The sequence below is a fragment of the Desmodus rotundus genome, chromosome 11, assembly GCF_022682495.2.
Source record: "Desmodus rotundus isolate HL8 chromosome 11, HLdesRot8A.1, whole genome shotgun sequence".
NCBI classification, from domain to species: domain Eukaryota; kingdom Metazoa; phylum Chordata; class Mammalia; order Chiroptera; family Phyllostomidae; genus Desmodus; species Desmodus rotundus.
The window spans coordinates 1,739,775-1,800,722 of NC_071397.1; the positions used below are offsets into that span (position 1 = coordinate 1,739,775).

At 56.5% G+C, this 60,948-nt stretch overlaps 5 protein-coding genes across 13 annotated transcripts; 3 read left to right on the forward strand and 2 right to left on the reverse strand.

The window, feature by feature from the left end:
- Positions 1-3,877: 3,877 nt before the first annotated feature.
- On the reverse strand, positions 3,878-32,900 carry COL11A2 (collagen type XI alpha 2 chain). Of its 5 annotated transcripts, XM_024557719.4 has the most exons (67): positions 32,773-32,900; positions 32,358-32,504; positions 29,354-29,503; positions 29,010-29,220; positions 28,392-28,554; positions 26,741-26,932; positions 25,780-25,857; positions 25,092-25,154; positions 24,239-24,418; positions 21,845-21,904; positions 21,704-21,745; positions 21,414-21,476; positions 20,989-21,063; positions 20,419-20,505; positions 20,112-20,168; positions 19,894-19,947; positions 19,743-19,796; positions 19,591-19,644; positions 19,343-19,396; positions 19,132-19,185; positions 19,008-19,052; positions 18,794-18,847; positions 18,355-18,399; positions 18,111-18,164; positions 17,872-17,916; positions 17,679-17,732; positions 17,394-17,438; positions 17,149-17,202; positions 16,977-17,021; positions 16,715-16,768; positions 16,299-16,406; positions 15,208-15,261; positions 14,912-14,965; positions 14,776-14,820; positions 14,638-14,691; positions 14,479-14,523; positions 14,279-14,332; positions 14,124-14,177; positions 13,840-13,893; positions 13,322-13,429; positions 13,110-13,199; positions 12,874-12,927; positions 12,544-12,651; positions 12,318-12,425; positions 12,126-12,179; positions 11,969-12,022; positions 11,663-11,770; positions 11,413-11,466; positions 11,106-11,159; positions 10,839-10,892; positions 10,638-10,691; positions 10,192-10,299; positions 9,765-9,818; positions 9,537-9,590; positions 9,360-9,413; positions 8,880-8,933; positions 8,522-8,629; positions 8,377-8,430; positions 8,169-8,222; positions 7,808-7,915; positions 7,603-7,656; positions 7,272-7,307; positions 7,046-7,099; positions 6,681-6,948; positions 6,155-6,267; positions 5,647-5,853; positions 3,878-4,988 (listed from the first exon to the last, which is right to left on the reverse strand). In XM_024557719.4, exons 2-67 carry the CDS (start codon positions 32,437-32,439, stop codon positions 4,848-4,850), a joined length of 5,211 nt encoding a protein of 1,736 aa, XP_024413487.2. In that variant the 5' UTR covers positions 32,440-32,504; positions 32,773-32,900; the 3' UTR covers positions 3,878-4,847. The 5 variants fall into 5 exon arrangements, with proteins under 5 accessions (XP_024413487.2, XP_053770151.1, XP_045049284.2 ...); XM_053914176.1 differs by lacking the exon at positions 32,773-32,900 and having other exon boundaries at positions 32,358-32,663; XM_045193349.3 differs by lacking the exons at positions 24,239-24,418; positions 25,092-25,154; positions 32,773-32,900 and having other exon boundaries at positions 32,358-32,643.
- Positions 32,901-33,815: 915 nt separating this feature from the next.
- On the reverse strand, positions 33,816-40,585 carry RXRB (retinoid X receptor beta). Of its 3 annotated transcripts, none has more exons than XM_053913750.2 (10): positions 40,163-40,584; positions 39,219-39,466; positions 38,557-38,713; positions 38,046-38,225; positions 36,553-36,725; positions 36,039-36,168; positions 35,730-35,862; positions 35,523-35,614; positions 35,100-35,205; positions 33,816-34,969 (listed from the first exon to the last, which is right to left on the reverse strand). In XM_053913750.2, exons 1-10 carry the CDS (start codon positions 40,395-40,397, stop codon positions 34,822-34,824), a joined length of 1,602 nt encoding a protein of 533 aa, XP_053769725.1. In that variant the 5' UTR covers positions 40,398-40,584; the 3' UTR covers positions 33,816-34,821. The 3 variants fall into 3 exon arrangements, with proteins under 3 accessions (XP_053769725.1, XP_024413534.3, XP_053769726.1); XM_024557766.4 differs by having other exon boundaries at positions 35,523-35,626; XM_053913751.2 differs by lacking the exon at positions 39,219-39,466 and having other exon boundaries at positions 35,523-35,626; positions 40,163-40,585.
- Positions 40,586-40,604: 19 nt separating this feature from the next.
- SLC39A7 (solute carrier family 39 member 7) lies at positions 40,605-44,590 on the forward strand. The gene is made up of 8 exons (XM_024557765.4): positions 40,605-40,847; positions 41,150-41,570; positions 41,659-41,827; positions 41,988-42,041; positions 42,176-42,334; positions 42,483-42,623; positions 42,861-43,057; positions 43,719-44,590. The coding sequence occupies exons 2-8, from the start codon at positions 41,154-41,156 to the stop codon at positions 43,989-43,991; spliced, it is 1,410 nt and encodes a 469-aa protein (XP_024413533.2). The 5' UTR covers positions 40,605-40,847; positions 41,150-41,153; the 3' UTR covers positions 43,992-44,590.
- Positions 44,591-44,786: 196 nt separating this feature from the next.
- HSD17B8 (hydroxysteroid 17-beta dehydrogenase 8) lies at positions 44,787-46,970 on the forward strand. The gene is made up of 9 exons (XM_024557838.3): positions 44,787-44,872; positions 45,060-45,265; positions 45,365-45,481; positions 45,597-45,689; positions 45,781-45,866; positions 45,979-46,063; positions 46,283-46,325; positions 46,518-46,592; positions 46,785-46,970. The coding sequence occupies exons 1-9, from the start codon at positions 44,827-44,829 to the stop codon at positions 46,799-46,801; spliced, it is 768 nt and encodes a 255-aa protein (XP_024413606.1). The 5' UTR covers positions 44,787-44,826; the 3' UTR covers positions 46,802-46,970.
- Positions 46,971-48,391: 1,421 nt separating this feature from the next.
- On the forward strand, positions 48,392-52,676 carry RING1 (ring finger protein 1). Of its 3 annotated transcripts, none has more exons than XM_024558029.4 (7): positions 48,398-48,782; positions 48,907-49,044; positions 49,998-50,158; positions 50,258-50,473; positions 51,176-51,565; positions 51,745-52,018; positions 52,270-52,676. In XM_024558029.4, exons 2-7 carry the CDS (start codon positions 48,967-48,969, stop codon positions 52,369-52,371), a joined length of 1,221 nt encoding a protein of 406 aa, XP_024413797.1. In that variant the 5' UTR covers positions 48,398-48,782; positions 48,907-48,966; the 3' UTR covers positions 52,372-52,676. The 3 variants fall into 3 exon arrangements, with proteins under 3 accessions (XP_053769727.1, XP_024413797.1, XP_053769728.1); XM_053913753.1 differs by lacking the exon at positions 48,398-48,782 and adding an exon at positions 49,327-49,545 and having other exon boundaries at positions 48,914-49,044; XM_053913752.2 differs by lacking the exon at positions 48,907-49,044 and having other exon boundaries at positions 48,392-48,782.
- The last annotated feature ends 8,272 nt before the right edge of the window (positions 52,677-60,948 follow it).

Consider the following 60,948-nt stretch of genomic DNA (forward strand, 5'->3'; position numbering starts at 1 on the left):
CTGGATTGCATATCCCCTTATATCTCCTCCTTTGAGTCTAATGTATAAAATATACTACAAAACAAAGCGTTTTCTCAATCCGTTGAGACCGTGCTTGCAGGCATGTCCTCAAAATGTTGGCTCCAATAAACCCTTATAAGACTTTTCAAACAAAAACAAGTGGCTGTCCCTACGTTAAAAGGGGGAAGGTCACCTGGAACTTGACTTGTCAAGGACAGAAATGAGTTGTAAATGCCTCCAGGGAAAGATTTGGATGCCATTGTTCTTTTATGAACTAGTGAGTTTTTCTCATGGCTGAAAGGTCTCTATTTGTTTCGGTCTGTATGTGTGCCTGTATGGATGTATGTATGTTACAAATGTGAAATAATTTTCTACCTCAGGAGAGCATTGTTAAAATTAATTTCAAGGCGCCCTGGCAGGTGTGGCTTGGTTGGGTGGAGCATCGTCCTGTAGATGAAAGGCTGTGGGTTCGATTCCCGGTTGGGCACATGCCTGCGTTGCCAGTTTGATCCCCTGTCCAGAGGCATATGGGAGGCAATAGAGCCAAGTTTCTTTTTTGCATTGATGTTTCTCTCTCTCCCTTCTTCTCTCCTTTCCTCTTTGTCTAAAAAGCGGTGAAAAATTATACTCAGGTGAGGATTTAAAAAAAATTAATTAATTTCAAGGCAAGCACTTGTAAGAATTGGGTATTCTAAAATTCTCAGAAATATAGAAACAAACTCAAGTGCTTTTCAAGTTCATGTGATTGAAGATTAACTCTTAGTAAAAAAAAAAAGCTAGCTTATGTGTATTGGTTTAAGTAAAAAGGGCATGTCTTTATTTTATCTGGGTTTTACAAAAATAAGTCCATGTTAACAATTGACATGGGAGTCCCCTCCCTGGTCTTCCTGGGGCACAGGTGTCATTAAGGGGGGTTATTCCCTCACAGAGCAGGCGCTGTGCCATTCGCAGATGAGGAAACTGGCACTCAGGTTAAAGAAGCAGCCCAGTAAGCAGCGAAGCACCCCCAAAGCTAAATGAAGGGGGGACCCTGACTAGGAACACAGAGAGGTGTCCTGCCAGCCACCGTCGGGGCGACCGTCGGCCCAAGTCTGCTCACCCAGGCCCTCTGCCACTGCAGGCTTTCCTGTCTGAGGACCAGGGCCCCAATTAAACACGGGCCATTCCCCATCTTCTCCCTAACCCTAATATCTCTGAAACGTGTTTCTTAGGTTTCAGTTTTTACTTGTTTGCATAGATTTTCAGTTTTGGAAATTACGGAAAGTCTCGAGATATTAATACAAATAGCCACAAGTGGAAAGCGGCAGAGGTATAGGAAATCCCTACCAGCACTGGTAATAGGTATACCTTATTCAGTGAGAAGAATTAACCCACTACCTGACCCAGCAACGTAGCGCAGGCCCTGGGGAGACCGGAACACGACAGGAAAATGGAGCCGTGGCCTGCCTGCTTGGCCGAGTCTCTGCGGAACCCCAGCTCTGACAGATGAAGTGGCCACACCTGGAACGTGACCTTCGCACCGGCTGCCGTACTGTCCAACGGGGCTTTTTACCTGTTATGCTTTGAGAAACAGCCCGTCTATTTCTTGGGAATCAAAACATATCAGCCTGGAAGCAAGATGTTACTAACAGAACGAGAGGCCAGAACAAAGCAAATGAAATGATGGATTGCGGCGGTCCCGCCAGCTAAGGGCAGGTGGCGTGGTGTGCTGGCTCTCACTGAGGCCGACTCCACTGTCCTGGCTGTTTGGGGGTGGCCCTAAAGGAGGTGACCTTATAGATGCGCCTGGTCTTCATTCAAGGACTACCCGGGACAGGTCTTCCCTACTGAGATGGCACCCTGCTGGCAGTGCCAGTTCCCATGAAACCACCCTGCAGATGGGAAAAAGATAACAGAAAGCCAATGCAAGCACCCTCTGCACTAACCCACTGCAACCACTTCTGCACTCACACACCCAGCCCCGCCCCAAGCCCCCAGCTCTGGAGCCCCGCCCCTAAACCCCGCCCCTAAACCCCGCCCATCTTTTCACGGAGCCTCCGCACCGCTCGCCCGGGGGAGGGAGAAGTCCCACTGCAAAGAGGGCTGCGGTTCTGGCCTGCTCAAGCTGCAACTTGGCACAGAATCCCTGGTAAAATAGGCTTTTGTGTGTTGGCCAGGGGACCTAACCGCCGTGTATAAATGTTGTCTGAGTGACTGCATGCCCTTGTTTCCGCGGAGAAAAGCCCTCTGAGCTCAGAGCATCAGACCAAAAGTGACCTTTGGGGACCTTCGGTTTGAGCTCAAAGGCTACCTCTGTGGGTGTGGCTCCAAAGCAGAAAGCGCGCTGAGAAACCTCAGCTCTGGCAGGGCTTTCCTGGGAGCGGGTGCAGGTGAGGAGAGTGGGGAGCGCCTATTTAGGCCTGATCGTCTCTACAGTGGAGGCCTGGGAGGGAGGGAGGGAAGGAAGGAAGGCGGGTTGTCTGAAGCCCTCAGGGCTTGGACATTGCGACCGAGGGCGTGGATGGACCCAGAAACACCGACTGTCGCCTGACCCCAAATAGATGAGATCGGGACTTTCCCCTCCCGTTGGCCTTCCCCTAGGTTGGGCAGGATGAGAGAGTGAGGGTTCAGCGGTGACGAGGGAGGGGCAGCGCTTTCGGGACATCTTAGGCGCCGGAATCTTTCGGCGGGCGGGTTAGCGGGCAGAGGTCCAGCGCAGTCCCCAGGGGGCGGCAGAGGCGGAGAGATGCGCGGAGCCAGAGGCGCGAGCCCGCGGAGGGGTTTTCACCTGCGAGCTGGTTTCCGGCTCGACTTTTAGACGCCCTTTGGCGAGCTCCCTGCACGGAGGAGTAGCTCCAACTCTCCAGGGTTTCAAAGATTGGGGTTTTGTCCTTAGGATCCCGACGATCCAGAGGGTGCCGTCGGAGACCCACGTTAGGGAGAAGTAGGAGCGTGGGGGGTGGGGGTGCCTACTGCAGTTCGGGGGTGCAAAGCAACTGCGGGTTTTACAGACGCGAAATCGGAACACACACCCGTGCACACGCACAGACACCCGTCCCCCGCCTGCCCCCCACAGCCAGGCGTCCAGCAAAACAAGGGGCGTCCTGACTGGGATGAGGCCCTGGAATAAATTTTCATCCACTGGCAGGATGGGCGGGAGCCAGGAAGTATTGTTTGGAAGGATGGGAAGTCCCAGGAGAGGCAGGGAGGCCAGCTAGGGACGCGGGGGAGGGGGGGGGGGTGCGGCCACCCTGAGCAGGAGAGAGAGACCGAGCAGGAGAGAGAGACCGGGACCATGACCCGGACCACGATGCGTTGCATGAAATATAAGCCCTGGGAGGGGCCCCTGGGGTCGGTGCGAGGCGAAGACAGCACAGAGTGGGAGTAGACAGGCGAGCTCTGTGCTTCTCGACACAACGCAAAGCCTGGAACGGCTTACACTCTTAACACCGCGGTGGCACAGCCTGGGGCCGTCACAGCCCTGCCTTATGGTGACAGGACAGGGCCAGCCTGAGGGGCAGGGACGAGAAAACCAGAGCTACAGGCGCAGGAAACGTCGCTGCGGAAGGGAGCCTCAGTCTCCCCATTTGCAAAGAGTTTAGGGGAGGCCATCTAAGGCTCCCTCCAGGCTTTTCGCCCCGAGGGAGGGGGAGGGGGTGTTTAAGGCACACCTTTCCCCAGAACCAGTCCAGCAGCAGTGCCAGGCGGAACTGGGGGATTCATTTGAGATTCTGCATGTCAGCCAGGCTTTATGACACCCCAGCTGGACAGGCCCTGCGGGGAGCAGGGATTAAGCCATCCGCTTCTGGCTGCAGCTCATCGGGAAGGATGGGGTGTGGGGGGTAGAGGTTTGGTGGGGACGGAAGTAACAACACAAGCATCACATACATACACCCTAGGAGAAAACAATCACATTTTTTAACCGTCAGTCGGATTGGACACTGGTCACAGGGCTAGACAAGATCCTGGGGGTCCCTTCCATCCACAGGCATTTTCCCTTCAACTGCCGGGTCAGGGAAAGGGAGGGGATGCCCGGGGACAGACTGGGGGTCCGGGGTGGCAATGGGATACTCAGGGGGCTCAGGGCCGTGGTGACTTCCCCGCTATTACAGAAGATTTCGATGTCTCAACCGCCTGCTGAATACAGGCCTGCACACGGCCCTCACTGTCCCTTGCGTCTCCAGGGCAGTAGCCTGGTCCCCAGGAAGCAGGCTTTTCCTGCGAGGCCCAGACCCACTGAAGGACAGTAGGCTGCGGGTCAGGGAGCCAGACAGCTGGTATGTGGGGGTGAGAGAGTCAGAGCCCCGAGGCCAAGCAGACCATATATTCCAGTGTTCACAGCGGGTGCCACAGACGGGGTGCAAGGGAGTTGGGGTTCTGCCCGAGACCCCCCAGTCACTGAGGAAAAGGCCCTGAAGCCAGGATGAGGCTACCAGGGCGCATCCCTGGAGAGCCCTGTCTCCAAAGTCCACTGATTTTTGTTGGCATTTCTCTCTTTATCTTTGTAGTTACTTAGTTTTCCACTCTTTAAATAATTATTATAATTACTTTTAAGTACAAAATACACAGTGTTCTTTCTCTTCTCCTCGTTTGGGGTGATCGGGAGGCCAGTTTTAAATGAGTGTGTCAGCTAACCGGTCACGGGCTCCAGGTGGGAGGCCCACGAACCCCAGATGCCTCCCCTCCCCTGGGGGGTCCAGGCACCCCGCTTCACCCCTCCCCTAGTCTGCCCCATACCAGGGGCTCTCAGCGCCCGGGGCCCAAGGTTCCCAGGTGGTAAGGAGCCCTCTCCGCAGGTGGTGCGGAGCTGATGCTGTGGGACTCCAGGTGGGCCTGGTTCGGACCGACAAGGTCAGACAGAGAAGGCCCTAGCCCATGAAGCAGACAGGCCCCAGCAGCACCCCTCCCCGCCTCGGGGGGGCCCCCAGGTCCGCGAAGGAGGCATCCAGCACAGGCAGCTGCTCCAGCACAGGTGTGCGCACCTCCAGCACCGTCCGGCCTTGCTGTGTCTGCGGGGGGGGGGGGGGGGGGGGGGGGCAGGAGAGAGGGGAGTGAGCATGGGGGCGGGGCCGCCCCCACGGGTGTCCCGCCCTCAGGCCCAGCGGGCCTCCCCTCTGAGAGCCCTGAGCAGCCCCCCGCCCCACAGTGTCACATGTTCAGACTGGCTGAATTTCCCTCCACAGAGTCAGGCCGGGAGAGCCAGGAAGGCTGCCCGCACCGTGTGTGGGAGTGCGCGCACTCAAGACCCAGCCTGTGCGCCTGGGGTTTGTCTCTGAGACTGCCTGCCTGTGGTGGGCTGTGAGTGTGTGTGACTCCCCAGGGGTGTGTGTACATGGGGGGGTGCGCTGTGGGATATTAGCCAGCACGACCCCACATGTGTGTGGGGATGTATGTGCAGGTCGGGGGTGGCTGTGCCCTGCGCCTCCAGGGGGGTGTTGCTCCTCTGCCCCACCCATGTGCCTCTGCTGGGCCCCTGTGTAAATGTGTGTGCTCGGGTGACTGCTGTCCGCACACAGGTGAACCCCACTTCCATCCTCCCCACCCCTTTCCCCCATCCATATCTGACCAGGGAGCTGGTCTCCTGCTCTCCCTGGTGCCCCTGCCCCAAGGGCCTTCCTGCAGCCTGAGCCTGGGACCCGCCCCTCCCGGGCTCTTCCTGCTTCCCACCTGACAGCCCTGTCTGAATTCCTTGACATAGGGGCTGGTGTCTGGGCTCAGCTCATCTTCATTGGCCCCTTTGAGCTTCAGCTGGCCTTCCGGGGCCACCCCAGAGCACGGGTAGGAGACGTCCTGGTGGGCGGAGACGCTGAGCAGCCGCAGGAAGGTGAGCTGGACCACGCCTACCGGGGAGCCCTCCGAGTCCACGTAGGAGAACTGGCGGGACAGGGGGCTGGGTCAGGGCCGGCAGGGCAGCCAGAAGAGGGCGGCTGGGCCAGGGGCGTGAGCAGGCAACAGGTGGGAGTAAAGGGCTGGGGAGAAAAGAGGGCCCAGTGGGAGCCAGGAGACTAGGGGTAAAGAGCAGGCGAACGTGTGTCTTGGGTGGCCAAGGCAAGGAGGCGAAGTGAGCGTTGAGGGCTGGTAAGAAGGAAAGGAAGAAGGGCCAGGGGGCTTGTCTCATAAACCCAGAAACCACTCCGCCCTGGCAGGGAGGGGCCAGTCCTGGGCCAGCTCTCACCTGTGTGACGTCATCCCGGGGCAGCACACAAGTCTCCCCTCCCGCTGTGAAGTTGCAGAACACCCTGAAGGCATCCCGAGCACAGCCCTGGTTGGGGTCAACCCAGTACTCCCCTGTGGGGTGAGGGAGAGGGGAGGGTCAGGGCCCTGAGCGCTTGGACCCAAGATGCGCTTTGCCCCAAAGTTCCTGCTCCCCCAGCCCTCCCTGCGATGCCGCCACCTCCCAGCCCTCTGACCCCCGGGCCCCAGCAGCACCCCCAGGCTCCTGACTGGATGTGTGGCTGTGGGTGTGCACTGGTCTGTGTGCACACACGTGTATGTGCACGTCAGGCTGGGGCAGCCTGGTGCAGCCACATCAGCTTCTGGTGCTGAAATACTTCTGACCTGGTTGGTGAGTAGCCGCTGCTCCAGTCCGCTCACCCCTCACCGCCCCCAACACCTTCCCCAAGATTCACGCAACAGCCATGCTGCCGGTCCACGCCCGCGCTGCCGTGAATAGTTTTGCGTCCCCCGAGGCCGGCACTGACCATCGGGCAGCTCCGGGTGGCAGAGCTTCAGATCCTGGCAGGTGCGAGCAGGGCTGTCCTGGGTCCCTGTGGGCCGTCTCATCTGCTCTATCTCCTCCCGCAGGGAGTCAAGTGAGCCAAAGATCTCCTCCAGCCCCCCAGGGCTGCCCGGGGCCCCCCCAGTTCGTGCGGCCTCGTCTTCCTGTATCAGGCGGCTCCCGTCCACTGAGCGCCGAGTCTTCTTGGGCATCTGGATGGGTAGGGGCTGGATCACCTCACCCGGGGGTCCCTGGGTGGAAGGACAAATGGAGCGGGTGACGGTGGGGCAGAGACACACCAGGGCAGAGAGGGACAACCAAAGAAGCAGGCCATGACTCCCAACTCACCGGGTGTCCCGGAGGGCCCTGGACGCCCTTCTCTCCCTTGGGTCCGGCTGGGCCCTGCCAATAGAGTAAATGCGGTCACGGAGGGGTGGATGTCACAGAAGGGCCGGCCCGGCATCCAGGCAGGGAATGAAGGGCTGCAGTGGGGGGCATGTGTGCTCCGCAGAGACAGCTCCAAGTCCAGCCTGGGGGAAGGGGCAGAGGTCAAGGCTGGCTGGGGTTTACTCACTGTGGCTCCTTTGGCTCCCTTGGGGCCAGCAGGTCCCTGTGAAATGAAAAACAAGAAAGAGATGGTCACCACAGAAAAACGCTGTGGCACAGAGGAATGGAGAGGCAAGGTTTGGAGGCCACAGGACGGTGGGATTGCCACTGGAGGGGCAGGTGCGGGGGCATGGGGACATGGGGACTGTGGAAGGATGGGGGAGGACGTGCTGCAGGCGTAAGAACGTACAAGAGAGACCGAGGTCTATGCCTGTGGACGGGCAGCTGCCATGGAACCCACTGGGAGATTATAGAAGGAGAAGCAGTGAGGTTTAGTGGAGGAACAGACGGATACTCACAGTGAGGCCAGGGGGCCCTCCAGGACCAATGGGGCCAGAGGCTCCTGGGATACCCTAGGAGAGGGAGGGCCTCCTTCAGCTGGGTCCTCCTCCCCACTCCCTCCCTCACGCCACCCTGAGTCCCCACTCACAACCCCCCCCACCCCCAATGGGAATCACCACCCTCAGCCCACCCAGACCTTCCAGGACCACGCCCTTTACTCACTGTCTCTCCCTTCTGTCCAGTGGAGCCCTGAGGTCCAGGAAGTCCCCTATCACCCTTCTCTCCCTGCTCCCCAGGGGGCCCAATCAATCCGATGAGGCCTGGGTGACCCTGGAGGAGAGGACGGGTAGTCAGGGGGATGCAGAGACGAGACACACGGATGCTGAAGGGGACCATGGGGGTCAGAGCCCAGAGGATAGGAGAGACGTGGGCACAGGGGCTGTGAGCAGTCCTCCCTGAGTAAGTTCCCAAAGACTTGGTGCTAGAGGCCTGGAACAGCGGGAATTCAGCATCGGCAGGTCTCAGGAGGTAAGTGTGAGGGTGAGGGGAGAGGCACCTGGCTACTTGTCTGTCTGTTGCTCACCTTCTCTCCCTTGGCCCCAGCGTCACCACGGAGGCCAGGAAGCCCTGGAGGTCCCTGTGGGGAGACCGGAAGTTACTCTTTCCAGGGAAGGGTGAAACCAAGCTCTCCGCCCACCACCTCCCACTTCCTCCAGGGCTTCAGCTGATGCCCACTTGTCCCAAGGTGTCCCATCACCCCCACTCACCCCACCCAATCCACAGTCACTCACCACAGGACCTGGAGGCCCAGCCTGACCTGTGGCTCCAGGACGACCTTGCTGGCCCTACAGATTCGAGGAAATCACAGATGTCAGGAGTGTCCCCTACTGTGGCTGCTCAGCCCTCCCCACCCAGCCTGTCCCCTCCACGACTCACCACTGGGCCCGGGAGCCCCCTCAGGCCGTCAGGACCAGGTTTTCCTGATGCGCCTGCAGGACCCACGGGGCCTGTCTTTCCCGGGGCACCCACAGCACCAGGATCCCCCTGAAACACACACAAGGAACGTGTCCTCCTAAGGGGCAGAGGCAGGGAGTGCGGGTGGGGGCAGGGAGTCCAAGGTAGACTGAGACAGGAAGTAGGGTTGAAACCTCAGGAGCCCCAGGGGCAGAAGCGAGTATAGGGAACCACGTCCCCAAAGGGGCGCGGCATGGGGGAGGTGGACAGGGGGGTCTGAGGAGCAACGGGGCGGGAAGATGAAGGGAATGTCCCAGCATCCAGGGCAGCCTCTCCCTACCTTGGCTCCCTTCTCCCCTTGTCGCCCCTCAGGACCAGGTGTGCCAGCGGGACCCTGCAGGTGGAGGTGGAAAGGAAGAGTGGATGAGGGTGCAAAGGCCCATTCACACGTGGTGAGAGCAGGTACAGCTGGATCAGTTGCTAAAATACTTAGTAGTTCTAAGCATCTGGCGAGGAGCCACTTACTGCCCCACCTCCTACCCCAGCCACGAAAGGGTGAACCCCTGGCCCAGCAGGGGCCCTTCCCCCAGTGCCTGTTCTGACTGGGAGATGCACACCACCACCCCCGCAAGGCCTTTCATACCACACCCGAGGAACACACCTGAGGAACACACGTACCTAAACGTGCAGGGCATGCTTACGAACACGTGTGCTCAGCCGCCCCCCACAGGATGCCAGGCAGCCCACCTGCTATTGCCCATCCTTTGCCCACCCCACCCAAGGACTGCCCCTGAGGGCCCCAGGTGTCCACCTCACTTACACGCTTTCCAGGCGGTCCAGGGGGTCCATTCTCCCCAGTGGGACCAGGGGATCCCTAGGGAGGGTGAATGAGTGTTTAGCCTCCAGCCAAGAGACCCATCAGGAGTGGGGCAAAGAGAAGCAACGGGTCTGAAGGCCTGGGCTCAGTGGTGGGGAGAGGGGGTCCCTGGCCACTCACAGGCTGCCCTGGCTCGCCGTCCTCTCCACGATCACCCTTTGCACCATCTTGGCCCTGCAGGGATGAAGGAAGGTCAGAGGGCCCCAACCTGGCTGGTACCACCTAAAAATTGCTGATTCTCCCATCCCTCCAGCTGCCCTGACATACCCCTAGCTTCCAACGGCCAGGCCCACCAGCTACACAGAGGCCCACCCCCTCTGCCCCTTCCCCCCACTGGGTAAGACTCACTCGAGGGCCACCTTCTCCAGGAGGGCCAGGGTCGCCAGGAAAACCGACAGGACCCTAATGCAGAAGGAAAACAAAGGTCAGGCTCACAACCCCCAAGCCCACCCAGGGCCTGTAACACAGGCCCCTGTGGACACACACCACACTCTCCCTCTCTGCCAGCACCACCCTAGGAAGAGGGTCTCCTGCACCCCACCCCGATGCTTACATGCCGTCTAACACATTCGGGCATTAGCTAGAGGCCGTCTCTCTCATGTTTCCGCTCTCTGGATCCTAGACTCTGTACAGCCTCCCCAGAAGTCCCTGTTCCCACAGCCTCCCTCCCAGGTACCCCTCACTCTTGGTCTCCCCACACTCCAAGATCCTCACACACCCACTCCCAGGTCTCCCGTTCCCAGGACTCTCCTCTCAGCCCCTCCCCCATACTCACAGGGTTCCCTTTGGGGCCATCATCCCCTGTGGGGCCTTTAGGCCCTGGTGGTCCCGCCTCTCCCGGCTGCCCCGACTCTCCTTTCTCCCCACGCTCCCCGCGTGGGCCCTGGAGAAGGAGTAGAGGGTAAGGATGGTCCCAAGGGGGTCCTGAAGACCAACGATGCAGCCCCTGCTTCCAAGACACCTTCAGCCTCCCCAGTCCCCTCAGCACAGGAGGGTGCACACCGGAAGGCAAGCCCACAGCAGGTCCCCTGCCCTCTCGTCCCTTGGAGGAGGGCGCGGCAGGGCTCACGCAGACTCAGGGACCAGGGCCCAGAGAGGGTGGCTGGGGCACAGACTCCTGGGCAGTGGAGAAGGTCCAGCTCCAGGAAGTCATGGCAAAAGTGGGGGTGGTGCTGAGGGGTGAAAGGGATTGGGGAGGGGTGCCTCCAAGCCATCACTCACCTTGACACCTGGCTCACCCTGGACCCCAGGAGATCCTGATTCTCCTGGCTCCCCCTGCAAGGAGATTGGGGTCAAAATCCTCCTTCCCCAAAAAATACCCTGACATTACCCATGCTTCGTTCTCTTTTGACCCCCAATCAAAACTAGCAGAAGTCCAACCCCACACCCTCCTGAGACCACATTCACCCCCTTCCTAGTTACCTTCTCTCCAGGGGGACCCAGGTTCCCGACACCTCCTGGGGGACCTTGAGGACCCTGGAAGAGGAGCAGAAATAGGGATCATAGTTCAGGAGAGGAGGTGCCGTTCCAGAGGCTGGCCTGGATGGGGCCCCAGGCCGCGGCAGTGAGACAGCAGGAACCCTTCTTCCCCGGGGCCAGCGGCTTCTAGTGGCGCCTGGGGCGAGTTTACAGTCTGGGGAGAGGGAGGCACAGGACTGATCTAAAGGGACAAGGGCTGAGAGGACTCACATCAGCTCCATTGGGTCCAGCTGGGCCTCGAGGTCCCGGGGGGCCGGGTGGTCCCTGGGGAGAAACAGATACACCCTGAGATAAGGCAAGGAAGCGAGGGGCACAGCAATGGGTACACAGGAATTGTGGGGGGTTGGGCCAAGCAGAGCTCCTGAGCAGGGAGGAGGAGGAGGGGCAGCCAGGCCTGGGGCGGTGGGGGTGGGTCAGTAGCAGTGGGGTGCTGGCGTGGGCTGGATGGGTGGGGAGTGACTAGTAGGTGGGGCCGGGGCCAGTTAGGGTCACAGACCATCAGTGGGTTCACACTCACCATAGGGCCCACGTCCCCTGTTTCTCCCTTCTCTCCAGAGGGGCCTGGCAGACCCTGTGCAGGTGCACACAGCACAGACCCAGCTGAGCAGCCCACCCAAGGCCGCCAGCTCCCTCTGTCGGGTGCCACGTGCCTGCCCTCAACCCTCACTCCCGCCTCCCCTTCCCTGATCAGAAGGAGGCTGGCAGGGTCTGAGGCGGACATCAGCTCCTGACCCCGACTTTCAGCCCATCTCCACCCCGCAACTCACCTGTAGGCCAATGGGTCCTGGGGGCCCATTGAACCCTCTTGTTCCTTCATCACCTTTGGCCCCAAAGTGTCCCTGGGGTCCTCGGGGTCCGGGCTCCCCATCTGCTCCCTGAGGTAGGGGGAGGGCAGGGACAAGGACACAGAGATGGTCACGGTCAGATATTCTCTACCCACAAGCCCCACACAGAGCGGGGTGGCAGGCCGAGAGCCCCCTCCTCCCATGCCCAACCCCAAAGGCGGAGGGGAACTGGCGGCTGCTGGGATGGCCAGCCCCTCTGGCGGAGCAGGCCAGGCATCAGTCACTCACCGCTGCTCCAGGCTGCCCCACGGGACCGACGGGTCCAGGGGGTCCAGGAGGACCCTGGGGGAGGAAGAAGAGTCAGAGACACCAAGACAGGGAGGAAGGCCAAGTGGGAATGAGGTTGAAGGCCAGAGGTCAAAAGTCAAAGGTCATGAACACTTACATGTTCACCTTTGTTCCCTTTAATGCCCTTCTGTCCGGGGTCTCCCACCTCACCCTGGGAGAAGACAAATGAGTCGTTAGAGAAGGGAGGTGGAAAGCATGGGGACAGTAAGGAAACAGGGATGGGGGCCACGCCCAGATCTGCAGTCTCATCTGGAAAGGATTTGGGTCCAGGGGCTGTGGGTTCCCTCACCTTGTCTCCATCCTCTCCTGCCACACCTGGAGGTCCAGCAGGACCAGGAAGCCCCACAGGACCCTGCACCCCATCACGGCCAGTGGGACCAATGGGGCCCTTCTCACCCTGTGGAAAGTAAAGAGAAGAGTCACGACCTGAAGACAACCCTCACCCTCAAACACCCCCACAGGAAACCCTCTGTAACCCAGGAGCTCACAAACCCCTCCCGGGCCCCAACACTCACCGGGACACCTTTCTCTCCTGCTGCTCCAGGGGGACCCTGAGGTCCTGGGCGCCCTGGGGGGCCAATGGGTCCTCCAGATCCTGCCGCACCTCGTTCCCCAGGGGATCCCTAAGAGAGGAAATGGAGTCAGACCCCCAAGGAAGAGACCACTGCCTACCCACACCAGAGGACCCCTGACCATGGTTCCCAGAGTAGCGCATCATCAGATGCACGATGGCTGACCCTATAGTCCCTGTGCCCAGACATGGCTGGCCGAGATCCAGATCCCACTCTTCACTCTTCACCCCCTTTCCTGGCTCCTCCCCACTGCCCCAGGGACCCCAGACTCACTGCAGGGCCAGGAGGACCAGCCGGACCTTCACTTCCCTTCAGACCAGGTCCACCCTATGAACCAGAAGTTTAGGGTAACAGATGTGAGACAGGAAGGGGGGACATCATGGGAACAGGGGTCCAGGAGATAGGCAGGGTTGGGGGGGCAGGCTCAGAGAGATGGGAGTAGGGTGATTCTGAGGGGCACCACGGCCTGCAGTGACCTATTGTAGGCGGTCCACCGGGATCATACTCACAGCAGTGCCCGGGAGGCCTCTCTCTCCTGGGAAGCCCCTCAACCCAGCGGGACCGTCCTTCCCTGGGGCCCCAGGAGGGCCAGGGTCACCCTAAAAGGAAAGGAGAGGTGGTACGCCACAGCCACACTCCCAGATCATGCAGAGGGATCTCTGACCCCCCTCAAATCCCCAACCCTGGTCCCCAAGCTCCCTCTGCCCAGCCCCTTACTCACCTTTGTTCCTTCTTTTCCAGCTGTTCCCGTCAGTCCCTGCTCTCCAGGGGGCCCTGGGGGGCCTGGATGGCCTCTCTCCCCCATGGGCCCGGTTTCTCCTGCAGCTCCCTGGGAAAGAGTCAGAAAAACTCCAGTCTCAGACCTTTCACCCCACTATCTACCCAAAGCAACCACCCTGGCCTCCCTAAAATACCCCTCTAGAACCCCTTTATCCCTGCCCCAAAGCTTCTGGGAAATTCCTGGAGGCTCTCCTAGGACAGCGTTCTGGTATTCAGTCCCCAGTGGGGCGCACCTACACCACCTCATGTCCCCACTGGGGAACTGCCACTTCTCTGAGCCGAGAAAATGAGAACTGGCCCAGGGAACAGACTGACATTGGGCATCAGAGCTAACAAACCCCATCCCTGCCATTGATTGCAGCCCCGCCTTTTACCCCAGCCCTGGGGTCCAGGGCAGGGCCCTGTGATGGGGAAAAGGGAGGAGAAGGCAGGTAGACTAACCCCAGAGGGCAGACATACCTGAGGTCCTACCACCCCTGGGGGGCCAGGGGGGCCGGTCTTCCCTTGGAATCCCTGAGAGAGGAAGAGAGGAGACAGCAGTCAGGATGATCAGGCATGCACACTGGGGCGGGGAGCCCCAGTGCCTGGAGGAAGGGCGGGGTCACTACCACGTCCTTGGCCATGGGTCTGGCTGGGGAAACACCAGGACGTTCTCCACTCTGCCCGGAGAACCTCCCTGGCCTGGCGGGCCTTCCAGACAGCTCTGCAGTTGGAGGGTCGGAGGGGGCCAGGGCATCACTTACCACTTCTCCTCTCTGGCCTGGGTGTCCCGGCAGCCCGTCCTTCCCAGGGGGGCCCTGGAAGGGGTTCAGATGTCAGGTGAATTTCAGGCAGGGAAGGGAATTGGGAAGAAGGACTCAGAGAACCAAGGCAGGCCAGATATGAGAGGTCAGCTTACCGGAGGTCCTTTGGGACCAGGAAATCCGTTGGGGCCCTGAGGCCCTGGGAGACCCTAGAGACAGAGCTGGGTTGAGCAGGGAAAATGGGAAGGGATGCTGCACAAGGGACACAGCTTCCTCCCTCCAGTAAGAGGAAGCTGCTCCAGTCAGGCTGGCTCCCTGGGGAGCATGGGGACAGGGACAGTCGGGTCACACTCACCCTTTCTCCAGGGGGCCCGTGGGGGCCATCACCACCCGATGTTCCCTGCCGGGAAACAGAGTCAGAGGAGCTGCTTCCAGCTTCCCCCAGGTCAGAGGAGTTGCAGGGGAGCTGGGCTAAGGGACAGACTGCCCATGGGGCCCTGCCAAGACCACTAACCTTAGCTCCAGACTTCCCAGTAGCGCCTCGGGGTCCCCGCTGACCCCGTGGACCCTGGAAGAGGAGAAAGGAGTTGTTAGAAAAACCAACACACCCCTTTGGATCTTGAGCTCAGGTCTCTCTCCCTGCTGCACTCACCGTGGGGCCCCGCTCTCCCCGAGGCCCTGATTTCCCCGACAGGCCCTGGTGGGGAGGAAGCAGAGACAGCATCACCCAGAGCAGGGCTCCCCACGGAGCAGCCCTCCCCTCCACACCCGTTCTTCCACCAGCTTACCCGGGCCCCCTTCTCTCCACTGGATCCAGGAAAACCAGGGAACCCTAGGGACCCCTGGGGGAAATGGAGAAGAAAAAAATTGAACGGTCAGAAAAGGGAAGGGCCTAGGAAGGGCCAAAGGGAGGCAGAAGTGGTGGTGGAGGCCTGGTGTGGGAGACCTGGGCTCTGGCCTTCAAACCCCTGCTGCTCGCTGGGCCTCTGTGCTACATCCTCTCTAGACCCCACTGCTTTGTCGGCATGCACTTCCTGCAGTCGGGTGTCAGGGAAGGGAAAAGGAGGAGGGGGCATCATGTCACCTTGGGGCCCTGGCGTCCAGGATAGCCAGGCAGACCAGGAACACCCAGCTTGCCCTGTGGAGGGACAGCAAGCAATTAGGAGCACAAGAAGCCACGATACCAGTCCGTCCCTGGAAAACCCAACCCTCAGACACAGGAGCCAGCCCCCACCCAGCAACATGCCCCACCAGACCTCCAGCCCTTCAGCTCCCACCTCATGGGCTGCCTGGCTTTTGTAAGCTCTCCTCCCTAGAGTGAATCCTCCCCAAGTCCAGTGCTGGGATCTTGTCTCCCCTGTGTGTGGGGACTAAAGTCTGCCGCTCCAGCAAGTCCTTGGGGCCTGTGATCTAGTCCCTACCTGTTGACCGCGGCTCCACCTTCCTCAGCACACATGCCTGTCCCTTGCAGGCCTCCACACAGCTGGGGACTGCCTCTGCCCTCTGCTCATGCTCTGCACCAGCCCAACTGCCCGAGCACGCACCCCTGCCTCCTGGTGCTGCAGGCCCATCCTGCCCAGGCAGCTGTGGAGCGGAGGTCGGGAGCAGGGATTCTGCCACCTGGCTGCCTGGGCTCGTACCCTGGCTCTGCCCCTCCCCGGCTGTGTGACTAGCAAACATCTTAACCTCCTAGGGCCTCCGCGAGGCGGGACCGTCATCGTGCCTACAGCACAGGATGGATAGGACAGGTTAGCGCAGTGCCGCACACGGTAAGTGCTCCAGTGCTCCGTGAGAGTTAGCGCTGAAGACCCAGAGCCCACCTGCTCTGGACTCCCTCCCTGCTCAGAACTCCGACTGCTCTGAGCCTGGACACACGCGGTCTGCCTTGCACCTCAGTTACCCTCCGACAGCCTCTGCGCCCTGTTCCCACCGCTCTCGTGTAAAGTCCTCAGGACAGGGACTTGCCCTTGACTTCTTCTCCATTGCCCCTCAACCCATCAGTGTTCAGGAGATGCCATATAAAGAGAGCAGCATAAGGAATGCGTGGTCATATCTGATGGACTCACTGACTCCAGCTGCTGGCATCCCCGTGCCCACCCTGATCCCAGCGCCTATGCCCACATTCCCTCCATGTCCCTAGAAAACACAGACACAGATTCCCTCATCCCCTGTCACCTTCTCGCCCATGAGCCCAAGGGGCCCAGGGTCTCCAGTGGGTCCAGTTCGTCCCTTCGGCCCCTCAGGACCATCCTCTCCTCTAGAACCAGGGACTCCAACTTCACCCTGAGTGAGAGGGTTGGAGAGATGGGTGTTGGGGACTGGGGCTGTGGGCTGGGCCCCAGGGGAGAGGCAGGCCCCGGTGAGGCCGAGCGGGGTTGGCAGGGGTCCCAGAGGCTTTCGCAGGGCAGGGAGCCGCACAGGGGCAGGACACTGCTGTGACCAGAGGGGTTGCTACCCTGCTGGGATCGGGCCCTGAAGAGTGCAGAGCACCAGGGATGGGGACTCGGGTACCAGTGGAACCGGCTGGGCAGTCCAAAGTGGAGGATCATTAGGACTTAGAGTTGGGGGGCAGTGTAGAGGTTTCTACTCACCCTGTCACCTTTCACACCCATGTCACCTTTGAACCCGGGAAAGCCATCGTCACCCTGAAAAAATTGGGAGCGAGAAGACACCCCAGATGATACAGGGCCAGGAGGTTAAAATGGAGGATTTGGAGAACACGGGTGGACGGGTGGATTTCAGGAGCTGAAGGGCAGCATGGGGCAGGCAAGAGGGATGGAGGTGGGAGGAGATGGACGAAGAGGTTGGTGGGGGCAGGATGGAGGTGTTGGGAAGTTAGGGCACATTGCTCACCTTTTCACCCTTATGGCCCTTCAGACCCCGAATTCCATCCACACCCTGGGGTTGGACAGGAGGGCAGAGACGGAAATCAGGGATGGGGGTTACCTTCAAAGGGCCGAGCCCCTGAGACCCTAACTGGCTCCCCCAAACACAGCCCTGGTTCTCCCAGTCTCCTGGTCTGTACCTTGACACCTCGAGGTCCGGGGTACCCTAGAGGACCCTGAGGTCCAGATGGACCCTGGAAAAAGAGAGAGAGGTATCGCTAAAGGGGTCACAGGGCGGGGGCCTCAGGGGTTCGGAAAAACGGAAGTGACACCGGAGAAAAGTGTCAGAGCCCCGTGAATGAGGAGACAAATCCCAAGGACTCTGAGAGCGCAGAGTCTGGGCGCAAACCCCTTACGGGGTGGAAGGGGGCAGGGAAGAGCTCACCTGGTTTCCTTTGGTTCCAGGGGGACCTTCCTTCCCGGGGTGACCCTGGGGGTAGGGAATAAAAACGTGACCACTAGCCTCTGCCACCTTCCCTGTACCCCTCTCCATACTTCTTCAGCCCAAATTCTCCTGTGACCTGATAAAGCCGACTGACCGTGGGAAGGCACCCTCAGCGACCTCCCTGTGCCAGGGGCACGTGGTATGGATCGTCGCTGAAGGTCCCTGGAGGTCATTCAGTGGGGTGGAGGAGAAAAGGGCATTTGGAATAAGTGGGGGCCCACTCACCGGGGATCCATCTGAGCCAGGCATGCCAGGGAGCCCTGGTTTCCCTCTGGGGCCCTGCAGGAAGATGAGGAAGTTCAGGGTCACCAGAGGGTCAGGTCTGAACATGGCTACAGTCCCAGCCAGACATTTAAGGCCCTCCTGACAGCCCCCGACCCAGCACATATCCTGTCCCCCAGATCACTTAGTCACTCACCTTCTCCCCATGGGGGCCGACGGCACCCTGAGGCCCAGGGAGACCCTATACACAGGGAGAGAGAAGTCACAGGGGCCCCACAGGAGTGGGCGCTCTCCCTCCAGCCAGCATCCCCCATGCAAGGCATGAGCAGTGAACACTTGAGACCCTTAATTTCTTGTCCCCATCCAGGTCTGACCCACTGTGGAAGCCCAGGGGGAGTCACCAAAGTTGGAGAGGGGGTGGACAGGACTCCTCACCTGGGTCCCAGGAGTGCCCTGTTGTCCAGGAGGTCCTGGCTCTCCTTGTGGTCCCTAGAAACGGGCAACCAGGCACGGGTCAGGAGGAGAGGGGACATACTTAGGGTGGAGCTGAGCCGCAGCAGGAACAGCCAGAGGGCGAGAACCACGGCAGGCAGGGGGCAGAGTGGCGGCAAAGGGAACAAAACCTTGGCAGGGAACTTGGGGGCTAAGGGTCAGGTGGAGTCTCCTGCCCATCACTCACCAAGCTCCCTTTGGGACCATGGGGACCATCCATGCCTCGGACTCCCTGAAACGTGAGAGGGGCATGAGCAGGCTGGAAGCTGGGCCCAACCCTGGAGAGACCTGTGGTTTCTGAGAGGCCTGGCCCTCCAGAGGGTGGGACAGGCAGACCCACATCGGTCAGTCCTCCAGTTCATCCCAGACCCAAGCAAACATACCCGGCCCAGATCCACAGGGCGTGGGTCTGTGGGTTTTTTTCCCTTGAGGATTTTTTTTTTTTTTTTTTTTTGGCTATGTTCAGAGCCTGTGATGTCCTGCACCATAAGGCCCTAAAAGGGCACCTGGGGGTGGAGGCTGAAGTGGGGCTGGGTGGGGGCTAGTGAGGTGGAACTGGAAGGGACGCAGGGGCAGTTTTAAAAGTGGAGATTTGGAGAAGTCAGGAGTCAGGGGCAGTCACTTACCGGTGGTCCAGGAATACCAGGTGGGCCTTTAGGGCCAAGGAGACCCCGAGGTCCCTGCACCCAGGTGAGGGGAAGATACAGCATGCATGGGTGAGAGAAAAAGTGTCCCTTTCATATCCATGGTCATCCTCTGGCATCCTCAGAACCCTCCCTGTCCCCACCATCCCTCCTCTCAGCCCCCACCCTCCACACAACCTGATCCCCAAACACTCACCGACTCTCCAGGCAGCCCCCGAGGCCCAATCTCCCCATCGTCTCCCTGGAGGAGGAGGACATGGTGAAGTGGCCTCACCTTCCAGCCCTCTCCCATACTGAGCCCCTGCCCCGGCCACACTTACCCGCTCTCCATCCTCGCCGGGGGGCCCAGGAAGGCCCTGGACACCAGTATCACCCTGGAAAATGGGCAGACAGGTAAGAGGGGCCTCAGAATCCCCAACACAGCAGACGCTGAGCCTCTCCAATTACCCAACCAATTTCAGCCAATGTGCTCCTGCTGGTACCTCAGCCTCCTTCCCTTGCCTTGAGACTCCTACCCGCTAGTATACTCACCCGGTGTCCCTTCTCCCCAGGAAGCCCTGGGAGTCCATCAAAGCCTCGGTCACCCTAAGGGAAAAGGGGGCAGCCCATGTGAAGTCCCAGGCCCTTTCCCACCCCACCCCTCCCTACTGTGTCCTGCGCGGGGAGGTGCCACTTCGTAAAGGAACCTGGGGAACTCTCATCCTCAGAAAACTAAGGAGAAACTAACGAGCTCAGACGGAGCTGCAAGCTGAGCGTCAGAGAGGGGCCCAGTCTGTCACCTTTACTCCTGGCTCTCCGGGCATCCCTCGAGCTCCGTCAGCTCCCGCTCGGCCCTGCAGATGCAAGGGAGGCGTCAGAGCAAGCAGGGGACAGTCCTCCACACTCTGTGCCCCATCTCCCACCCACACCCATCTCACGCTCAGTCACTTACCCTTCGCCCAGCCTTGCCAGGAGGGCCTGTGAGGCCCTGAGGTCCTCTGGGACCCTAGGGAGGGAAAGTAGGGAGGGAAAGTCAGGGCCAGGGTCAATGTGCATCCGAGGGGGAGGCACTGAGTTGGGGATCAAATGCGTGGGGGTGTCACCTGAGGCCCTAGATCTCCAGATTCTCCCTTCAGGCCAGGGCTCCCAGGATGTCCCTGTGAGAGAGAAGACAGGTTGGCTATACTGAAGGACACACTCAACAGTGACCTCAAAGCACCCCAAAAGAAGAAAAATAACTTTCGATGTGTTTCCTTTCCAGAACTATCCATACCCCAACACACAAATGAAGAGTCTCCTACCCCACACCCTACTCACTCACCAAGGGTCCAGGGCGACCTGTGTATCCCATGGGTCCAGGGGGCCCACGGAGTGCCAGCTAGAGGAGCAGAGGACACAGCAGAGCTGAGAAGAGGCTGTTGGAGAACTCCCAACCCCAGTACTCCCTCCAAATTCACCTTTCCACTCCTAACCCTTGTTTCACTCTCCCCAACCTTTCTCTCAGCCCCAAACCAACCCAGACCTTCCCCTGCCCTGCATTCCCTCCAACCTACCCTTCCAACCCTTCCTAGAGTCTTCCCTTTCCCACCATATACTCCCTCCACCAACATGCTCTCAGCTCCACTCACCCGTGCCTGCTGCAGAATCGCCTGGGCCTGAGCCTCCTGGGCAGCCACCACAGGGCCCTTGTCACCACCACCACTGCCAAACCGGAACTGATGGGCAGGGAGAGAAGGCCCAGGTTCTCTTTCAGGAAATCCATGTGACCTTCCCAGCCAGAGGTGCCATCCAGCAATCCTGCCCCAACTCCCAGGCTCGGGGACACCCACTGTGCCCTCCTCCGGCATCTTCCATAGGTCGTTTTCAGATGATCACTTAGAGGTTTTCAGAAACTCAACTCCTGTCCTCTTCCCCCACTCTCTAGCCTCTTCCCCCCAAAAGACTCTTCTTTGGTTCTGGATCCCTGAAATATACAATTTTCTGCTCAATTCTAGGCGATCAAAGTTTGATTCTAGAAGATCCATGTTGGTTCTAGCTCATCAAAGGAGGCGCTGGTTCCTCCAGCCCAATGATCAACCACTTTGGGTTAATGGTCTTTAGAGACTCCCCAGCTCTCCCCGACCTCTGGTTCGTGATGGCACAATACAATCCCCCTGCCCTCCCCATCAGCCGCTTCCAAAGCTCAGAAGACAACTCACTGGAAGCATGAGGGATGTGCCGGGAGGGCCAGGGGCCCCATCTGATCCAGGGAGCCCTGCTCGGCCAGGGGGGCCCTGGAGTGGGGAGAGAATGAGGAGCATAGGTGACAGATAGGGGGATATTAGAGCCCTAGCATCATTCGGAAGCCCCCACCCCCGCCCACAACAGGATAAATGCAGATTTCCCTAGATCTTTCCTGAACCCCACCCCAACCCCGTGGAGAAAAACGAGGGGAAGACACCAGAATACTGTTCTCCTCCCCAACCAGTCTGCCCCTCTTTGTGAGTACTGGGGAGCACACCAGTCCCTTGTTCATTGATCAGCCGGCTAATGAGAAATTACTAAGCATGGTGCCCCACTGGGTTCTAGTGGCTTCTCTGCAGGCCTCTCCACCCCCCCTCACCAATAGAGGACACTCCCTTACCCTCTCGCCAGGGTCACCAACTGGGCCTGGGTTGCCCTGGATGCCAGGGGGACCAGTCAACCCCTGAGGAACAAAAGAGGAGGGGTCAGGTATGGGCATCCAGAGAGAAGATGGGGGTGTGTGGCGGGGGAGCGGTCTTTACAGAAGAGATCTGCGGATCTGGGGGCTTTGGTTGGAAGAGCGCTCTGGAGTTCTACGAGGCCTGGACATATGTGGGGAAGACACAAACGAGTATATAGGAAGGATTTCTGAGAAAAAAATAGAGGCTTATGGGTCACAGCTAGACTCACCGCAGGGCCTTCTGGGCCAGGTGGCCCCTCCACAAACATACCCTGCGGAGTCAAAGTTTAAAAGTCAGAGGCTACAGGATTAGCACCCCTCCCTCTTACCTTCTTCCCACTGTCCTCAGCTCAATGACCAGAGTGACTTACAGGTTCCAGCACCGCAGGTTCCCCCTTCTCTCCCTTTAGCCCCCGAGGTCCACGGGCAGCCTGAGGGAGACACACGTGTAACCCCCAGTGAGGCCTGAGAGCAGCCAGGACCCTAGGGCTTCTCCCATCCCAACACCCACCTTCATTTTCAGGTCTTCTGGAGACCTTGACCCTAACCCAAAATCCCCTCTCCCTCCCCCAAGACTCTTCACAGACCTCCAGGCCTGTGAAGGAGACCACAGGGCTCCCCATACCCCAGTTCCCAGCCCCACTTCAGCAAAAACAACCTTCTCATCTCCCTGAGAACCTCCTTCAGGAAGATCCTCATACCCTTCAAGGGAATCCAAACCCCCCAACCTTCCCAAAGCCTCTTCTGCGGGACCCTCCTTATCCCCCAAACTTCCTCTGACCCCAGGAATCCTTAGAACCTTAAGAAACCGTCAACCTCCTCACCCTAACTCCAACCCACCAAATTAGAATCTCTCCAAGCTTATGGACAGAGAGGTATGAGGGTTTGGGGGAAGAGCATGGACCTGTATGAGAATCTAACGTGACCTATGGAGTCTTCAGAAAAGAAAACATGAATACCCGCATGCACCGACTTTTTCTTAGAATTTTAAGGAATTCACAAGTTTAAAACTCCCTGGAGGTTAAACATCCATACTGTAAGTAAATTTGGAGGGCAGTTCCCACTGATATCCCAAACTCAGACCCCATAACTGGTCTTTGAAAAAATACAGTTCTTGGGCTAAGTTGCTCAAGCCTCCGAGCAGATCCCCTCAAGTCTCCACAGTTCCTCTCCCAGCAAGGCCACTACCCCCTCCCTCTGGCCCTTATTTGTACTCTGAGCCCACCAACTGCCTCCCTTCCACACTTCCACTCAGATGCCCACCCCCAGCTCTGGGGCCAGAACCAAGATGAGGGCAGGGAGAAGGGAGGACATTCACCACCACCCCCCAACTCTCCCAACAAAGATCTCCAGGATGCCCCCTCCCCCTCCATCCTGACCAGACAGTAACGATCAATTTCCAAACTCTCCCACATCGCAGATCGACTTCAAATTTCCAGAAAGCAGCATTAAAAAAAGGCAACAGAGGGTAAACGGTGGCAATATTAGAGAAGGGAGGTGTGGCATGAGGCAGCAGGTAGAGAAGGTAGCTCTAGCTGCAAGGCAGGCAAAAGATGAAGTGAGTAGACAGGGAACACCCCAACCAACAGGTAGTGGTTGAAGACATGGAAAACAACTAAGGGAAACAGAATGAAGGGACAAATACTTGGAAGCAAGAATGATGCCAGGGCCAAGAAAAATTAAACATGGCCAAAATGGTCAGAAAATGAACTGGACAAACAGGAAATGGTTGGACAGACAAGAAGTAGCCAAGAGCCCTGGCTGGTGTGGCTCAGTGGATTGAGTACTGGTCTGTGAACCAAAGGGTTGCCTCCTAGCTGGGGCACATTCCTGGGTTGCAGGCCAGGCCCTCACTTGAGGGTGTGCAAGAGGCAACCACACACCGATGTTTCTCTCCCTCTCATTAAAAAGAAGAAGAAGAAGAAAGAAGCAGCAGCAGCAGCCGCCGAGAAAAGAGAATCTAGGAAGTGAACCTTCAACAACAACCCAACTACAACAACCAAGAGGAAGAAGAGATGCACAAAGCAGATGGAAAGTGACTTTTGGATAGGGGCTGGTGACAATGGAAGACAATTCTCCCAGAAAACACAAACACAAAAGCACGGGCACACAGGAAATGACCACGATAAATGGCTAGGCCCACATGGAAACTTTATGATCGGGGTGACCTGAGACACCCAGAAAGTAACTCATGATCAAATGACACTGTCACAGACAGCATGAAAAACTAGGCAAAGTACAAATAATGCCCCTTCCAGTCTAATACGGCACAGTCACCAGACGGACGGCATGACTGGAGAAGACAGGAAGGGGCAGACAGGCAGTGGCCCATAGGCTAGAACGTGTGACCTAGGAAACAAGATCATTTGGCAGCAACATGGATAAAATTGTTTTGACCAGGAAGAAACGATGGAGACAGACTGAAAAGGGACACAAGGTAAGGGCTTATTGACCAAAAGCTTTATGAAATTCATCTTGATTGAGACAGGAAGTGGCCAAAAAAGACAGGAAGTTGCCATAGACTTTTTAAAAGTCCCATTGCCCCAAGCAGAAGAATCCATAAAGAGTCACAGGGTGAGACATTCGGCAAGGGAAGGCAGGAAGTTACATATTCAAGCAGCATATACACCGTGTGTGGAGAGAAAATGGCAAACCACCCATGAGAAGTAGCTCACAGCCAACAGACAGTAATGAAAAACAACAGGAAGCAGTTCTCGTAGCTCCCACTGGAGGTCAAGAAGAGAAGTGGAGCTCCTTTCACTTACGGCTCCTGAGTGGGCTGTCTCCGCAGAGAGGGCAGGGCCGAGCTCCGTCTCCTCACGAGAATCGTCCCCATAGCCATAGGTGTAATCGTAGGGCCCTGCCGGGGGCTCTGTGCCACCCTCCCCATATTCCTCTGTCAGGAACCTGTTGGCTGTGGAGGGGACCTGGAGATCTGTCTGCTCCTTCCCGGGGATGGGGAGGGAGGGGTAGACAGGGGCATTAGGGCTGAAAGGAGTTTTCTCCGGACCCCAGGTGTGAAAACTTCTAGCCCAAAGGATTATGAAGGTAATTGGGCCTGGAGTTTTTCTCGCAAGAAGAGCAAGGGGAGCAGTTGTACAGAAAGGCAACAGCCATCACAGACCCTAAATCAGGAGGGATGTCCAGAAAAAGGGCTTGGAAGGAAGAAACTGTGAATAACAAGAAGGATGGCCAGAGGGCTGGACGCAGTGTGGACAGTCCATGGACATGACAGGCGATGGAGTTTAGGGAATGGCCAAAGAAATGGGTGGAGAGAAAGGTAGAAGAGAACAAAGGACAGCATTGGTCAGAAAATGGCTCTTAGGAACAGAAATATGACACAGGAGGTAAAACCATTTGACAGCAACGTGGAGAGGAGGCTACTCCGAAATCACAGAACAGTGGAGGGAGACGTGGACACTAAAGAGAAATGGTGGTACTAGAGAGACAAGCAGACCCACTGGTCAGGAATGACCAGGAGACAGAGACCATACATGAAGATGACGAAGAGCCCTCTGGCCAGAGGGGGGGCTGACTCATCAAGATGGCATGGGGCCTGGGGGGGGGGTCACAGCTACCCACTGCCCCCAGCTGGGATGCATGTGGGGGATGGATTACCTCCTCAGGGGGTGGCAAGGGGCTTGACTCCAGGACTCCTTCCTCTTCACCTGGGGTGGGGTACTAATCCCAAGGAGAAGGGGGAGGAGAGTAGCATGGGGGTGGGGTGGGAAGGGACAAAGAGAGGTTAGCAAGAAGGGCAGCAAAGCAGCCAAAGCAGCACCATGTCCCCCTCCCCAAGGGTAGTGTCTGTCTGTGCTAGGGGTGGAGGAAATCTCAGATCTTGCAGCCCCTTTGGAGGGGACAGTTTAGGGAGAGTGACTCTCTGTGATCACAGAGGTTTGGAAACAGAGATCTGGATGCCCTGGCTCTACCTGCCAGTAAGCGCTGCCTCTGGTCCTGAGGGGTCCCCAGAGAGTGGGGAGGGCTATCTGCTGAGCTGGGTGTAGGGAGTGTGGAGGCTGGCCCCATGCTGGCCCAGAACCTCCAATTCAAGAGGGTCTCCAGCCTGGTGAGGGGGATGCTTGCCAGGCTGCTGACCTCTTGGCAGGTGGGGTAGGCTTTTGGGATGGGATGTGGCACCACCTGGGGGAAGGGGGAGCCCTGTGGTTGGGGCTCCCAGGCCTCTACAGCAGAGAGACATGGGAGGGAGCAGTGAGGAAACTCCTATTATCTAAATAGATGGCGTCTTTCCCCCCACTTGGGTGGTGGGAGGAATAAAAGAAAGGAAGAGGTCTCTCAAGTTTACCTGGTAATCAGGGGTCGTCCTCGCAGTCATCACATCGTAATAGAGGGGCTCGTAGTCATAGTGGAGAGACTCAGTGGGCTGGGGTTGGGGAAGGGGCAGCAGGACAGGTAGGAAGGAGTGGAGGGTGGGGGGAGGGTAGAGTCAGGGAGGTGAGATGGTTCGGGATTGGGGAACGGGATAGGCATGAAATTGGGAAACAGAGTTGGAGATGAAAAGAGAGGTTGGGGGACAGCAGAGAGATGGGGAGAGGCGGGAAGGGGGGGATGGATCCCGCATGTGGGACAGAAGCAGACACAATTAAGAGATTGGCACTCTGATCTGAGACCACTGACCCCAGGTCAAAATCTGTCACCCTAACCTTCAGAACTCTGCCCAATCCAGAGTCTCCCTGCCCTTCTCCCCGCACTGCCCCTTATCCTGCACCTCCATGTACAGGGGGCCAGAGATGGCCCCGCCTCCACCGTCCAGAGACTCTTTTGGGATTCCCTCTATCTTCTATTCCTTCCCCATTTCTCCTCCTAGGTCTCACCATTTCAACTTCTTTCTCCCTGTTTCTCTCTCTCCCCTAATGTGCTCTCCCATCCTCTGTCCTAAAGCCTTAGCCCCTCACCCTCTCTCCTAATCTCTTAATTCAATGAAGGGATGGGAAACCCAAGGACATAGTTCCAGGAAGACTGGCAGAAGAGGAGACACAAGGAGGGGACACAGTTCCCAGCCACAAATTCTTCATAATGATTCTTTTTATTTTTAAATGAAAATAAAAAGGTTGACGAATGAGGACTGGGGGGTGAGTGGTGGGAACAGGGAGGTATGGTTGGGGAAGGGCATTACGGAGGGGAGAACAGGAGGCCCAAAATAGGATGGGGTGCTCTGAACATCGGAGGAATTCTCTTGGGGGGATGTCTGAGTGTCTTCCCTCCCTGGGGTGTGCTTCAGTTTGGGGTCCACCTAGCTCCCTCACCTGTCTCTGGGGTTCCTGGTTTTGGGGCCTATGAAGTCTTGAAGGTTGCTGCTTTGGAGATCTCTGGGCTCTGTAAGAGTGCTGTTTCTGAGGTCTCTCCTTCCAGTTCCCCTCACACTCCAGCTCCTTCTGTTCACAGGATCCATAGGCAGCTCGCACCCCCGGAACAATGACAAGCTCCTGGACATCGCCCTGCAAACATGAGGAAGAACGCCAATGGAGGGAGGCAGAGAGGGCTTCAGAGGGGGGCAAAGGGTACAGTTTGGGACAGAGGGTGGGAGGCCAATCCTAGACATAACTATATAATGGGAGAAGGTCCTCACCAGCCCTCCACGTGCACAGCCCTTTTCAGTCCCCATTGGACCTTCACAACAACTGGGAAGTCAGTAGTGCAAGGATCTTTAGGCCCACTTTTCAGATACATTCCATTCAGAAAAGTCCAGAGGCACTGACTGGCCCAAGGTCACTAACAGTGGTAGAATCAGGACTAGAATTCGTACCGTCCAACTCTAAATTCAATACCCTTTGCCTACTCCCTGCCCCTGTGCCAATGCTTGATTGAGCTTTTCACAGGGGCTCCTGGAGACAGTGCCCAGACTTCATTGTTCTGCCCTCCCACTGGCAGAACAGTGATGATGAGAATGCCCAGGACCTCTAGACATGAGGGAGGGGGAAGCCACTTCAGAATTCCAATGGCTTTTATTTGTGCCCATATGTGATGCTTAACAAACCCTGCCTTGTATTGTAGTTTGGGGTACTGTCTCATCTCCAGAGCAGATGGGGAGCTCCTTGGAATGCCGGAAACCTTATGTTATTCTTCTGTTTTCCCTTTGGCAGTAGGTAAGCAGACATTCAGAAAATGTTAACTTGTTGGGTGGGTGGGTGGATGAGTGAGTGAATGGGGGTTCAAATGCATGACTTAATGGGAAGTGTGATGAATGGTGAAATGAATGAATGAATGAATGAACGAATTGGTGGGTAGATAAATGGGAGGTAAGAGCAGGTGGAAACATTCGTGGGCAGGTAGATGGGTGGAAGTGAACAGATGGATGAATGAATGGTTGGGTAGAGCGTGGGTAGGTAAGGAAGTGGGTGTGTGAGTGGCGGGTGAATGGTTGTATGCATCCTTATTCACATGCGTAGATGGGGTGAGTGGGCGGATGAGTGAATGAAAGGACGGATGGATTAAAGAGAATAGATGAGCGGAAGGACGGGTTGATAGATACGTGGTTTGAAGGAGGAATGGCTGAGCCGGGGAAAATGGTCAAATGGGTAGATACAAACCTGAATGCCTGGGTGCTGGGTGAGTATGTAACCGGATGCATGGGTAAATGGAGGGGTGAGTGGAGGAGTGGATGAGCGAGTAGACAGAGAGAGGGGTTGAATGGATGGGCAGATGGGCAGAATGATGGAGACTGAATGACAGAATAAGTGGCTGTGGACAGTCCCGCCATATAAGCGGCCACCATATAAGTGGACGCCTGGTTCTCATTCAGAGAAAATTAGCCCTGGGGATAGGAAATTGGAATGTAAATTCATGAGAGGGAAAATGAGGGTTAGGGTATAGGAAGATGGCGTGCTAGGGCCAGAAGAGGAACAGACACAAGACAGGGGGCAAGAAGTAACTCTGTTCTCTGACTGCTCTGGTTACCTCAAAGACTTCTTCATCCAGGATGCGGGCACCGAAGATGATCACTCCACGCGTGTCCAACACTGGACGCGCACTTCGGGGGAGGGGCCGGGTGACCCGCTTCTTGCAGTCGACAATGAGGGTGACAGACTGGCCCTTCACAGCCACACCCACACGGTGCCACCTGGTCGAGGTGGGAGAGGTTCAAGTGACTGACTGAAGGAAGAAAGTCAGCAGAGCTGGGAAGCAGCTGACGGAAGGGTTAGGGCCAACGCTAGTACTAGCCGTGACCACAGTGGCTGTCATTCACTGAGTGCTTGCAGGCACCAGGCACCAGGAAATAAGTTTCTCTTTCGACTCTCATGATCCTAATTAACCCTATTTTACAAACACAGAAATGGGAGTGCCAGAAGCCAAGTAACTTGCCCATAGTACAGGCTAATACTACATGCACGGATTTAAACCCTAAAGCCCAAACTCTAAGCTACAAGTGACTGAAGTCTGAGCAGTGGGAAGTGAGGTATGGCCTAAATGGTAGGCAGGGTTCCCTAGTTCAGGGAGTGGGCGTTCTGGAGCAGTGGCCAGAGGGGAGCTCCCGAAGGTGCTGGCCAGACAGACCGGAGGAGCAGACTAACTTACTTGCCATCTGCTAGGTTGAGGCCTCTGAAGACTGGCTGAGCTGGATGTCGAGGTCGGCCAGTCTGATCCTCATATAGGAAGCGGACATGTCGGCCAAGCTCCAGGCCCAGCTGCTGGATGCCTTGGGCACTATAGAGGGTCAGGAGGGGAGCCTGGAGGCCAGGGCGGGTCCGGACAACAGTCAACAGAGAGAAATCTTTGGGAAAACCTCCTGGGACCCAAAAGAGACATACACAGGTGGCACGAAAAGCAAAGAGAACCATAAACTCATTCCCTTCAGGTTTCTGATCTCAAATCCCACCCACGACCTAGCCCAGCTCTCCCTGCCCCACCACATCACCCACCTGGGAAGAGCTGGCGAGTGGGTGCGCTGAGCTGAGCAGGTCGGGACACTCGGTAGGCCACATCAGCTGGGCAGATGCCTCTTGCCTTTCGGACACCATCGGGGAGGGAGGGGAACCTCAGGGCCCGGAGCACATCCACAGGGGGTGTACCTGGGGGAGTCCATGAGGGTCAGGGGATGGGACACGCCCTCAGGAGGGCCTAGAGAGGGGGCATTTGTGGTCTAGAACTCAGCTTCCTGGGATTCATGCTCCCTGGGAAGGCACAGGCTGCCTTTCCTTGACTTGCTCTAGAATGAATGGGAAGCCAGAGTCACAGGCATTCCTGCTCGCTCTCGCCCCTCTCCCTCCCAGCACCCTGTCACGCTTACTCTCTGCCTACCTCTGCCTCACAGCCTATGCATCTCTCTCTCTTCTTTTTAAAAAATATTCTATTTAATTTTTTTATTTTAGGGAGAGGGGGGAGGGAGAAAGAGAAGGCAAAAAACATCAATATGAGAGAAAAATATCTGCTGCCTTCCATTTGTGTCCCTGGGGATGGAACCAGCAACCAACCCAGGCACATGCCCCCACCTGGAATCAAACTGGGGACCCCCTGGTTCACAGGAGGATGCCCAGCCAACCCAGCCACACTGGTTGGCCAGAGCTCTCTATTCTCTCTGAATATCTCTCTCCACTCTCCAGCCATCTCCCCTTCTTTCTCTCACCGTCTCTCTTCCTCTCTGTCTCTGTTAGTCTTTTTCTCCCTGCCTCTTCTTTTTCCACTTCCCTCACACTCGGCCCACCTTTCTCTCTCCTTGTCTTTCCCCCACCCTCCAACTCCCTCTCCATCTTTCTTGGTTTCTGGGTCTCTGGCAACTGTCCTGTGTCTCCAGCACAAACGACATCTGGGCGATCGATCATCCTGGGCACCGAGGTGCAGGGGGGCCCAGGGGGACCAGAGAGACAACACCTCTACGGGGAGGGAGCTTCGAACGGCTGCAGTTCCCAAGTTTGGAGAGGTGGGGACAATTCTGACCATAAAGAGGAAGGAGATGCAAGAAAGAGCCACCCAGGAGCCTGTGCCCCTACCTTGGGAGAAGGGTGGAGGGCAGGGTGGGGGGAGAGCCTGAAGCTGCCACGTGGAGCCAGAGCAAGTCCAAGGCCCCGAGCCACACATCTGTGGATCCCATCAGAGTCCTCGCCCAAAACCCGGGAGAGCTCCCCACGCCTGAAACTTCAACCTTGCCCCACCGCCCCTGCCATTCAGTGTCCACAGTTTCAAGACCCAGGCCACCAGCCCTACCCACCTAGAACTTGTGTTCCTAGGGCCCAAAGCCCCAGGAAGACAAAGGTCACCTCTCCATTTCTTGCTCCCTGCTATACACACTCCTCACACCATCAGCTCCAGACTGGAAAAATTCCAAAGAAAGTTCCTGCAAAACTTTCACAGAAGCCTGGGGCAGGGCAGGGGCCAGAGCTATCAGGAGAGCCGAGCTGGGCAGGGTGGGTGAGGTGTGGGCGGGGGAGGGGGCAGGCAGAGAAAAGGCCCTTTGAGTCCAGGAGCCAGGAAACCACGGCCTTGCCCCCTCCATCCTACCCCCGCCCTAGCCTGGCCCCCGAGTGTGGCAGCTCCGCAAACACAACACACAAGGGCTGCTTTGAGAGACAGATGGTAAGTGAGACAGAGACACAGAGACCCACAGAGACCCCAGGCTAAGGGGACCCAGAGGCACCCACCCTCCACCAACCCCCAGGAAAGTGCACTTCCATCCTATAGACGACCCACCCACAGGCTACCCACCTGTCTTCCCACCACAGGCCGCATATGTGCCCCACTGTCTCTGGCCTCAATCTGCCCCACAGGCTCCGCACCGGCAGCCCCATCAACCCACCACCACCACCACTCTGCCTCTGGGCCCCACAATGCCTCGCTCATTACTCCTTTGAATTCTGCATTATTAACCCATTTTCCTATAGAGTTCCACTTCTAACAACTCGGTTCTGTCTCCCTGCCTCCATGCTATAGGGCCCCTTTTCCCCTAAGAAAGACTCCTAGAGTCTAGACGTTGCACACTTGTTCCTTGTCCTGCTCACAGCTTGGAAGTTCTTCCTTCTGTAATCTAATCTGAATCCTTTATGTTGCTATTCTGACCATCTGCTCTCAAAGCAGAAAAGAAAGGAATAGTCAAGTTAAAGGCAAATCAGTTTCCAGAGTTTTCAGGATGGGGGGGGGCTTGCTCCAGCCTGCCTAGGACCCAGGTGCTCTCCGCTCTCTCCCCTCTGACACCAAAGCCCCTTTCCTAGGAGCCAGGAATTCTGGACCCTGGGAAGAAGAAGGAAGAGATTGGAGTTGGGAACACCAGGGTCCCAGGAGAGCCCCTGTTGGCCAGAGGGGGCGGGGTGGGGCAGGAATGCAAAGAGTTGGCTCCCACCTCAGACACCTGATCCTGGCCTGTCCAGCGGCCGTCCTGTTGGCAGCCAGCCCCAGTATTCCCCAGAGCCAGCCGCGTGGCAGCATCGAGGGCACAGGGAGGGGGAAGGGGTTCCTGTCTGGGAAGCCAATGGAACAAGTAGTTCAGGCACCCCTTCTTTCCCTATTCACTAGGCTGTGCGCTCTGATCCACAGATGCTCCCCCTCAGCCCCAAGACACAGGCAGAAGGTTGGAAGACATACCCACACCCCTCACCCATCTGCATTGACATCGACCCCATCACCCCATTAGCGGCTGGATCACACTGGCCCTGGCCGCCTTCTGCTCTCCCCACAACCCCAGCATCCAGCCCCACTCACAACTCTCTAAGGTGAGACTCCCCTTTAGCCTTAGCTGCCCTCCCCAGTCAATTCAAGGAGGGAAAGAGATTCCTACCCTGGCTCCAAGGGACCCAGGTGTCCTGTCCTCCACCCCAGACCTTTGATCCCCTTGATGGACTCAGAAGCTCCGCCCCCGGCAGCAGCTGCCCCCTACCTGGGGTACTCAGAGCCCCAGACTGACTCCGAGGACTCGGGGGTAGGGACCCCTCTTACCTGCCCAGGCTGGGGCCCAGCTTAGCCCCAGCACCAGAGGTACAAGCAGGAGGAGGCGATGGCAGCGGCTGAACCGCTGCATGGTTGATGACCAGAATACCGCGGTCCCAGGCACCCAGGAGCGCCGGAGGCAATGAACGTCCCGGGCTGACAGAAGAGAACGATCGGACTGTGAGCCTTGGACGCGTGGGTCCCAGGGAGGTCAGAGGCTCTTGGGTGGCAACTGCCCTCGGTGGCCCAGCTCCATGCAGCGAGGTGCTGACAGCCTCCCGGCGCTGCTCCCTCCTCGGCGGCCGCAGCTCCTGTCTCCTGTGTGTCCTCGGCCACCCCTGTGGCCCAGAGCCCCCACCCCGCCCCACGACTCCAGCCGCCCGCCCACAACTGCCGAGAACCCCCGCCCCACCTCGGTCCCCACCTGGGGCGGGGGAGCGGGACAGGAATGCTCCCTCGCTGATCCCTCTAACTGTTCTGCCTGCTCCTTGCCAGGACTCAGTGGCCTACACCCTAAGATTCTCTTTTCAGGAACCCCAACGTCTCTTCCCCAGCCCCTTCCTTTTCTAGGACCCAGACGTCCAGTCACAGCCCCCTCCCCTCAGTTCCTCCCCCTTGGGGGCCCACAGCCCCCTTTCAGCAGAGTCCTGGGCGGGGCTTAAGAGTACAGTGGGAGGGGAGAGGCGGGTCTGGGGGTCGCTACCCCCCCCCCCAGCTCCTCTCCACAATTACTTCCCCCTCCCCGCCCCATATAATTACAGAGCAGCCGGGACAGGGGTATTTATAGGCAGGGCTATAGATAGTGGCTGGAGGCCTGGGGCTGGGAGGCGAGGGCTGCAGGGGGTCGGGGGTGGAGGGCGGGGAGGAAGGAGGGGTGGAGAGAGCCTGTGTGGGGGACAGAGACTGGACAAACAGGCTAATCATGTCCCCAGAGGTGAAAACGGGGGGATGGAGTAAGGGAGGCCCGGAACCCAGGTGAAAAAGGACCTGGTGGAGACACATGGGGACAGTCTGCGCTAGTTGGAAGTCTGGGGAAATGAGGTCACTCGAGGACAAGAGGCCCCTCCAGGTGGGCAACGGCTGAGAAGGCTGCCGCAGCGCCCGGTCCCCAGGCGAGCCCCAGGAACGGGCACGGCGCCGGGTCTGCCCGGAGCCCTCAGCTGCCGGCGAGGAGACGCTGGCGAGGCGAGGCGCCGCTGCCCGCTGTCGCTAGGAGGGCGCTAGCGAACAAGGCGCCTTTGAGAATCTGCCGCCCCGCCCCCAGCTTGGCACCCCCTCTTCCCTCTCCCCGACAAAGCGTGCCTTGTGTCCCCCCACCCTGCGGCTGCCCCTCAGCCCCAGGGAACCTCAGCCGCAGCGTCGGCATCAAGGGAGTCCGTCCAGAGGTCCCGACCAACCGGATACCACCCCCAAACACACCCAGCCAGTTGTCCACCCCCAAGGCACCTCAGACCAGAAAACAGCGACTCCAATTTGAAAGCGATTTTATGTGTGAAAGAAGGAAAGAAACCCAGAGAGAAGAGCTGCAGGGCAAAAGTCATGCAGCCCCAGCACCCCACCTCTGAAGGCCGGCCATCTCCCCTAAGTTCTGGGTCCTGTGTCCCCAGCCTACATCGCGTGCGCCCAGGGCTGGTGGAGCACCCTTCCAGCACAGCCCAGGCCCCTTCCCCAAGTCAGACGGGAAGAGATGGGAGGGGAGGAGCTCACAGGAAGGCCCGTGCTTGGAGAGCCCCAGGGACACACCGTCTGGAGGCCCTGCCGTTCCCAAATACCAGCTCCACCACTGGCATCTCTTAGTCAACCTGGGAAATACAGCACTTCTTTGAGTCTAACTGTAAGTCTCTATCCTCGGAGGAAACTAAAAATAGCCAACGGGCTCCTGCATCCCCACCCACCCCTTCGCCACCACACCACCGCCTTGGGTTTCAGTCCGGCTTCAGAAGGGGAAGAAGTGTAAGAGGTGGCTCCGGACAAGAGACAGTGACAGGGCCTCCTGGCTCTTCCAGAGTAGCCCCCATCTGCCAGACTTGGTTAGAAGAAGGCCTGCCAGAGCCCTACTCCCCTGTCCAGCAGTTTGGGGGGCCTGCCCCCACATATCCATTTCTGGGGGCATCGCGTACCCAGACGGGGAGCTAAGGGAGGCAAGATGAGAAGGACGCAAAGTCCTGGGAGCAAGGCCAGTGCTTGTGCTGGGGGAAGATTATTCCAGGCAGCGGGTGACAATCACCCCAAATTATGGCAGACCCAGACAAATTCAGAGACTCAAGGCCACTGAAGAGAGAGGTCCAGCCCTCATGAGGATCTGGGGTCCCCTTGGAGCGTTGATGGACCCTCGGAGGTCTCAGTTCTGCCCTACAGTCCTCACCTCGCCAGGACTCTGAAACATGGCCCCTCCCCACCCTGCCCCAAGGCTTGGAGTCCCTCTCGGACGTGTACTCCTCAAGTGTGGGAAGCACCACATTCCCGTCTGGGCTCAGGCCAGCTGGTGGGGCGCCTCGAGCATCTCCATGAGGAAGGTGTCAATGGGGGTGTCACCAATGAGCTTGAAGAAAAACAGATGCTCTAGACACTTAAGGCCGATGGACCTGAGGGCAGGAAGACGCAGCAGCAGCTTGGCAAACCTGAGGCGAGGGGAGAGGAGTGGAGTGAGAGCAGGAATCGCATGAGCCCTCAACGCACTCTTGCAGCCCCCTGACCTCCGCCCCTGTGGGGCCTCGGCCCCCAGTTTCTCCCCCCACAGCTCCTCCTCACCGTCCCTGCTGCTCAGGGTACTTCTGTTTGCAGTAGGTCTCCAAGGATGCATACACTCTCTCCCGGAGGGCCTCCACCTCACTGGGGCTGGAGAGGCCCTTGGCGTCTGGAACAGCAGGGAAGACAGAGGAGGGAAGCAGCAAAATCAAATCAGGACAAATGGAGAGACATGACCCACATGATAGACCTTTCCGGCCCCATCTAATTGCCCTTCTCCGGATGCCTGGCAAGGGAAGCAGGGCACACTGGGATATGGGACGGGGTCAGAAGGGGAATGTGGCAGTGGGTGTGGGTTGTTCTTGGTCAACTGGGAGACTTCCCAGCTGAGGGTACTGAGGGGATAGCTGGCTAACTCAAGAGTCTCTAGAGAAGAGAAGGCTCCAAGGTTGCCTGCTCTGGAAGGAGGGGACAGCACCCTCTTACCTGGATTGAACAGAATGATTGCCCTCAGGCAGCCAAGCTCTGTCTTGTCCATCCTCATGTCACGCATTTTGGACACTAGCTCTGTCAGCACCCTGGAGAGGGACCTGCAGGTCACTCAAAGGTCACAGCTCAGCCAGCCTTGGACACGGACCAGCCTATAGCCCGTCCCCCTCCACTTATAGGCCAGCCCAGTGGAGGGCCACTGACCGATCAAAGATGGCGCCCACGCCCGCAGAGTGGGCGGAGTTGCGGTGCACGTGAAGACCGGTGGCCAGGAGGATGCCGTCCCGGACATCGATAGATCGATGGGAGAAGGAGGCTATGAGGAGCTCGTTCCAGCCTGGGCGGGGGGGCAGCAAGGGTCAGGAGCCAGAGATCAGGCCATGGGGTTCAAAGGGCGCCAGGGAGAGAGAAGAGGTGGCGAGGTCAGCGAGCGCCGCTCCGAGTGTTTAAGTGTGCACTGGGTTCACTGGTGGTCACGTCAAAGTGGGGTCCAAGGGACACAAGGTCACTGACCTGCCCGTAGCAATATGACCTGGTCATCCAGAGGTAAGGAGGAAAAGTGTGGGATCCTCTTCGCCCACTCAACAAGCGTAAACAGCTGTTTGTCAGCTGCCTGACAGATGTTAGTCACAGGGTCGTTTGGCTGCAAGGGATGGGGGGCAGGAGTTACAGGAGGTTTGGAAGTATACTGCGGTCCCCCCTCGTAAGAGACTTTTGACACCCCCTTCTACAACACAGTATTTCTTCAAGCCCCATCTAAACCAATCCCTATAAATTAGGCTTTCCTTCTGGAATTCGTGAAAACATTTACTTGGGACTTGCCTGTGGTTCTGCCAGCCACTGGGATATTTTGGGGGTGGGGACGGAGGGCACTATCATGCCCGCCTCTGGTACTTAAGAGACCTTGTCTGGCAGCACTTCCAGTCCCAGTGTTAGGAGGGTTGTAAGGGGAGGGGAGGGGGAGACAGAACAGACCTACGCTCCCACCCCCCATCACCAAGAAGAGTGGGTTGACCCCATCACTCACGCTGCTGCTGCTACCCCCAGTTCCCCCAGGACCCTCAACGCCCTGGTCACTCTTCTGCTCCACAGCGAGCTCTGCCTCCAGGATCCTGTCCACAGGCATCTCCTCAGGGGCTCCCCCAGCCCCCTCCCCATCCCCGTCCTTGTCCTTCCCCCGCTGCCGCTCCTCCTGTACCGCTGTGGGGGGAGGGAGGAAGAAAAGTGGAAAGTCAGCAGCCGGCCGCGATGAGGTTCTGAAGTGTCCTTAGGGCCTTACCGGGGTCTTGTGGCCCTTAGGAGGTATTTATAGGAAGCGGGGAAGTTGCTACAAATGCCGACGGACTAGGGGCAGTCGAGAAGCAGGGGTTAGAAAAGGTCACATCAGCCAAGAAAAAAAAGGGAAGGAAAGTGTAAAGGAATTAGAGAAAAAGGTAACATTTAAACTGAGGGCCTATTACATACTAAGAAATGTGTCAAACATATTTTAACATTCACTTTGTTATAACAACCCTGTGGGCCCTTGTCTTCATTTTATTTTATTTTTTTAATATGTCTACTGATTTTAGAGTCAGAGAGAGAGAAACATCAATGTGAGAAACATCAACTGCCCGCCTCCCACACCCACCCCAACCAGGGACTGAACCGCTACCGAGACACACGCCCAGACCGGGAACCAAGCCCCCAACCTTCTGGTGTACGGGACAAGTAACTGCGCCACCCGGCCAGGGCCTTGTCTCCATTTTTAAGGATGAAGAATCGCGGGCTTGGAGAAGTCACATAGTTTGCCCAAGTTCCCACAATACGTGGTCAGTCACACATCGGAGCCCAAGCCTGCCTGCCTGCCTGCAAGTCCTGTGCTCGTCTGACTCAGCAGAGAGGCAGCGTAGGGAGCACTGCCCTGAGTCTTCGGAGACGTGAGTTCTGATCCCAGCTCTGCCACTCTCTCACTGCACCATCGTGGAACACTAGGCCTCAGGCCCCCCTCTAAAACGAAGACTTTGATCAGGATATCCTCTAAAGTACCTCTCTCAGAGTTCCAGCATCAGACTGAAGAAAATACGGTAAAGAAGAGGGAAGGCAGCCCTGAGGCCCTCGGTAAAGTCAGTAGCTAACGAGAGTAGAATGCCAGAGTTTGAAGGAGAGACCACAGTGACAGGGAGATAGAGATGAGAGAGGGAGCACTGGGTCAAAGAGCGGACGAGCTACTCAGGTTAGAAAGACCATACAGAGAAGCCCATCATGGGTGCGGAAAGTCATCCCACCCTCACCCCAGAGTAGGCAGGGGCCACGGGTGCCGGCCAGAAGCAGAACCTTTAAGAAGGAAACTCAAGGGACCAGATGGAGGTATCGGGGAGAAGGGCTGATGAGGAGGGGAGAGAAATCAAATAGCGCCCTCTGGAGGAGAGAGGAAACAGTCCAGCCTTCCGGAGAGGTTGGTTAGAGGTTTCCCGGTCGGTCTTCCTCCCCGCCCCCCGCCCGTAGGGTAGACTGGGAAGCCTGGGTAGGACAGGACCTTACCTTCCCTCTTCATGCCAGTGGCCAAGCACTTCTGGTAGCGGCAGTACTGACAACGGTTCCGCTGGCGCTTGTCCACTGTGCAGTCCTTGTTGTCCCGGCACGAGTAGGTCAGGTCCTTCCGAATCGTACGCTTGAAGAAGCCTTTGCAGCCCTCGCAACTGTAAACCCCATAGTGTTTGCCTGCAGGCGGAGGGAAACAGCAGTAACAAGGCTGCATGTAAATCCCTCACCGTTAAGTCTTTTGCCAAACTGCCTTCAGCAAACTTGAAAGTCTACTCTGCATTTGCCAAATGCAGAGCTGGAGGATGAGGGCACGAGGGGCAGTCCGGTCCCACTCTTCCCTCTGACCACCCCCATCCCAAACGTGAGCTTCAGGTTCTTTAGCTCTCACTGGGCCTCCCCCTGCTCACTTGCTCCAGAGAAACCCCATGAGGCCCCGGGAATCCCATGGGGGATGATAAATGGCAGGCTCTCTCTCTCTTCCTCTCCGTTGGTCCTCTGAGCCCCGTACCTGAGCTTCGGTCCCCACAGATTGCACACAGTCGTTTGCCAGCTCCAGGGCCACCTGGAGGGGGTGGACAGTGCAGGCCCCGGACCCCTAAGACTGGTGGCTTCACATCTTCAGGGGTGCCAGACCCACCCCCAGGGAGCGACACTGTTGAGTTAATCTGGGATAGGGGAAATAGGGAAGTCATGGGGAGACTCACTGGGAAAGAGAATCTCAAAGGTGATGGAAGTCATGCCCTAACGCCTAGGGAGGGCCCTGCATTGACCGTCCCAAAGGGCGTTATTTATTACACTGCAGGCCACGTGAAGGGCCAACCCTAGAGCACAACCCCGAGGTTAGACATACAATGTCCCCTGAAACTGTGCAACACAGTGACCCTGAAAGGCATGTATCTCAGAAGGGCAGATGGGACCGAAGGGGCAGAAAACCACTGATAGATGAAAGGGGCCTTCACGATATTAGGGTTCCTTTATAGGGTTGGGGAAGAAGCATGCATTGCAAGATCACCTCGGGAAGGACACAGGGTCTCACAAGGACCACAGGCCTGCCAGAGTTAGAGGTCTGGAGGTCAGTGAATCATGGGCAAGTTCACACAAGAATCTGGGGTCACAAGGAAAACAAGGAAATGAAAGTGGAGAGGTAGAATGTGGGTCACGACCTCTCACCTGAGGACTGCTGACAGGCCCGGAAAATCCTGGGGGAGCTGGAGGGGGCAGACCAGGGGACCCCATGGAAGAGCTGATGACTGGGAAGGGGGAGCCCAGCGGGGGTGGTGGCATTGGGGGTGGGGGTGGAGCCCCAGAGCCTCCAAGGGACTGGGCCGCTGAAGATGGTAGAGGTGGCCCAGGAGGAGAATGGGGAGGAGCACCTTGGGAAAGGGGATTTTGGGAGGAACTGTCTGGGCTTCGGGAGTCTGAGGGAGGGGTACACAGAGGCACAAAGACACACACACAGGAGAGACAAAAAAAGAAAATGAGTCTTCGATCATGCACCTGAAGACTTTTTCACATCCTCCACTACTCCCTGCCCCATCCTCTACTTCCACCCCTACCCCCCCACACTCACCCCCATTCCCTGCACTCACCCCCATCCCCAAGTCGTTTAACTCCTAATTATGGCGACAAGGAGGAAAGTTCACAAAGGAAAGGAAGATAATTCAGGGAAGAAAGAACTCCAAGCAATGGATCTGGTTACCGCAAGCCAGACGCCCAAGCCAGTCTTGTGTGGGTGGGGCAACACGTGGGGTAAACCCTCCATTCCCAGCTTACAGCCCGAGCGTGCAAGAAATAGAGATAGGCGGAAGAGACCCCTTCTAGGACGCAGGACCAGCATTCACACGTCCGGAGTCCTCCAACTCGAGGATTCCTGGCCCGTGCCGGGGAGGGGCGGTGTGTAGGCCCTCAAGCGGCCAGGGCTAGGAGCGCCGAAGCTTCCCCCCCACCCCGCCCCGCCCCGCCCCGGGGGCAGGGCGCTCAGGCCCTCCAGAGGCAGGGGACGCGTGTTTACAAACAAGGGGGCGGGAACGCCAGGGAAAGAGCACTGAGGGAGGGGGGAGAGGGTGCACAGAACACGGTCACTGGCTCAGAAGTCCGTTCGCTCGGACACTCACCCCGCCCGCAGTCGCCCATCCCGTCCCGTCCAGTCTCCCCCGGCTCCGACTCCGGCTCCGGGGTTTGTTGTTCTCCGGCTGCCGCCGCCGCCGCCGCCGCGGGATCCAGCCAGGGCCGTCGCCGCCGCCACCGGGACGCGACCCCACAATGCATTTCTTTTCGCACCCCCACCGGCCCACACTGCCCTGCGGCATGCCGCTGGGGGAGGAAGGGCGGGCGAGCAGCCCAGGACATGATTCCTGGCTGAGTGTCGAGATACCGAAGAGGTCCCAGAGATTCCCAGGGGTTGAGCGAGGGGCTAGCTAAGCACGAAGAAACCCCAAAGGAAAAGACTCTGGTCTGGACCGGATCGAATTAAGCGCTTCGATCTTCTCTGCACCAAAACAACAGGACCTGTGTAGCAGCCATCTTGGTATAGACGGGAAGTCTCCGAGCTAGTTCCCGCCCCCTCGTCGAGCTGAAAACGGAGGAAGCGGTGTCCTCCGGCCAGTTAGCTGGCCTCGCCCACCCTCCCCTCGAATGACCTCCTCACGCATGCGCGCCAGGGCGGGCTGGCTTCACCGCTACCGGAGTGCCGACATGTTGGTAAAGGTGTTGGGACCGAGGTAGAACAGAACTTGCTGTTCTCGCGGGAGCTGGGACTGCCACGTCCGAGGAAACAGAAAGGAGAGGATCCTGGAGCCGGTAAGAATTTCCCGCTTCCCCCTACCGTCCTTTCCAGGTTTTTTCCCCCACCTTGTCATGCAGGCGTGGGCCCAGAGAGTCCATAAAGTGGATGCTCGAAGCTTAGAGTGGTGTCCCGGGGGCTCTACATACAAAAGGAGGGTCAGAATAAAAAGAACGAGTCCTGGGAACAATGCGGGCGGGGGCAGAATGGAATGGGAAAGCGGCCCACAGAAGTGGATGGAGGGCGCGAGCGGAGTATACCCTGCATAGGTATAGAGGTGAGGATCAAGTGGAGTCACTGTCTCTGTCCTTCTTGTCAGCGTGATGGCCAGAGGCCTGGGGGCCCCCCTCTGGGTGGCCGTGGGACTGCTGACCTGGGCGGCCTTGGGGCTGCTAGTGGCCGGACACAGGGGTCATGGTGACTTGCACGAGGACCTGCACGAGGACTTCCATGGCCAGAGCCACTCACATGAGGATTTCCACCATGGACACAGCCACGCCCACGGCCACAGCCACGCCCATGGCCACGGCCACACTCATGAGAGCATCTGGCATGGGCATTCCCACGGTCACGACCACGGACATTCACATGAGGACTTGCACCATGATCATAGCCATAGCCACTCCCATGAGAGCCTCTACCACAGAGGACATGGACATGACCGTGAGCACAGCCATGGAGGCTCTGCGGAGGCCCCAGGCATCAAGCAGGACCTGGACACTGTCACTCTCTGGGCCTATGTGAGTCCCAAGGAGACAGGGGAGAGAGGGCCTGGTTCCGGATTGTTGGGGAGCCCAGCACACCTGACCCATGACCCTCCCTCACCAGGCACTGGGCGCCACAGTGCTGATCTCCGCAGCTCCCTTCCTCGTCCTCTTCCTCATCCCTGTGGAGTCCAACTCGCCGCGGCACCGCTCTCTGCTCCAGATCTTGCTCAGTTTTGCCTCTGGTGGACTCCTGGGAGATGCCTTCCTGCACCTCATCCCTCATGCCTTGGGTAAGTAATCTCAGGTCTCTAGCTCAAATCTTAGTATACTCTTTGGGCAAAGGCGTTCTTTCTCCTTCGTGATCCCTGACCTTCCAGTATTTCTGCACATTCACACCCCTGGGGTTGGGTATTCATTCTCTCATCTCGCCTCTTCGCCCCCTCCTTCCAGAACCTCATTCTCACCACCTTCAGGAGCAGCGGGGACATGGACACTCCCACAGTGGTGAGGAAGGGGTGGGTGGAGACAGGGACTGGGGTGCTGGGGAAGGTCCATCCCTCCCAACTCTTCCCCTACACTTGAGGAGGAGGAGTCAGGAATCCGCATCTCCCTTACTGTCTCATTGCCTCCCTTCCCAGGCCAGGGCCCCATTCTGTCTGTGGGACTGTGGGTCCTTAGTGGAATTGTCGCCTTTCTTGTGGTGGAGAAATTTGTGAGGCATGTGAAAGGAGAACATGGACACAGTCACAGTCATGGACGTGGTCACGCACACGGAAGTCACGGACAGGGAACACAGGGTAAGCCCAGGAACAACTTCCTGAAAGCCACCTTGCTCGCCTCCGAGACCCTGCATCCTACTGCCCTTAGTTAGGAAGGGACTTCCCTTTTGAGGACATACCAGGAGGTCTCTGTCCCCTACCATTACCAACCCTTTTCTTCTCTCAGAGCGTTCTTCAAAGGAGAAACAGAACTCAGAGGAAGAAGAAAAGGAAGCAGGGGGATTGAGGAAGCGGAGAGGAGGCAGCACAGCGCCCAAGGATGGGCCAGTGAGACCACAGAATTATAAAGAAGAAAGAACAGGTTCAGGTGAGGCCTGGATCTGGGTCGGTAATTAGCTCAGGCAGGGGGCATCATCATGAATCACATGGAGTACGTGCGACGGGTAATGGCAGGTGTCTGGGAGACACTGAGGGGCTGGGTGCGATGCGGTTTCGGGGCGGGGGGGGGGGGGCCGGGGGCGGGGAGTGTGATAATGGCTGAGCAAGGCCAGGATGGGGGTGATGGAGCATCTAATTCTTTTGTCTTCCTCTTCTGCTGTATCAGACCTGCGTGTGTCCGGGTACCTGAATCTGGCTGCTGACCTGACACACAACTTCACGGACGGCTTGGCCATTGGTGCTTCATTTCGCGGGGGTTGGGGACTGGGGATCCTGACCACAATGACTGTCCTACTGCATGAAGTGCCCCATGAAGTCGGGGACTTTGCCATCTTGGTCCAGTCTGGCTGCAGCAAAAAGCAGGTTGGTATGATGTGCACCAAACGTGATTGCCTCAAACCCTTCACCCTCCGCTCAGCCACCCCAGACCCGAGACTGCTGCTCCTTAGCTCCAAACAAATCACACTGTTGCTGACAGTAAACCTAGAAATGATGGAGAACTCTGTTGCCTTTTCCTGTAGTCATTTCTTGAACTGTTGACCATAGACCATCGCAACGGTTTCTGGGGGTTTTTCATACCACATTCATCATCCTGGATCACTGAATCAGAAGGTCTGAGGAAAGGACCTTTTTTCTTTTTTTAAACCCTCAGCCAAAGATATTTAGAGAAAGAGGAACATCGATGTGAGGAAGAAATATCAATTGGTTGTCTCCCGTACGTGCTCTGACCAGGGGTCAAACCCACAACCTTGGGATGTGCCCTGACCGGGAATCAAACCTGCAGCCTTTTGGTGTATGGGGCAATGCTCCAATCAGTGGAGCCGCCCAGCCAGGGCTGCAAAGGACCTTTTTGATATCTAAGGTTTTTCAGAAAGTGTTTATTCTAGACCTTTGCCCTTTTTTGCCATACTCTTTTGTTCCCAGAGACACATGTCCCACCACATATGCCTGTACCCCACGGGCCACATCTAAGCCACTGATAAATCGGAGATACTGACGAGTGCCTCTCTTTTCTCCCCACCAGGCGATGCGTCTGCAACTACTGACGGCACTTGGGGCGCTGGCAGGCACCGCCTGCGCACTCCTGACTGAAGGAGGGGCGGTGGGCAGCGAAGTTGCAGGTGGCTCAGGTCCTGGCTGGATCCTGCCGTTCACTGCAGGTGGCTTTATCTACGTGGCCACGGTGTCCGTGTTGCCTGAGCTGTTGAGGGAGGCGTCACCACTACAGTCGCTTCTGGAGGTGCTGGGGCTGCTGGGGGGAGTCGTCATGATGGTGCTGATTGCCCACCTGGAGTGAGAGGCGGGATTAACTGCCCCCACCCCAGCCCCAAACCTCTAAGTCCTCAGTGTCAGGGATCTGCAGAGCTTGGGGGCCCTGGCCAGAAGCGTCTGCCAAAGGAAGTTGTATAATAGGGAAGTGCTGATTTTGGCTTGAGGACAACAAGGTTTGGCAGTTTTATGGGGCCTGTCGGGATGAGAATGAGCGGCCAGAGGGACCATAGTGTTGGGCACCTGCTGACCATGTTGTTGGATTTGGGGGGCTAAATGGGGCCATGTAGAAAGCTGGAAGAGACCAGTGATGGCAGCCTACCTACCCCACCTGTTCTCAGCTGCCACACAGATCTCTCCAAGGTCCTCCTCCTCCCTCCCTCCTTCAGGGAAGATCAGAGCCCCAAACCAGGGGAGGGGGGTGTGGGGATAAACATCTATTAAACATCCATCAATCGTGTGTCCTGATTTGGAAGTGATTCTGCCGGGGCGGGGGGTGGGGGGCGGGGCTTTAGTTACTAATCTCATGGCCTGATTTTTATTTTGTTTCTAATTTTTATATTGCTGTTTGAATCGAGGGAATGGGGTGGTGACCGGAAATAAAGTCCTTGAATCTTCCACCCCAAACGCAGCCTTTGTCTTTTTGTTGGGGGTGATGAGGGCCCCTCATCTTTCCACTCTTCGGGGCCCCAAGTGTTAGTGTGTGGCCACGCCCCCGCGGTGGGAGGTCGGCTGGAGCGGGAGGCCTTGGGTGGTGTAGCCTACGTTGACGAGGCTACAATTGGCCTGGCTTTGCTCTCGCCACGCCCCCTCTGTGCCCGGATTGGCTCAGTGCGGGGTTGCCCGTTCTTCCACCGCCAGCAATGGCGACTCAGCTCCGGCTCCGCTCTGCGGTAGCCCTGGTCACAGGTTGAGGGGGTGCTCTTTCGGGGCGGGGTGGGGTGCGGGTATGCCGTCAGGGGCGCGCCCTTGGCCTGTGCAGCCGCTGAGCCCTCTGGCCGCTGGTCCAAGTTTTACTAACTTTGCGTCTTGTTAACCTCTGACCCCTGCCCATTCTTCCCCGTTCCCCACCCCTTCGTGTTCTTTCCTGCCGCAGGTGCGGGCAGCGGCATCGGCCGAGCAGTCAGTGTGCGCCTGGCCCAAGAAGGGGCTGCAGTGGCCGCTTGCGACCTGGACGGGGCAGCGGCACGGGAGACGGTGCAGCTGCTGGGCGGGCCGGGGAGCGAGAAGAGGGCGCACGCTGCCTTCCAGACTGACGTGTCTGAGGCCGGGTCGGCCAGGGGCCTGCTGGAACAAGTGCAGGTGAACGCGAGCGACCTCGTTCCCTTTAAAGCGCTCACACTGCCTCCACCGCCCCTGGCTGTTTGTGGTTTTTTGGTGTGTAACCTCCCTCTTCCATAGGCCCGCTTTACTCGCCCGCCATCCGTCGTTGTGTCCTGTGCGGGCATTACCAGGGATGAGTTTCTGCTTCACCTGTCTGAGGATGACTGGGACAAAGTCGTAGCTGTTAACCTCAAGGTGGCGACCTCTGAACCTGTGACTTCTAGCACCTTCAGCCCGGGAAGGGAGTTGGGGATGACTGTCACCCCAACTGATCCTTCCTACCTTGTTACTCTTCTCCCCCTTCCCCCAGGGCATCTTTCTAGTCACTCAGGCTGCAGCCCAAGCCCTGGTGTCCAGTGGTTGTCATGGCTCCATCATCAACATCAGTAGCATCGTAGGGAAGGTCAGGTTGAGTTGGGATGAGTTCAGGGTGTAGAGAGGAGGGCCTGTCCTTTGGACTCCTGCTTCATCCCAAATTTCTAACTCACCTATAGGTGGGGAACGTGGGACAGACCAACTACGCGGCATCCAAGGCTGGCGTGATTGGGCTCACCCAGACCGTAGCCCGGGAGCTCGGACGGTTAGTCAGATGCCGGAGGGTGCAGGGGACTTTGCTGCAGCGTGTCCGAGCTCTGAGGGAGGGGTCATTGCTCGGTCTTCTCCGGAGTCAGCAGTCCCTCTCCCTTCCACAGATATGGGGTCCGCTGTAACTCTGTCCTTCCAGGGCTCATTACAACACCCATGACACAGAAAGTGCCACAGAAAGTGCTGGACAAGGTAGGAGGCCATGGGTGGGGGGCAGAGAGCAGAATCTCTCAGAGACCCGGCTTCTCTGGGCTTGAGGGAGCGAGTGAATGCTGGACACAGTACCTGGCAAGAAGTAGGTAATCAGTAAGTGCACAAGGAGTGAAGACAGAAGGAAAAAGGGTAACAGATCCAAGCTACAAAAAAATCCGTAAAAGAAACTTTCAGCCACATACGAGTGTTTTGTTGCAGATGACTGCGATGATTCCAATGGGCCATTTGGGAAACCCTGAGGGTGAGCACGGAGGAGGCGGCGGCCCTGGGGAGGGCCCTGAATGAACAAATGCTGAGTCCATGGCATCTGGGAGGGCCTCACCAGGGTGGATGGTTGGTGTGCGTGTTTTGGGGGGTTGGGGGTGTTATTGGTGGGCTCCTTTGGGTCTATGAGAATGAGTAGGGTTCTGCCCTCCCCTCATTATTCCCATAGATGTGGCAGATGTGGTTGCCTTCTTGGCATCTGATGACAGTGGATACATCACTGGGGCCTCAGTGGAAGTCACCGGTATGAGGCCACCCTGGGCAGGGAGAGGGCAGAGAAGTGGAGCCCAGATGGCATGTGAAAGCGCATGAGGGGACTCTGGAGCCACTGAAGGAGGGCAGAAGTTCTCAAAGGCTGGGGACAGAAGTGGGTGGGTGTTCCCCAGCCCACTCGTCTCCACCTATGCGTCTGTCCAAATGTTTCTGCCCCTCCCAGGAGGTCTTTTCATGTAACTGCCTCAAGGACCCTGGACTCTGCTCACTCCCCCACCACTCCGCCGGGCCTCCTGCCGATGAGAGCTCTGAGTTCCCAGGCTACAAAGGGGTGGCAGTGTATGGCTCAGGAATGCTGAATATGGGAGGCAGGGGTGCTTGTGACCCTAATAAATTCCAAATCCTCTTCCCTGCCACCTCCAGTTCTTGTGTCCAAGCCCTCAGACCCTTCCCTCCCTCCCCCTCCTTTCCCTCTCCCGAAGGATTGCTCCCTTTCACTGCCCTGTCTCCCAGGGCAACCCCTGCCGCCGGGTGTGAGCAGAGTGTGTGTCACTGTGTATTCCTGACACTCTGGGTCCTCTTGGAGGGAGGGGTCTTTGCCCCACCCCCTACCACTAGTCCTGCAGCCCGAGTTTCCTCCCCCCCCCCACCATACCCTGGGTTCTTACTGTCACCAAGAGTGATTTGTTCATGGCCCCATCCCAGCGTCCAGTCTGGCCTTAGGAGGGGGTCTTGGAACAGGTGGCACTCCCCCACCCACCCCTCTCTTTTCTCTGAGTCCCCCTCCCCTTTCCACCTTACAATAGCTGCAGCCGGCCTGGGGTCCGATGGGGGGGATTACAGGAGGGGGCCAGGATTAGGGGAATGGACCAGCGATGAAAAGAGCTGGAGTGTAGAAGGGAGGGGGCTGGGAGGAGGAGGAGGAGGAAGGGGAGGGGGTCTGGCTAATCGACTCTGGAGCCCACATAAGGACTGGCCACGGACTGAAGGAGAGAGGACAGGGAAGTAGGGGGGAACTGGGGGAGGGGGTGAGGGGACCCACTGCCGCCTTGTCCCAGACACAGACCACCCCCTGGCCGCTGCAGCCCAAGTCCGGGATCCCCAGCTCAGGCAGGAGGAGACGGGGACGCCTATCACGGTCTCTTTTCCCATGAATCTCTCTCATTCCCTGCCCTCAATGGGGGTCGCTCTGCCCCTTCCTCTTCCTCTAGCCTCCCGGTCCCCTTCCTTGACTGCAAAGTCCTGCCCGGTTCCCACTGCAGACATTCGGCCCCTTGTGCCCCCCCCCACCCACACGCGCACACCCCCTTCCCGACAGGGGCTCCATCTTGTGTGCGCGTTCCTGCTTCCGCGTGGTGCCTCCGTTACCCCGTTTCTCCCGTGCGCCTCCCTCCCCCGCCCCGGGCCGCGGCTCCTGATTGTCCAAACGCAATTCTCGAGTCTCTGGCTCCGGCCGAGAGTTGAGTCTGGACGTCCCGAGCCGCCGCCCCCAAACCTCGTGGGGAGAGCAGGTCGGAGGGTCTAGAGGCCAGGAGGAGGGCAGAGCAAGCCCCCCCGGGTGGTAGGGTAATCCCGGGCACTTCGGGACTTAGTTGCATTCACAGGACTGGAGGACAGAAGCGGCAGAGGATCCTCGGCAACTTTTTCCCCCTGAATCCCGGCTGAGGTTACGAAGAAGTTGTATGCGGCGACAGGGAGCCGTCCCCTAGAGCCGCTAGGGGACGCGGAGTGGGGGAGGTGGCCCTTTTGCAACGCCACCCCTCCATCCCCTCCCGAGATCCCGGCGACTCCAAGGCCCCGCCCTCCGGAGCCGAGGCGCGGGGTGGGGGCCGAGGGCTGGGACCAAAGGCAGAGGCTGGCTGCGCGACAGTGTTGGGCCGGGGGCGGGGACCGCGGGCCCCACGTGGCGAGGGACTCCGGGACGCCGCTCCTGGCTGGGGGCGGGTGCGTCCCGAGGGCCGGGGAACCCGGGTGTCCACGTCGCGTCCCACCCGCGCCGCGAGTGGCGGGGTGACGTCTCCGCCCGCGGGGGGAGTGGAGTGGAGGGGCAGGCGGAAGTGACGTAGAGCCCCAGCTCCCGGGTCTCGGCGGCGGCGGCGGCGGCGGCGGCGGCCGGAGCTACTGTTTGAGCAGCGGCTGCGGACCGAGCGAACTCGGCCCGGGAGTCGGCGCCCCGGAAGCGGCGCTGCGGCAGCGGTAGCAGAGCGACTGCGGGAGCCTGGTGAGGGGCCTCGCCGGCGCTAGGGAGCAGAGGGGAAGGCTCCGGAGGGGCGGGGTCTGCGGGCGGGGGGCGTCCCCTAACCCTGTCCCTTCCCTTCCCCTTTCCCCCTTCCCCCTCTTCCCAGCCCACCTCTCCTCCTCCTCCTCCGCGGAGGAGCCCCGGAGGGGGTCGGTGCTAGCTCACCATGACGACGCCGGCGAATGCCCAGAATGCCAGCAAAACGTGGGAACTGAGCCTGTATGAGCTCCACCGGACCCCGCAGGTGACAGCATTCTCCCTTCACAGCTTGCTCCCTCCTCACAAGCCACTCAGTCCACACACCTCTTCTCACAGCCTCTTCTCCGTTTTTGGCCCCTTTCTGCCGCCGATCCTACCCGATTTCACAGACCCCCTTGGCCCTACCTTTGAACCACCCTAACCTTTTCAGACCACTTTCACGTTAATGTAACCCTCAGATCAGCCAGAGAAGTAGAGCAAATGTTACTGCCTTCGCTTGAACGGTAGTAAACAGACAGAAACCACCTTCTCCTGTTCTTGAGCGCAGTGTCATAGATCACTGCCTGTGAGCCTCGCCTCGGGAGTTTATTGAGAATGGAGCTTCCAGCCTGCCTCCACCCTCCCCCTCGACAACGGTCTCATAACAGTCCTGGGATGGGGTCCCGTAATCCGATAGAGGTACAATAGTGCCGGGACCACACTTTAAGAAATTCTGTTGAATAAGTCTTCACCAAACCACCACCAGTCTGTGCCACCCCCACCCCAGGTGTGTCTCTGAACCTCAGGTCCTCTTGGGGCAAAGCTCCAGCTCTTGATTAAGGGACATTAATTCTTTCTTTTTTCTATTCTCTCCAAATCAGTAGCTCCCCCACCCCCGAATTCCCATCTTTCTCAAGTAGCCAACATGGGGTACCCAGATTCTTCCATCTCGGTGTATTTCTGAAAGCTTCCATTTCATGGACAACTTCTTTCTTCTTTTCTTTATTGATTTTAGAGAGAGAGGAAAGAGAAACATCCATTTATTGTTCCACTTATTTATGCATTAATTGGTTGATTCTTGTGTGCGCCCTGTCCAGGAATCTAACCCACAACCTTGGCATACCCGGATGCACTCTAACCAACTTAGCTATTAGCTACCTGGCCAGGGTGGACCACTTGTTTCTAAAACTCTTTTCCCCCAACCCACCCCCACCCACCTTTCCACTCTGATGCTTCCAGGAAGCCATCATGGATGGCACAGAGATTGCAGTCTCCCCTCGGTCGCTGCACTCAGAGCTCATGTGTCCCATCTGCCTGGACATGCTGAAGAACACAATGACCACCAAGGAGTGCCTCCACCGGTTCTGCTCCGACTGCATCGTCACGGCCCTGCGGAGCGGGTAATAGGAGGGACACATTTGAAATGAGGTAAAGGGTTCGGAGTTGAGGCCTCAATGCCTTGGCTACTGACTGCTCAGGGCCTTCTCCCTCCCACCCAGGAACAAGGAGTGCCCTACCTGCCGCAAGAAGCTGGTATCCAAGCGATCTTTACGCCCAGACCCTAACTTTGATGCCCTGATCTCGAAAATCTATCCCAGCCGGGAGGAATACGAGGCCCACCAGGACCGCGTGCTCATCCGTCTCAGCCGCCTGCACAACCAGCAGGCCCTGAGCTCCAGCATCGAGGAGGGGCTGCGCATGCAGGCCATGCACAGGTTCGGGGCCAGCAGAGAAGCGGTGGCAGGGCTGGTGGGACAGACCCATGGGTCACATTCCTGGTACTGACTTGGCTGCCCGCCATCTCCTAAGCCTTAGCACCCTAAAAGTTGACTAGGGCCTGAGTGTCAGGCCTGGAAGTGAAGGATGTAAATTGTGCCTTCTTAGCACCTGGCACTACTATTTGTAAGAAGACAGTAGCTGACCTTCTAACTCTCTAAGTTAGAACAGTAGAGTGACTTGGAGTATAAGCTGCAGATTCACACTGCTGGGAATTAATCATCCCCTAGGCCAGCACGGCTATCTTTGATGTGTATCCTGAGGGTCTTCTTAGAAATGGAAATTCTGCTTTTGTAGGTTTGGAGTTGGGCCTGAAATTCTGCATTTCCATAAGCATGGGCTACTGGTTCTTGGACCACACCTTGAAAGGCTAGGGACTGTGGCCTCAAGCAAATTATTTAACCACTCTAAGCCTCAGTTTCCTCAGCCATAAGATAAAGATGGTGTAATACCCTGCCTCATAAGACTTACAGGAGGTGACTAATGTGAAACACGTAGCAATGTGCTTGGCACGTACATAGTTAGTATTTAATAAATATTAGGTGTCATCCTTAAAATTTCCCTGATCTCTTAAATCTGAAGTTTAAAGTCTAAACCCCTTATCCTTGATGCTTTCTAACCTCAACCACTTGCTTCTACAGGGCCCAGCGTGTGAGACGGCCAATGCCTGGGTCAGACCAGACCACCACCATGAGTGGAGGGGAAGGAGAACCGGGGGAGGGAGAGGGGGATGGAGAGGATGTGAGCTCTGACTCTGCACCTGACTCTGCCCCAGGCCCTGCTCCCAAGCGACCCCGTGGAGGGGGCGCAGGGGGGAGCAGTGTAGGGACAGGGGGAGGAGGCACTGGTGGGGTGGGTGGGGGTGCTGGTTCTGAAGACTCTGGTGACCGGGGAGGGACCCTGGGAGGCGGTACCCTGGGCCCCCCAAGCCCTCCTGGGGCTCCCAGTCCCCCGGAGCCAGGTGGAGAAATTGAGCTCGTGTTCCGGCCCCACCCACTGCTCGTGGAGAAGGGAGAATACTGCCAGACTAGGTGAGAGCCCTCTTTCCCCAGACCACTGAGAAATCAAAGGCCACATAGCCTTTCATCATGAGTTGGCTTTCCCTAACCCAAGAAAGGAACCCTAGTCCGGAAGCCCTTTGGGAAAGTCCCCTACTTCCCTTCTGCATCTGACGCTTCCCATACCCTAAATGTGCCCTTTCCTACCCCAGGTATGTGAAGACAACTGGGAATGCCACAGTGGATCATCTCTCCAAGTACTTGGCCCTGCGCATAGCCCTGGAGCGGAGGCAGCAGCAAGAGGCCGGGGAGTCCGGAGGGCCTGGAGGGGGCGCCTCTGATGCTGGGGGACCTGATGGGGGTAGTGGGGAGGGCGGGGGTGCTGGAGGAGGTGACAGCCCTGAAGAGCCTGCCTTGCCCAGTCTGGAGGGTGTCAGTGAAAAGCAGTACACCATCTACATCGCCCCTGGGGGTGGAGCTTTCACGGTGAGAGCCTTTGAGGGCAGTGGGGGGCAGGGTGCCACGCACAACCATGACCCTGACTTCTGACCCACTCTGTTCCTCTGCACCTCCTCTCTGTCCTTTCTCTTCCATCACGCCATGTGCCCTTGCTTTGCCCCACCTCTTTTTCTCCCTTTTTCTTGCCTCCTCCCTTGGCCACCTGTCATTCATTTCCTTTATTGTCTTCTCCAACTTTATTTCTCTTCACCTGCTTCTTCCTCCCACCCTCTCTGTAGACACTAAATGGCTCTCTGACCCTGGAGCTGGTGAATGAGAAATTCTGGAAGGTGTCCCGGCCATTGGAACTCTGCTATGCTCCCACCAAGGATCCAAAGTGACCCCACAAGGGGACAGTCCAAGGATGGGGACCATGGGGTATCCCTGTGTCCTGTCTACTACCCCAGCTTTTGTCCCCCAGTGCTCCCCAGCCTGGCCAGCCAGCAAGAGGACACAAATGAGGACATGTGGCTTTTCTACAAAGTATATCAGATTCTTCTATATTGTACAGAGTGGGGCATGCACCCCATCCACTGCCTTTTCTATTGCCCCCAACCTCCCATCTACAGGAGACGTTGGGTAAGCTGAATAACCCTCCTTTCACATCCTCTGCCAACAACAAATTTGCTTTTGTTCCTCTTTGAAACCTGAAGTTTTGTGTGTCTCTTTATCTGGGGTGTACTAGAAGGGAGGGAGGAAGATTGGGGTGGGAGGTATACAAATAGTGTAGAATCAGTTTTGGAAATGGGGAGGAAATGTCAAAGGTTATTCAAAGTGAGTAATTCACATATTTCTGAATCTCCAAAGCAGCAAATAAGTACAAAAGTAGGGAGAAACACTCAGGGAAGCTAGAAAAGACAGGACGAAGAGCCCAGGGGTGTGTGAAGTCAGGTTCCAAACCTGCCTGCTAAATCCTGAGTCGCCCGTGCTGAAACCAGGGTTTTAATACCAAAAAGGGTGAAGGAAGGTGGTTAAAGGGGAGTAAGGCAGGGGAACAGGGCCGTGATGTTTGCAAGGGGAATAAATCTCCGTGCAAGAAGCTAATTTCTGCAGCTGGGAAGAAAAGAGGGAGGGCAGTAGGGAGGGGGGCAAGAACCTCACTGCTGGACAGGCGCGCGGCCCGTGCGGAGCGGAGTGGGCGGGGTGTGTAGTTCCAGGGAGAAGGAGCTGGTTTCTCCGCAGCGCAAGCTGTCCTTCAGTGCCTGTTCAGGCAGCGCTGGGAGTAGAGCGGTCGGGAATCAAGTGAAGCCGTCGCTCCTCCCGCCCTGATTTTGGTGGGCAGGGTCGACGACTCCGGCGCAGGGCTGCGCAAAGCGAGTCAGAAAGAGGAATCACCCGCCTGCCCCGGAGGAACTGATGCTCCCTCTCCCTGCTTCAGCCTTTCTGTCCCTCACTTCCTTTTACGTTGCCCTTCGCTCCCCCACATTCATCTGCCCCAAACTCCTGTGGCTCGGTTCTCTGCCCTGCTGGCAAAGGAGTCAGCCTCGCTGTGAGCCCCAGGGCACCCAACTCTACACTTAGGATTTCTCATGTGTTCCCCTCATTCCTAGTTACCCTCGGTACCACGGAGTGCAGCGGGAATGCTCCAGCCTGGGCGAGGACTGCAGGTCTAATGACCTGGTGGTCACCCCAGACCTCTTGCCCTGCAGAAATAGACAACACCCACTCTTACCCTCTTAGGAGCCCCAATTTACACCCGCCTCCCAGGAACCCTAATCCTGACCCCCATTCTCCCCACCCCCAAGTATCCAGGGACTGTTGAGCTCCCTGGGATGTGGGGGCAGGAGGAAGGTCGGTGTTGCTCCCGGAACTTCAAAGAGAACCATGCAGAGGAGTCAGGAGTGGAAGCCCAAGAGTACTGAATGCACTGAGCTTTGCTTTTGGGTCCAGGAGCGTCTCCCCCTCACACTCCTCCTTCCCCCCAGCCCTAGACAACCCGCAGCCTCTTCTGTCTCTATTCCTTGTCCTCTTGCCTCACTCTGGAATGGCCCACGGCCCCTGGCGCCTGTCTTTCCTCCCACACGGCCCTTCTGTCCCCGCTCCGTCCCCAGCCACCCTCACCGCCGAACCTCTCACGTTGCTCTCCTTCCCCCTCTCTGGTAGCAGTGCTGTCTCACCCTCCTGTGCCCCCGCGACAGAGAACTTTGCAGACAGGACTGTCCCTTTAGGTGACGCTGCGGGGAGATACACAGAAGTGGTCACCGAAGTAAGTCTCCTCTACCTACCCACGAAGAAAAAATAACTCCCACCTGACCAGGAGTTGTCCTCCCCCAGTGCCTGACAGGCTCTCCTCTGAGTCACTGGGATAGCCGGACAGGCTGGGCAAGGCCTTCTCTATCCAATAGGCGCGGCACTCCCAGGAAAGAGAGGCCTCTTTGAAATGCAAATCTGATCGTTTCAGGCCCCCTACTAACTTCAACTCACTCCAAGGGTTCCCACCGATCTCAGGTTAAAGACCCGAGTCTTTCACCTGTCCTCTAAGGCCCTGCAGGTGTGGCCCAGCCAGCCTCTCCCGCCTCACCCCCCACAACACTCCCCCCTCACCCCAGGGCTCCACCTCCCGTCAGCGAGTGCTTTCCACCGCAGGGAGCCTTTGTGGCGCCAGACCCCTCCGCCTGAAAGGCCCTCCTTGCATTTCTCTCCTTCAGATCTCGCCTCCTCGACCCCTCCCTCAGGGGAGGGACCCTAATCTTCCTTTCAGGGTCAAATTGGCCCTTTCTGAGCGCCCCCGCCAAGGTTCACGCAGGCGGCTCAGCACAGTTCCCGTGCACAAGGCGCAGTGGCGGGCGCACAGTTGCTGGTGACTATTCAACATCCGTCTCCCCAGAGAAGGTCAGCTGTCTGAGGGCAGGGACCACCGCTGCACCGCTCCCCTTGCCATTCCCTGCACCCAGAGCTGAACGCGCCGTAAGTAGTGAGCTAGAATATTGGTCAAATGGAGGCGTGTGTGCCAGGACCTGGGGAACGGGGCTGGACGTTTCAGGGTTTGGAAGGCAGCATGGAATAAGGTGGCAACAGCACAGGATTGAGAACCAGAGCATCTGGGTTCAATAACTAGGTTAAAAGTATTAGTGGTGTGGCTTTATGCAGGCTGTGAAACCACTCCGAACCCTAACTTTCGTATCTACAAAATGGGAGAAACTTCAGAATCAAACTAGACAGAAGAATTAGAAAATCCAAACACACCGTCACCTAGAAATACTGGATAAAATATGAAAAAAAATTAAACATTTGACTCAGTTCTTAAAAGGGAAGTAAAATCCTGTGTCTTAGAAACAAAGAGGAGCCCTGGCTGGTGTGGCTCAGTGGATTGAGTGTCAGCCTGCGAACAGAAATGTCACTGGTTCAATTCCCAGCCAGGACACATGCCTGGGTTACAGGCCAGGTCCCCATTTGGGGGCGAGCGAGAGGCAACCAACCAATGTATCTCTCACACATTGATGTTTCTCTCCCTCTCTCCCCCTCTCTCTAAAAAGTAAATGAAAAGAGAGAACAAAGCCAGAGGATGAGCTGATTGGATCTAAAGTCATGAGAAGGGGCCTGGGTGGTAACTGGTTCTGTTAACTCAGGGCCTGGGTTTTAGCCACCTGGGGACAGGTGGTGAAGGTCTTGATCCTGAAACTGGGGGGAAATTTGATGAAAAACTGATGAAGAAGAAATAGACCCTGACCAGGTCTATAAATTCTAATAAATTGAACTAGAAGCTAAAAACGCACACGCATCCAGTACCTAGATAGTTTTATAGATGTATTCTGCCGACTCTTAAAGGAATTGTTTGTTTATTTATATGAACTGTCCCCGAAAATGGAAAAAGAGGGCCAATCACGCTTATAAGACTAATAATCCTAAATAAACATCAGCAAACCAAATCCAGTGGAGTTAGTGTGCGTGTGTGTGTGCTGTGTGCGTGTATGTGTGCTGTGTGCGTGTGTGTGTGTGCTGTGCGGGTGACGAAGAAGGGAATTCCAGGAGTGCAAGGACGGTCTACTTTAAAAGTCCATCAATGATATCTATGACATTGACATCTTAAAGGGGAAGGAACGTATCGTTGTCCCAGTAAGTACAGCGAATGCCTTGGACAAAGTATTCAATATACCACAAGTTATTGATTTTTTAAAAATCTGGCTAACTAGGAATACAAAATGACTTCTAATGTCAATACAAGGATACTAGTTTCTACTGTTTCTATTCACCATTGGGGGCGTCTGAGCTGGCACGTGTAGAAGAAGAAGTAAAGTCCTCACTACGCATAGATGTTGGCTACTTACAAGGAAAATACACGAGAACCTACCAGCAGAACTCATATACCCCTTTCCGGAGGCCAGAGGCACATACAAACCAAACATCAGTATGCCTGCGGCTCAGACATAAACAAGTAGATTTTGTTTTCAGAAAATACCACTTGTAATAGCAACAAAAACTATAAGATACTTAGGAATAAATAAAACAAAATATGCACACGATCTTCATGGAGAAAATTATAACTTTATTGGAGAACATTTTTTGGGGGAAAACATAACAGAAGGGAGAGGTATGCCATATTCATGAAAGGAAAATTCAATGTAAATCTGGTAATTTTTCTCAAACCTACACATTCAGTACAATTCTAATCAAAACTCCAAGATATTGTATGGAACGTGACAAGCTGTTCTTAAAATTCCTATGGAAAAGTAAATGGCCAAGAAAAGGGAAAATAAGTCTGAAGTGGGAGAATAAGCACCAGAGTACTTGCCTTATCATATGTCACAACTTTCCCCTTGAGCTAGAGTGACTAAGGCAGCATAGTCTTGGCACCTGGCACATAAGTGGACCACTGGTAAGGAATAGAACTCCTTGCAGTCAGACCCCTGAAGATAGGAGAACTTGGTATGTCACAAACATCAGTGGGAAAGGATGGACTACTTGTTCAATGTCTTGGATTGTTGACTATCCAAATGGAAAAGAGTAGCTTAAAGGTGTGAAAAACGAAACATAAAACCGTTCAAAGGAAACATATTGACGACATAATATGTAAGGAAGGATTTCTTAAACAAGATACAAGAAGCACAAACAATAAAAGAAAAGATTGATGCATGACTATATATTTTTTAAGTTTTTAAACGTCTATAAGACAAGAGACACCATAACAACATAAAAAGATGAGCCACAGACTTGGAAAACGTTTACCACTTACATGACCAACACAGAACTAGTATCCAGGATTTACAAAGAACTGCAGACCAGCAAGAAAAGAACAAGGGAGGGGAAAATGAGCAAAAGCTGTGACATCCAAGATGACAAAGAGGACTAGGAATAGAAAATAACTTCCAATGTCAATACAAGGATGTGAGTTTTTACTGTTTCTATTCTCCAAATTACCAATAACCATTGAAAGGATTCTTAACTTCACGGGGATGGAGAAATGCAAGTCAAAACCGTGAGACACTACTTTACACAACTGAATCAGCATAATGAAAATCACTCTGCTAACACTCATAGGAACTCGTCCATTTTGTGTTGAAGTGTGAACAGCTATGACAAACCAGAGAGTGTAGCAATACTTAAGGATGGAAATGCACACACTCTAATACCCAGGAACCTTGTTATTAGATGTGTTCCTCAGAGGAACATCTCTACACATGCACAAGGAGGCAAGGGTATGAGTGGGCATTGCAGTATCATTTGACTGGCAAGAAAAACGTGGATACAAAGCTAATCCGCCCTTAAGATAAAGGAATGGATAAAGTATGGTTTCTTCTTACAATGGACTGCTACACAGCAGTTAAAAATAAATGAATTATAGCCATATTTATCCATTCAATGAGCCCTGGCTGGTGTGGCTCAGTGGATTGAGCACTGGCCTGTAAACCAAAGGGTCACTGGTTCAATTCCCAGTCAGGGCACATGCTTGGGTTGCAGGCCAGGTTCCCGGTTAGGGGCGTGTGAGAGGCAGCCTGATTTATGTTTCTCTCGCACCTTGAAGTTTCTCTCCCTCTCTTTCTCCCTCCCTTCCCCTCTCTCTAAAAATAAATAAAAATAAAATCTTTAAAAAAGAAGAGGTGACGCAAAAGCGAGGAGTTGCTCGATAAGGTTGCTGTGATGATTGAATGAGCCGGGAAACACACAAACGCTCAGTGCGGGCTCCTCGTTCATCTCGTTGGAAGGCTGCGATGACGGGGGCTTTGTAGGCGCAGAGATCCGACATCCCTGCCTATCGTCTCCTCTCTGTGAAATCTCACTCTCCTATCAATGCCTGTTAATCTTAGGTGAGTCACTGAACTGCTACATGCCTCGATTTCCTCATCTATAAAATGCATATATTTAAAGTGCCTTATCTCATAGCATTGCTGTGAGAGTTAAAAAACCCAAAGTGCTTAGAGCAGGGCCACCTAGCTTAGAGTGACTACTCTCGAAGATTTTTATTGCTGCTAGGCTGTCACTTCCAGCTGCATATAAATTCTTCTTAAATCTCAACTTCTAAAATCTCCTAAGAACCTCATGTGGCAATGAAAGTGCCCAGTACCCAAGAAGACCCAGACTCTGCCTTCAAGGAGTTGAATCAAGGGTGGAAAACTCACGTTCCTGTAAGGGCCAGGAAGGTAATGTGCAAAGTAGCAGTGGAAGGCGGTGACAGACAGGGCACCCTCCCCATCTGGCGGAGCAGCAGCTCCTGGTCTGGCGTTGCCACTCGGGAATTCAGAGTTAGCACCGCCACATTTAAAGAAAAAAATTTCCACAGAAACTCTAAGTCCCATTTTTCCGTAAAATCTCTCCATTTTTGTGTTGCAATTAATTCAAAAGAATAATAAAAGCACATTGCAAACCAATTAAATATTTGAGTGGGTTGCCAGGTTTCAAGCCCTAAGATGGAGGCTGGAGCAGAGACAGCTGCAAGAGCTGATCTTGACTAGGCAACGTAATGAGAGCCGTAACGATGGTGAGTAACAGCAGTGGGAGTGTGGCGGATCGAAGACGACAGCAAGTTCTTTGTCACTCCTGCCACCGAGATGTACAGTCTACCTCCTCTTCCCCTGTTCCAGGCTGGCCCTAACCTGTTTTGAACAGCATCTGGCCGGAGTGACTGGGTAGCTTCTGAGGTTGGGTCTCACGAGATCTGCAGCTTCCACTTTCGCCACGTGGAACATGCCTCCTTGAAACCCAACCACCATGCTGTGAGGAAGCACAAGCCAGCACAGGGAGAGACCCGCACAAAGCAGAACAGAGGCTGGCAGCCAATATCAACTACTTGTCAAGTGAGTGAAGCCAGTTTGGACCATCCAACCAGCCCAGAGCCCCAGGCAACAGGAAATGCAGACCCGCCCAGTCAACCCTCCGAACTGTGAGAAACAGTGTAAACTCCTTTTTCAGATACCAAGTGCCAGGGTGCCTTGTTGAGTAGCAACACATAATCAAACTAAGCAGCATCGGAATAAAAAGAGGCTTTATTCTACCTAGAAGAGTCAGGTTTTGAGATTTGAGGTAATCCTTGGAAAAGACATATACTGGCTTTGTGTGTGCGTGTGTGTGTGGAGGGAGTGGATGGTGAGTCGTTAACTTTCCTGATGGAGGGAAGGCGTGTACATAGCATGCATAATGAAAAGTATAATGCAATCAAGGATCCCCAAGTAAATCAGTGTTGCCATTTGGGGCATAAAGCACCAAGATGGAGGGATGGGAGATAATAATTTGTAACATTTCTTGAGTACTTACTGTGCGCCAGGCACTGTGATAGATGCTTCACAAATTCATATACATCCCTAATCCTCACAACATTGCTGTATCATTTTGGACATGAGGAAGCTGTGGTCCACAAAGTTTAGGCTACTTGCCAAAGATCACACAGCCAGCAAATGGCAGAGCTGAGATTTGAAGCCACTCTGTAAAGCCTGTGCTCTTTCCTCTCTGTCGTAGAGACACTGCAGCTTCTTCTACTGAGTCAGATCCCGGGGGCTGTGAGACAGGCGGACAGGTGAGGATTGCACCTGAAGGGGAGAGGCAGCCGCTAAGGAACAAGTCGGGGAGTGAGATGTTCCGATTTTCACTTCGGAAACATCCCTCTGGCAGCTTGACAAAACTAGAACCAGAAGCAAGTAAGGAGACGTCTGTGAAGGTCTAGGTGGGGACACCTGAGCAGTGCTACTCTCCCCCTCGTGGGGACTTGCACGGCCAAGCGGCTGACACTGTGAGTTAGGTTTGGGCCAGAACCAGGATAAAGGTCCTCTTTGAGGCACAGCAAGCACGGAAGGCCATGTCGCCCCCTGGCAGGGAAAACTGGGTCCAAGCCCTGAGTCCAACAGTCCAGAGATGAGACTTGGGTTGGGGTCACATGGCCAAGTTAGGAACTGGAAAGAGGTGAGATGGGGGGAGTAGGCCAAGAAGCAATGGAGGTCCTGAGCAACGGCTGGAAACTCTAGGGCAGGGGTGTCACACTCATTTTCCCCGGGGGCCACATCAGCCCTGCAGTTGCCTTCTGAGGCCTGGAAAGCGGCCTCAGAAAGATCAGCCACAGGGGCAGGCAAGAGGGATGAGAGGGCGAGAAAAAGCGCGTTCACAAAAATCAACAAAGAGCCTCAAAGGGTAGTCAGTAGGGTCAAATTTTCTTCTCTTTCAGAGAAGAAAAACAAAATGAAGATGAAAATGCCCATTCGATTTGGCAATGAGAAGGTCCAGCTGGGGGTGCCTGGTGCAGTGGGCGGGACTGCGGACGAGGAGGTGCATTGCTTACCCACTGTGTATGACACACTGCCCCCAACCTTAGTGACTTGCAGCAGCAGCAAGCATACAGTAACTTCCACAAGCTCCGAGGGGTAGGTATTTGCGCAGGGCACAGCTGGGACCTCTCGTCTCCGCTCGCTCGGCAGTGTCTGGGGGCTGAGTTGGAAATGACTCAATGGCTGGGAGCTGGAATCACCCAAAAGCTTCTTCACCCGTGTGTCTGC

Excerpts from the sequence above, each read along its gene's own strand:
- COL11A2 (XM_024557719.4), bottom strand. The coding sequence starts at position 32,439 with ATGCAGCGGTTCAGCCGCTGCCATCGCCTCCTCCTGCTTGTACCTCTG. Across the intron at positions 13,894-14,123 it reads CAGGCCAGAGAGGAGAAGTG|GGATTCCAAGGGAAGACCGG; the intron begins GTAAGTGATGCC and ends TTCCTCTCTCAG. Across the intron at positions 12,928-13,109 it reads GAGGCCTCCCGGGCACTGCT|GGTGGACCTGGTCTGAAGGG; the intron begins GTGAGTATGATC and ends TCTGGTTCATAG.
- RXRB (XM_024557766.4), bottom strand. The coding sequence starts at position 40,397 with ATGTCCTGGGCTGCTCGCCCGCCCTTCCTCCCCCAGCGGCATGCCGCA. Across the intron at positions 36,169-36,552 it reads CTGGGGGTAGCAGCAGCAGC|CCAAACGACCCTGTGACTAA; the intron begins GTGAGTGATGGG and ends CATCCCTTGCAG. Across the intron at positions 35,206-35,522 it reads AATCATTCTGTTCAATCCAG|ACGCCAAGGGCCTCTCCAGC; the intron begins GTAAGAGGGTGC and ends CTGCTGTTCCAG.
- SLC39A7 (XM_024557765.4), top strand. The coding sequence starts at position 41,154 with ATGGCCAGAGGCCTGGGGGCCCCCCTCTGGGTGGCCGTGGGACTGCTG. Across the intron at positions 42,042-42,175 it reads ACATGGACACTCCCACAGTG|GCCAGGGCCCCATTCTGTCT; the intron begins GTGAGGAAGGGG and ends CTCCCTTCCCAG. Across the intron at positions 42,335-42,482 it reads TCACGGACAGGGAACACAGG|AGCGTTCTTCAAAGGAGAAA; the intron begins GTAAGCCCAGGA and ends TTCTTCTCTCAG.
- HSD17B8 (XM_024557838.3), top strand. The coding sequence starts at position 44,827 with ATGGCGACTCAGCTCCGGCTCCGCTCTGCGGTAGCCCTGGTCACAG. Across the intron at positions 45,266-45,364 it reads GCCTGCTGGAACAAGTGCAG|GCCCGCTTTACTCGCCCGCC; the intron begins GTGAACGCGAGC and ends CCTCTTCCATAG. Across the intron at positions 46,326-46,517 it reads CCATTTGGGAAACCCTGAGG|ATGTGGCAGATGTGGTTGCC; the intron begins GTGAGCACGGAG and ends TTATTCCCATAG.
- RING1 (XM_024558029.4), top strand. The coding sequence starts at position 48,967 with ATGACGACGCCGGCGAATGCCCAGAATGCCAGCAAAACGTGGGAACTG. Across the intron at positions 50,474-51,175 it reads CGCATGCAGGCCATGCACAG|GGCCCAGCGTGTGAGACGGC; the intron begins GTTCGGGGCCAG and ends TTGCTTCTACAG. Across the intron at positions 52,019-52,269 it reads CTGGGGGTGGAGCTTTCACG|ACACTAAATGGCTCTCTGAC; the intron begins GTGAGAGCCTTT and ends CCCTCTCTGTAG.